Raw genomic sequence first — 67,606 nt, forward strand, 5'->3', positions numbered from 1 at the left:
ACTAAATTCCTGGGCTTGTTCTGCTCTTCCCAGCTTCTTGTTTGGTTTCCTCCTTGTTAACCTGGGAAGTGTGGGGGTCTCTGCCAGCAGAGATGAGGAACCCAGGGCTCTGTGACTCTCCTGGAGCAGGCTGTGCCTCTAGAACGTCCCTTTGCCAGTGCTGTGCAGCTGGAGAGTCCCTGGGCAGGTGCTGCCTTTGCCCTGGTGAGCTTTTGCCTTTCCCTTCTGTTCACACCCTTGGGGCTCTGCAGGAGCCTCAAGGTGCCCACAGGCCATATTCAGCCCACAGCGCTGGGGCCCACAGCCCCCTCCCCACTGCTGGGAAGAGCCTGGAACAGCAGAGCTGGAAAAGCTGCGGAGCTGGGAGCTGAGGAGCACCCTGAAGGCTGGGGCCGGACTGCACACCCCAGCAGTGCTCCCCCCGTCCACCCCCTCTGCCCTTGCCGGTGCCACGTGGCGCTCACTGCACTGGTGCTCCTGGAGCTCCGTCCTCCCCAGGAGCACCCGCCCATGGCGTCCTCTCCCTTTCCGGGAAAGCGGAGCCGGCACCGAGCCCAGCAGCCCCGGCTCCAGCAGCGCTGCTGCACCTGCACCACTGCCCCTCCACCGGGACGGGGCTGCTGCCGCCCCAGGACAAAGAACGACTCGGAACCTTCTGCTCTGTTCCCTGCAGCCCGAGGTGTGGCAGCTCAGGGCTGAGCTGATCCCAAAGGGATTGGGATGCAGGAGCTGGGCTGAGCTCAGTGCTCCCCAAGGAGAGGTTTCAGGCTGGGAAGCCAGATTCCTGTTGTTGGTCACCAAGGTGGCTGAGAAAGCAGGAGGAGAAATGAGAGGTGGAAGAGGGAGCATTCCGGAGGTGATTTTGGAAGGGTTTGCCAGGCCTGCCTGGAGCAGGGAGCAGCCCTGCCCCCCCTTTTGCAAAGGGCAGGCTGGTGCTCCTGGTGCTCTCTGACTGGCAGGCTTGGGATGAGGTGGGAAAGCTGCCCATGGGCTTGGGGCTGGTCCAGCAGCTTGTGTGCAGGGTCACAGGGCCAAGTCCCTTAGGGGGCTTTTTGTACTGGCCTCACTGCAGCAGGAGGCAGAGCCCAGTGAGCAGCAATGGGCAGGGCCTGCAGATGTGGGGGGGATGTGAGAGCTGGCACCAGTTCCCAGCCCCAGCCAAGGATGCAGAGCTGGGACTCAGGGCTGGAAAGCTATGGGATGGATAGTGGGAGTGAGGACCAGTCCCTGCCAGGCAAGGGTGAGATGGGGAACAGACAAACTTGGAAGCCCTGGCTTTGGTTGTGCCTTGGGCTGCGCTTGGCAACCCCAGTGTTGAGAAGAGCAGCACCAGGATACCCCAGGATGAGGTGTAGTCTTGGAGAGGTGATGGGAGAAGGGGAGGAGGAGGAGCAGGGCCAGACTCAGCTCCCGGGAGAGGGGCTGGTGGAGCTGTCCCTGGTCCCAGGGGAGATAAAGGTACCAGGCTCGGAAGTGGAAGCAGTTGGAAGTGGGAGCATGTCTCTCTGGGAATGCCCCAGGCATCCAGCAGGAGAGTCAAAAGTAGAGCCCTTGGAATTGCTCCATGTGCAAGATGAGGCAGGACCCTTTTTATTGCCTGGAGCCCTCAACTGGGCTCCATCTGCAGTGTCTGGGACAGAGCTCCTGAGAACCACATGAGAACCACCATTCCTTGGGGCTACCACAAGTCCCAGCAGCTCTGGCTTCACCCAGGCTGCTCTGCTGCCACTGGCATAGGTGGGAAGCAGAGGGAGGCTGTGGGATGCTACAGGAGCCTGGGGAAGCTGCCCCTCTACCTCGTGCAGCCCACAGCTGAGCTGGAGCACGAGTCACAAAAGAGGGAGCAGATAAAACTGGGCTTCAGAAAGGGGCTGTCCAGGTCCCGGGGGCTGCCCAGGACCCGGGGGTGCTGCCGGGCGCTGGCCGAGCATGGGAACCAGCCCAGGCCTCCCATCAGATGCTTTTCCTCACGGCAGCTCAGAGCCCAGGGCTGGCACCTGCGGTGCCCCTGCTACGAGGTGAGGACCAGCACTGGAGTAGAGGCTTTATTGAAGCAGCACTGGGAGTCCCCGCAGCTGTACTGCCATGGGGGGTGTTTGCATCCTGCGTGGAGCCCATGCTGCCGCCCTGTCCATCTGCTCCACCAGTCATCACACGATACAGAGTATACAGGGAGTTATAGAAAGGGCTGCTTTCACCCCAGCATCTGTGGGAGCTTGACCACATTCTGCCCTGCTTGAGCCCACCTCCTGTATCTGACACAGACTTCGGCACCGAGGGCCTGCCCTCATTCCTTCCTGGTCCTGTGCTGCTCTGGCCAGGCTCACCCATGAGTTCAAACCCTGCGGGTTAACCACTACCAGGGAGGACCAGGAACCCCGAGGAAGAGGGAGCTGCTTGATCAGGAGCGAAGGGGAGGTGTGATGGCAGATTCCTGGGCTGGAGGGGGCCATGCAGCCACATATGGTTATTTGGGCTGGTGACTGCTCCAGCTTCATGGTCCTGCTCTTTGACCTCCCCTGACACCAGCTGCTGGCATCGCTCCATGTTTCTGATGATCCCAAACTAAACTCCTTCACACCTCTCCAGAAGCTGATGCTGGACCTGCCCTGTCCCTGCTGCTGTGCCTGGGTTCCAGCCCTGTGCTCACCACGGGCTCCTGTCCCTGAGCACCTGCAGCCCGGCAGCACTTCTGGGGCTGCCCCTGCCAGATGTGCAGAGACCCACAGAGGCTCATCCTGCCATGGGGACACTGTCTTGTGGTTGCAGATGTGCCCTTGGTGCCTCTCCTGCAAGAGTTTTGATGCTACCTGGCTGTTTGCTCAGATGGAAGCCAGGGAGATGTCCCACCTTGTCCATGTCTCCTGGCTCATGGTTTTCCTCCCAGCTGGATGGTACCAAGCACAGCAGGTCCCTGTGGGCAGTCTCCCCGTGCTCTCTGCTAGCTCCTCCCTTGGGACAACTACTCAGGAAAGGGTGCTGCACCAGGCCCCCTCCTCCCTGGCTGTTCAGCTGCTGCTTCCTTGGAGACCTGCAGGACCATGGCTGGGCAGGAACAGCGGGAAGGAGTGAGAAGGTGACTGTCACAGGTCGAGCCGGAAAGCCCCAAAGTAACTGGCTGCTGCATCGTTGTAGTCGATGGCCAAGGAGGAGACGGAGACAAAGAGCTCATCCCCGGCCTTCAGCTCAAAGAGCCCCCCCTGGTAGAGAGCATGGAGCCCATAGTCTGCCTCAGGTGCCCAGCACTTAGTGCCCACCCCTTTGAGCAGGAGGATGGGCTGGCTGTAGGAAGTCTTCCAGTTGATGCACTGCACCAGCTGCGGGACGGAGCCCTGGGTGCCAGCCACGTCGCTGGCGTAGCGGAAGTAGATCTGGGAGTACACGTAGTACTTGCCAGCCTGGTTGACCCGCAGGCGGCCATCCTGGTATGTGATGTTCTGCAGGTGGGAGTGGATGGTGCTGTCCTCCCAGCGTGCGATGGCGTGGCGGCATGACTGAGACAGGTTCCCGAAGCGCCGCGAGTTCCCTGGGCAGAAGGAAGAGTCACCAAGAGCAGCAAGATGCTCTGGGGAGCACCCGTTAGGGTCAGAAGGAAGGGAGGGGGTGGCTCTAACTCTCTCCCACAGTCATCCAGCTTGGAGGGGTGGAGAAGGGTCTTGGACCTGACAGGAGACACCTCCCACATCCTCCTGTCCTGGTCCCCTGCCCCTTGGGTGAGATCTTGCCCCCTTTCCCATCTCAGAACCCGCCAGTGCCCAGTGGGGTTCTCCAGCTCACCGTCCTGGGCCAGGCTCTGCGGGCGCAGGGTGAGATGTGCTGAGGGTTTGCCGCTGGTCTGGGGAGGAACCTGCCCCTCCGAGGTGTTGAAGTTGCTCCTCTGGGCCTCTGTGAGTAAAGGGACACAGGCTGTAGAGGACAGGGAGCATGGGGACACTGAGCCCCATGCCAGCAGAGCAGGTCCTTCCTGAACAAGCAGGGAAATGCCCCACTGATCCATCAAGGAGGAAGGTTATTTTGGGGTGAAAATGTCTGGTCAATCGTTACCCAACATGTCTGTGCTGCCCCAGGTTCCCCGGGCTCTGGCCAGAGGTATGTGGCTGTCCCTCCACCCCATTCCCCACGACGTGTGTCCTTCATCCTCCCAGTGGGACTGTCCCTGCTCTCACAGCATCGTGGCCAGCAACCCAGTCCCAGCAAGGAGGTTGTTGATGCTTTGCCCCATCTGCTCCCCCTGGTGCTGGGCCAGAAGGGACTCACCCTTCACCACGCTCCTGCGGATCATGTTCTCCATCACCTGGACCAACACAGAAGAGACACAGATCCACGGTTAAAGCTGAGGTAAGTGCTCCCCATGTTCCAGAACCCCTTCTCACTTCCAAGCCTCCATGACTTTCTTTCCTGCTGTCTGTGGGCTCCACCAGCTCCTCACTGGTGTCCATCTCAACTCTACCACCTCCTCTGCAGCCATCCTTGCCAGCACCTTCTGCCACCCCTCTGGTGAAGAAACTGGGGCATTGGATCCCACCCTTCCCTGATCCCCAAAGCTGGCAGGCCCAGACTCACAGTGGCCACATAGGCCTTGATGGTGTTGGCCAGCTTGAGGCAGGACTGGTTGCTGATGAGCTCCTCCAGGCTGGAGCCCTCCTGCTGCTGGTTGATGACCTGCAGGCACCGCAGCTCCTCCACGTTGCCTGGCGCCTGGGCTTTGAGCTGGAACAGAAACACCCCAACATCCCCCTGTCAGCCTGAGCCACACCATGGGTGGGGAACAGCCCAGAGCTGCCCTGATCCTGGAGCTGGTGTCTGCCAGGATGCAGCCACTGGCTGTGTCTCCTGCGCTGGGAGGGAGGTAGGTGGCAGGAGGCTGGGTAGTTCTGTCTGGAGTCTGTGACATGCATGGGTTAAACCTCATCTTATTCTCCCATGATCCCTGGCAGAAGTGGATATTGCTCATCCCAGCTCTTTGAGAAACACAACAGCCCATTTCACTGAGCTCCAGGCCCATGTGCAGGGAGAAGGTAAGCACCAGGTAAAGAAAAGGAACCCAAATTCCCTGTTCTCCACCTCCTTCACCTCTTCCTCTCCTGGCCTGAGGTAATGAGGCTTCGGAAACAGTAAAGCCCAGCCTGAGGTGCTCTCAGCTCTGGGGAAAGTACCCAGCCTCATCTGTGCTCCTCATGCTGCCTGCTGTGGAGCTAGACCAGGATTGCAAAACAAGCTCCAGGCAGCTCCCTCCATCCAGCTGCAGCCAGAGATGGGACCTCATGCACTCAGCGCTGCGTCAGCACATCTCAGACCCTTTCTAGTCTGTGCTGGCCTCTGGCTTGGGCTGAGAACCTTCCCTCTACATGATGGGGGCTGCTGCACCATTAGCAGGCCCTTCTGAGGCTGTCCCGGGCCTGCCCCAACTCTTCTCCAGCCCTGGCATCACCCTGGGGACAGGCATGGTGGCTGCTGTGGGTGCTGCTGTTCAGGGTGTGGGGCAACAGGCACAGATGACAGAGGGCTGCCCTGAAATCAGGAACTGGGGATGAACACTGGCGCCTTGACCATCCTACCTCTCTTCCCTAGGTCATTCCCAGGTCCTAGGACAGAACCCAGGAGTCCTCAGGATTGGCCACATCATCACCTGGGGCTCAGCCACCTCCAGCACCCTGTGCTTCCCCATGTCTCTGAGTGCTCTGAGCCCCCCCACCAGACTTGCTGGGTACCCCCTTTGCCTTGTACCAAGATGTGCTCCTCTGAGATCAACAGACTTTATTGCCAGCAGAAAGACTGCATGAGGTCAGATTAAAAGGGTTGGACTTTTAGAAGGAATTTTGGAATAACCATCCCTCCTAGCACCGGCTGGACCCACCAGGAGCACAGGGGCTGCAGTACTGGGCTTGGGGGACCAATGTGGCTCATGCTGGGGAAAGGAGAGTGTGGCTCTGCCTTTATCCCAGGCTTTATCCCTGGCAAAGCCCTGCCTGCCTGAGGGGCAGGACACATGGTGCCTGCCAAGGTGGTAAGTCCCCAAGTACCGGAGCTGTTCCCATGGCACTCCACAGCAGGAGAGCATGCTTGGGCAGCACCTGCGCCCACAGCTCCTCCACTACCAGGAGCATTGATTATGGTGTGTGCCTACACAACTGGGGAGAGCCCTTCTCCTCATCCTCTTCCTCCTCCTCCTCCCAGGCCCAGTAAGGCAGGTCCCCAGGTAAGATGGTGGCACATCCCCAGTGTGGGGATGGCAGCCACGTGCCTTGTCCCTTCATGTCCTAACAAAGGCCTGGCACTGACTGATGACATTAAGTGATTGGCTAAAGCTTCCTGTGACTGGTTGCCCATCTCACCAGCATCTCTGTCTTCACAGGGTCTCTACCACCTGGGACCCTTGCACTGAATGAGATGCTTAAATTATGGGAAAAGTGGGAATGGTTTATAAAACTGGGTGCATGGGAGGTACCTGGGTGAGCGGGAGAGGGCAAGGTGGTTGTGCTGAGATTCAGTGACCCTGGAGATGCTGAGCTCTGACCCCAGCACTGATCCCATGTGGGAATGCAGTGGCCAGCCTCTGAGATGAGCTCAAAGAGGTCAATTTAAGCATTTTTCTCCTCTGTCCACTGCTTCCCAAGGCTCCATCTGCCCACAGTCCCCTACTCTCACCAGCCCCTTTCATGCAAATCCCTCACAGCAGGATCCAGGGATGGAAACAAAGCCTCAAGAGGGGCTGCAGCTGCTCCAGAGGATGCTCCACTGCACCAGACAGCAGCCAGGGGCTGAACTTTTTCCTTGTTTTTTCTGCTCCCGCTGTGGTTTTAAGCAAACCTGAGCACAGCAGGACACCTCTTTTGCTGGGCAGTCCATCCAAAGGGATGGAGTATCCTGACATCCCTGGGATTCCCTCTCCCCGGAGCAAAGGTCTCTTTCCTTTGGCATTTTCCTTTCCTGGGTGTTCCTGATGGCTGGGGGCCTGGTTCAGACTGTGAACAGGATCAGGTCCCTCACATCCAACTTTTGCTGGGAATGGCTGGGTCCCAGCACAGTTATCTGGGGTGACTGAGCTGGTGCAAGCACCCAAGAGCTGCTGGTATGGGGGTGGGGGAGCAGCCAGGCCCCTTCCAGCACCTCTCAAAGGGGGTGGAGGAGGATTTGGAGCTCCAGAGCGGGGTGGGATGGGAATGGAGGGAGTGTGGGAAGGGGGCTGGAGCCCAGGGCAGCTCTCCCCTACCCCGTTCCGCCCGGGGCTGCGTGCTCTGATGGGACCCCAGGACAGGGCCCCCTGCCTGGGCGGACCCTCAGCTCCGGCCGCAGCCAGGACAAAGGCTCCTCTCCACATCTGGCTCCGTGCAGAGCTCAGGGCAGAGCTGTCCACCCCCTCGGCTCCACATCTGGCGGGGCAGCGGCGCAGAGCTGGGAGCGGGAAGAGCCCCTCCCACAACCCCTGGGGCTCCTCGGGGTGCAGCTCCTGCCGGGCCCAGGACGCTCCGCACCGGAACGGCTCGCAGAGGGCAGGAGAAAGCCCCGCCGACGGGCTCACCTTGGAGATGGCCATGGTGAAGTAGACGAAGAGGCCTGTGGTGCAGGCGATCTGCAGGGCGAGGATGGCCATGACGGCCACGCTGCTCCAGAGCGGCCCGCACCGCCGCCGCCGCCGCAGTGCACCGGGACTGGGGCCCGGACAAGGGCCAGGACCGGGGCCGGAACCGTCCGCCAGCATCGGGGCCTCCGAGCCGCCGCTGTCGGAGCGCAGGTACTGCCCGGCGCTGGGCTGGTGCGGGGTCATCGCGCGGCCGTGGCCTCTCCGCTCCGACGGGGCCGCGGGGACGGCAGAACGGACCATCGAGGGGCGGGACAGGGGGTGGTCACGGGGCGGGGCCTCACCGCAGACACCTCCTGGAGCACCGGGATCTGTGGGGGTGGTTCTTGGCTTGCGGACACACAGCTCTGGGCAGCGGGACTCCACCGGGGCTGGACGGAAGGAACACGACGCGACATGACACGGTAATGGGCTGCGCGTCCCTGCGGGACAGCAGGGCTGGCCGAGGCTCGGTTGGGCGGCCCTGGGAGTGCCGATAGGTAAAAGCTTGCAGGAAGGGGGCAACTCCTGCTGAGCATCATCCTAGGCCTTCCCCACGGGGGGTATAGAATCAGAAAATCATGGATTGGTTTGGGTGGGAAAGAACTTTAAAGCTCATCAAGCTCCGAGCCCTGCCACGGGCAGGGACACCTTCCATTAGAGCAGGTTGCTCCAAGCCCCTGTGTCCAACCTGGCCTTGAACACTGCCAGGGATGGGGCAGCCACAGCTTCTCTGGGCACCCTGTGCCAGCGCCTCAGCACCCTCACAGGGAAGAGCTTCTGCCTAATGTCTAATCTCAGTCTCCACTCTGTCAGGTTAAAGCCATTCCCTTTGTCCTGTCCCTACAGGCCCTTGTCCAAAGCCCCTCTCCAGGTTTCTTGTAGCCCCTTTAGACACTGGAGCTGCTCTCAGGTCTCCCCTTCAGGAGCCTTCTCTTCTCCAGGCTGGCCCAGCCCAGCTCTCTCAGCCTGGCTCCAGATCAGAGCTGCTCCAGCCCTCACAGCAGCTCCATGGCCTCCTTTGGACTCGCTCCAACAGCTTCAACGTTCCTCTTGTGTTGCTGCCCCCAGAGCTGGATCAGGACTGCAGGTAGGGGCTCCCTAGAGCACAGAAGAGGGGCAGAATCCCCTCCCTCAACCTACTGCTCATGCTCTGGGGGTGCAGCCCAGCACACGGAGGGGTTCTGGGCTCAAGAACCCACCCCTGCTGGGAGCAGGGCAACTGTCCCATCTGCCTGCTGACCCCACAGCGCTCTGTCCTGCAGAGCACCTAGTCACTCCGGAACAGAAACACTGAATTGTTTGGAAAGCAAACAGAAAGGCTGGAGAAATACCTGCTCTGCAGTCAGGTGAGTCTGTGGCTTTTAGTGCTTTTGCCTCTGCAAGGAAATGAGCTGTTGATAAAACCCACAAGACTCCGAACCCTCCAGAACTGCTCCCTCCTCTCCTGGGATGGGGCGTGGGAAATGTGGTTGCCCCAGCCCGGAGCTGCTTTCCCTCAGACAGGCTGTGAACCAAACCCCTGCCAGGCCCAGCTCTGGTCCTTAAAACCCTCTGGGGTATTTCAGTCATAACACTGGGGCAGGATTAAGCCTGTTCTTTCTGAGCTGGGTCTTACAGAGTGTCTGTTATCCAGGGACCCCTGACCTGGGGAACAGGGAGAGCTGGTTGGAATATGCAGCTACGTCAGTGCCTTGCTTTATCAGTGCTCTTACTCAATGCAGGGCTTTTAAATTCTCTTTTCAAAGAAGAACTCATCCCACTCCACATCCTGCATGCCACGGCTGGCACTGCCTCTGTCACGGAATCCTGGTGCCTCCTCTGGCTTTGTGCAGACCCGTTTCCCATATGGAGCCCCAGGATGCAGGAGGAGGCAACTATTCCAGGCAAAAATTAAAAGGGAAGAGCAGGTTCAGGTCCAGATTATCTTTTTACTGATGTCTTTGTGAGGCTGGGAGGAAGCAGCAAGTCCCCCTCAGGTCCCTAATTGCCTTGGCCATGGGTATGGGAACAGAATTGTCCTTTTTGCTCAGCTGCCAGGTCAGGAGCACTAAAGCAAACTTCTCCAGCATCTTTCCAGTCCTACTTTTGTGCTTACACATTCCTGCCCTTCCTTGTAGGTGGTGCCCTTGTTCCTGCAGTACTGCCAAGCTCCTCACCACAATCGGAGCACAAGGCAGATGAGGAGGAGGATGAAGCTGTTTGGGGGTCCTTCCCCAGGAGGTGGCACTTGGAGAACTATGGGGGCTGAGAACTGGTCCCCTACCCATCCCTACATGTGAGGGCCCCATTCTCCAAGCTGCCTGTGTGCAGAGAAGAGCATACCAAAGGCTCAAGCAGGTCCTGCCTCCTCTTCTGTCTGATTTGGAACAATACAAGGGCAGGTAGTGACAGGATAAGGGGGAATGGCTTCAAACTGCCAGAGGGGAGACTGAGATGAGCTCTTAGGCAGAAGCTCTTCCCTGTGAGGGTGCTGAGGCACTGGCACAGGGTGCCCAGAGAAGCTGTGGCTGCCCCATCCCTGGCAGTGTTCAAGGCCAGGTTGGACACAGGGGCTTGGAGCAACCTGCTCCAGTGGAAGGTGTCCCTGCCCATGGCAGGGGTTGGAACTGGGTGAGCTTTAATGTCCTTCCCAACACAAACCTGTCTGTGGTTCTGTGATACTGCTGTGATGTGCAGTATGTGCTGTGGATGTGCTGCTGCATGGGATGAGGCAGGGACACCCATGGGCTGTGCTGTGGAGCAGAGGTGAGCTGGAGCTGGAGAACCTGGTAGGCTGGAGCTGCTGTTGGTGCCTGCTGGGAGGTTTGCCCAGCAGCTGGGCTGTGAGTCAGCTGTGGGAGCTGAGCTGTGAGCAGAAAAAAACCTGGGAGGTAGCCAGCTGGGAAAACCAAACCCTCCCGCTCCAGCCCAGGAGCTGGTTTCACTTCCAGTTTTCCAGGTCTGTGTCCTGGCAACACCAGCTCACTCAGCCTGGGCCCGGGTTTCCTGAACACCGTGGTGGGGAACAAGTTTAGGGGAAGGTATCTGTGGGGTTCTGCCCGTGCTGGCAGCAAGGGGCTGGGCTGGGGGGTTATGAATTGTGTGTCTGGGAGTTTCCAGCCTGTCCCTTGGATCCACTTCAGCTTTGCCGTCAGGAAGGGAGGCTGAGTGTGATTTGACCGTGTTTATTGTCCCGTGGTTCACAGCGGTGACAGGACATGCTGGGTTTGGTCCAGGCTGGACCCTCTGGAGCCAGCCCTTCTCCACCTCCGAGGCAGAGCTCTAGTGCCAGGTCGCAGCTTCCCGGAGCTGTTCCTTTAAGGCAGCCCGCAGCCTGGCCCGGTTCACTGAGCTGCTGATGGTTTCCAACGCGTTGAGGCTGCTTGATCAGCCCCCCGGGGATGTGGAGTCATTGTAGCTCAGGAAGCCCCCCCCCCTCCCCCGCTGTGTTCTCAGACTCTGGCCTTGCATTTCAGATGTGCTGAGGGAGGTTTCGGTGAGGGAAAATCTTCCCCATCACACTGTACTTCCCAGGCTCTGTGTGGGTTCCAGCTGCTTCGGGTCACTGTCAGCTCAGGGTGTCCTGGTGTTTGTTCATTCAGGAGAATCACAGAATCCCAGCCTGGTTTGTACTGTAAAGGACCTTAAAGCTCATCCAGTCCCAAACCCCTGCTTCTCCTCACACAGCATGGATCAGCCGCAGGACTCACCACTGCATCCCAAAGAAGGTGTGTCTGTCCCAGGCCTGCTCCCTCAGCTGGTCAGTGGGACACGATGCCAGGTTACATCATGTCCCCAGGGTCTGGTGGGGAGGAATGACCAGATTCTTCCTGTGAGCTCTTTCTCTGGGCTGGGCTCCCTCATTTAGATGAAAATGTCCCTGCTCATTGCAGGTGGTTGGACTAGATGAGTTCTGAAGGTACCTTCCAACCCAAACTGTTCCATGGTTCTATGATTCTATATCCCAACTCTTCTGCTCTCCGGCGATAGCAACTTATCTTCTCACTGTAGTGGGACTGTTCTCTAGTCTCTGCCTGTGCACACACACTGACCAAGCTCCTTCACTTGAGACTTGATGCCTTCTTGGAGACCATGATCTCTTCCTGTAGATAATGATGTCTTCTTGGAGATTGTTACATCTTCTTGGAAATCATGATAGCTTTTGGGGGGATCTTTATGTCTTCCTGGAGATTGTGATGTCTTCTTGGGGATCTTCCTCTGCCCACGCTGGGTCAGGCCACCCCTCTCCTCCCAGCATCATTCCAGGCCAGCACTTAGGCTTGACCCAGGAGAATGAGTTGGGACATGACAGTGATGAAGAGCTGTTGGAAGAGAAAGACACGGCCATGTACACCATCGGAAGTACCCCAGGATCCTGGGCCTTTCTCAGGACCCCTCTGTTCTGCAGCAGGTTTTTTCAGTGCTGTGTTTCTGCTGAGCCTGTGCTTTAGCTGGTGCTCGTTCTGAGTGGTCAGTTTGTGCACATGTGGTGTGTGCAGCTGCTTTGTGCATCTCCAGTGAGAGCAACATACCCAGTTCCAGGAGTACCTGGGGGGACACTGGAAGGTCCCCCCATCACCAGCACCACCTGAAGGCATCAGGCAGGGCCCAAGGGGACCTGGTCATGGGGGGTGTTGAGCTTGTTGCATTCCTGAAGTTGTTTGGGGCCAGGAATAGAAGCTGAAGCAGTGTCTGAACCTTCCTTCATCAGGAAGCTTCTCTGCATGGGGGTGCACAAACCAGTGTGGCTTGGCTTAGGTTTTATTTATATCTGTCTTATCCATCTATTTAATCTATCTGTTCTCCAGGGTTGGTTTCCCCAGACAGGAGGCCATACAAAGCACCATGCAAGGTTTTGCTGTGCCAGAACAGCTTGTGTTGGTGCAGACACCCTTCGGTGCCCTCCAAAGCTGCTACAGGGATGGAAATCATGTGGGAAGGGCAAGAAAATCCCTGCTTCCCTGTGCTTTATGGGACGACTCTTGTGCAGGAACAGCAGGTTTCTTCTGCACTGCCTGCCTCCAGCTGCTCCAGCAAATTATCAACCTCCCATTCATTGCCATTGTTGTCTTTCACCTGCCTCCTCCTCCTCTTTCCAGTGCTGCTGAGGGCCCATGGGGAAGGGGAATGTGGTGATGCTGCTCCTCCAGTCCCTCTTGGACCTCGCATGGCGGGGTTTGCACCATGGCAAATAGAGCTGGGACAGATGGAGTGGCTACCTTTGGGTTTTGTTGTTCTGAGGAGGGAGAGGGGAGGGGAGGAGAGGGGGAGAAAGAGAAGGGGACAGGGAGGAGGAAGAAGAGGATGAGAGGACAAAAAGTGGTAGAGGAGAAGAAGAAGAGAGAATGTGATAAACAACATAAATAGTTTGCTTCAGCAAAAGCTTGCTTTGTTTTTGCATTGTATCCTGCTTAAGCAGGATACTCCTCCCCAGAGGGGGAGAGTAAAGAGAGAAAAGAGCAGAAGAGAGGCTGAGGGACTGGAAGCAGGAGAGGAGGAGGGGCCGGGAGGCAGAAGCCAGCCCCGCGGCTTCCCCTCCTCTAGCTGCCCTTGGGAGGAGCCGCCGCTTCCGGGACAGGCGGCTCCCGGTGCCGCGGGCAGGGCCGGCCACGGGACGGGCTGGGGGGGGAGCTCCGGTACTCCGGGTGCCCCGCTCCGACCCGTCCTCCTCCTCCTCCGCTGCCCCGGCAGCGCCGCCCCGGCCGTGCCATTACAAGCAGGTCCCTGCCCCGGGGGCCTCCAGACCCTGCGCCCACGGAGCGAGCACCGCGTGTGCGGGGTCACGGCCTTGTGAGGAGCGGGACGCAGCGGAGAGGGCAGCAGCGGATCCCGGCAGCTTCTCCGGCTCCCGCTGTGAGAAGCGAATGCGATTCCAGGAACAGGGTGTCCCTTAACGCTGCTTTTATCCGGACAGAAGCTCTTAAGGGAAGGTAGCGAGGCAGCGACCCCGGCTCTAAGCATGTGTTCTTGTCAGCGACCCCACGGGAAGGGGTTTATGGGCTCCTTCGGCTCCGTCACACCGGGGGTTGTGCACTTTGTGTGGCTGGAGAGAGGAAAATGGCTCCTGAATGGGAGCTGGGAGCTGGTGGCCCACTGGGTCATCCTGCTTTTCTATAGCACTTCTTAAAGCAAAAAAGAGCTTTAACAGAAGGGATTGTCCCCTCTGCTGTGCTCTGGGGAGACCCCTCTGCAGACCTGCATCCAGCTCTGGGGCAGCAACACCAGAGGGATGTGGAGCTGCTGGAATGAGCCCAGAGGAGGCCATGGAAATGCTGTGAGGGCTGGAGCAGCTCTGCTCTGGAGCCAGGCTGAGAGAGCTGGGCTGGGGCAGCCTGGAGAAGAGAAGGCTCCTTAAGGGGAGACCTTAGAGCAGTCCCCAGTGCCTAAAGGGGCTGCAGGAAACCTGGAGAGGACCTTTGGACAAGGGTCTGTAGGGACAGGCCAAGGGGAATGGCTTTAACCTGCCAGAGGGGAGACTGAGATGAGCTCTTAGGCAGAAGCTGTTCCCTGTGAGGGTGCTGAGGCGCTGGCACAGGGTGCCCAGAGAAGCTGTGGCTGCCCCATCCCTGGCAGTGTTCAAGGCCAGGTTGGACACAGGGGCTTGGAGCAGGCTGCTCTAGTGGAAGGTGTCCCTGCCTGTGGCAGGGGTTGGAGCTTGAGGAGCTTTAACCCAAACCATCTGTGACATCCCCAAGTCATCAGCGCTGCCATGTGGCAGGAGCTGCCCCTCAGGAGCTATGCACTAATGTCTCCTTTCTCCTGCAGGCCACACACTCGCTCCCTGCTGCTCTGCTGACCTTAGGCTGGCATCAGGGAGACTCGTCTCAGCCATGGGCTGCACCATGCATCTTGATGGTTCCACCGCTGCAAGGTGGCAAAGCTGTCATCTGGGAATACAAAACTGCCCAGCAGGAGGGAGCCATCCTCAGTTATGCTTTCAATGGAGCCAGCACCACCTCCCACCCTTACGAGAACCGTGTGAGGTTCATCAGAACAAACTTCACGCTGCAGATGGTGCTACAGTGGGGGGATGACCAGCTGTACTGCTTCAGTCCAAGCTGGAGGCCATGGGCTGGTTCCAGCTGCTCGTTGTGGGTGAGTGATGAGATATAAACCTCCCTCCTCCACAGCCTGAGAGCTTGAAGGTGCTCTGGGTCTGGGACCTGGGGAACCGTGGGTTTGAACACTGACAGTCACTCCTTCTCTCCTAGACCCACTTTCCAAGCCAGAAATTGTGGGCAACTCATCAGTGAAGGCAGGAGACAACACCAGACTGGTTTGCAGTGTCCTGGAAGGGAAGGCAGACACTGATGGAAGAAAAACAGTGTTGTTGCTGGGGAGCGACCACATCCAGCTTGAGAACACCATCCTGTGCATCCTGAGAGACTCAATGAATGACAGTGGCTACTACACTTGCATGGTCCACAGTGAAGTCAGCCATAATGAAACCTCCTTCCTGCTCCGTGTCCAGTGTGAGGGTGAATTTCTTCCTGGTGCCCAGGAAAAGAAACGGGGGAAATAGCTCCAAACCACCAAGTCTTGGTGGCAGATTTTTGCTTGGCGAGAGTGTTGGGGGGTTAAATTCAGTCTGGGTGCAGACACTGTGGATTCTCTTCTCCGTAGATGCAGTGAATGTGGTGCTGCCCATGATGCTGGCGTGCATTGTTGTGGGCTTGCTGGCAGGTGAGTGCTGGTGTTTTGGCTGCTGGAGTGGGTGCTGCATGCGAGGAGGGATGTGGGATGAGGCTCTGTGCTGGCTGAGGTGGCATCCTCATACTGGGACCAGGAAGCCTGTCACTGCTGTCACTGCAAGCAGGGCATCCCCTATCCAAGGAGGTTGTGGTATTCTCTGCTCCCTTCCCTTGCATCCCCGCTCTCAGGGAAGCTTGTCAGGAAAACACCTGATTATACTTCCCTTTCCTTACCTGGGTCAGTCCCCCAAGCATCCACTTTCCCCCTGAGTGCTGGGTGATGTCACATCACCCTGTAGGGTGAGAGCACCGAGCCCCACTGTGGTCGATGTTGGTTTCCTGCCCACAGAAAGGCAGCGTGCTTCCTCTTTACTTGTTTTGCTTTTCCTCCTTTTTCGGAGCTGGAGAGCCAAGTTTTCCAGCTATCCCCAGTCCTTGGCAAAGTGAGGGTTTTAATTCTCAGCTTGCCGACTTGGAGAGGAAAACAGAGGAATAAAAGCCCAAGTTTGGGATCTGTCCCTTCAAAACAGCAGTAGGTGTTCTCCCGGGTGACTTAGGCATGTGTTTTGCTACTGCACAAAGTTGCCAGGTTCTTCCTGGGAATATCCTCCAGACATTGGATAGGTGCTGGGATCTCCCTTCTGTGCTCCTGCGCCTGTCATCCCTGTGATGCTCCCGCCCTACCTGCTCACCCAGAGTGGGGATGGGCAGAATGGATTTCTTCAGAACCCAATGCTTGCCCTGCACTGGGGCACCTGGCTCCAGGTTTCCCAGCTGAACTTTGCCACACTTTGTCCCAGCAGCATCTCTGTGGTGTTTGATAGTGACTGGTTTGTCCGCAGGTCTCTTTGTGTGGTGCAGGTCAAGGAACCGCTAGTGTCACAGTGGCTGTAGGTAAGATGCCTCCAGCTCTCTTCGGGGCTCCAGCCATAGCTACAAGTCCGAATTTATCCTGAGCTGGAGCTGAGTGAGCTGGACACATGCTCACAGGAGCAAGAGGCAGCTGAGGGCTTGCTCTCCACTCTCCAGAGGCTCTAAGGATTTGCTGTCTTCCCTGTTTAGCCCCCACTGGGATATGCTCTGGAAATATCCTTGATTGCCCCACCCAAAGCCTCATACCACAGATTACTTCTGGCAAAGCAGGCACTGAGCATCCTGGCATGGGGGAATATCTGAGCTGCTCCCAGCCCATCACCCCTTTGCTCCATCACCTGCTCTCCATCAGAGCTGGCTTTTTAATTCTTGTTGTGCATTTTCTGCAGCAGGATGTGCTGGGGGAAGTGATGGTCCTGTCCCAGTTCCTCCGATTGCAAAAGTAGGCATCAGCTTGTGCTGTGGTTTTTGGGAGAGTGGAACCTTGCCCGGAGAGGAAGCATTCCACTTCCCAAAGAGGCCACCCTCTGGTTTCCACTAACACTTTCCAGAGTGACAGGAAGAAACCTGCCTCAGGGTGCAGCAGATGCAGAGCATGAGCAGACCCACTCTGAAAAATGCTCCTTATTGGGTGGGTTGGTTGGAGCTCTCCAGAGGGCTCTGGAGGTTTCTGGGAAGGGAGTCTTGAAACCTTCTCGGGTTGTGCTCACTCTCTGTGACCACAACAAACTCAGGCTGAGAGTAAGGACAAGGGTGTGATCCCCTAAGGATGGAAAACCACACTGTGGCTAGTTGAAAATCAGAGCTCTCAGTTGGCTTGTGCAGCCAGGTTGTAGGTAACTTCTCCTGGAGATAAGCTGGCCAAGGTAGCTCCTGGAATTTGGAGTAGAGCACAAGCCCAGACCTTCCCAGCACTGCCAGTGCCAGCACTGCAGTGGTGGGAAGTCACCAATGGGGTCTGAGTGAATGGATCTGCACCCAGGAGATGCCTTGGATCTCAGGAGATGTTTCTTCTCCTTGCAGGTAGAGAGCTTGAAGAGCTGTCACCTTGCTGCCTTCCACTGATGGTGGGTGCTGCCTGCAGGGTGCTGGGCAGTTGATGCTGTCCAGCCTCTTCTGGGCTCGCCTCTGAATTGCTCAAAGTCTAAACCTCATGAATATTTTTGTGTAAAACCCCAGACTGGGCTGTTCCTGTGCTGTCCTGCTCCTCCCCTGGCACCGAGCACCTCCCTGGCAGGGCTGGATGTGGCTGTTGTACTCCAGAGCTCCTGACCTCACCTGCCTTCCTCCAGAAGCCATGTGGGCTGAGTGCTTGTGGGTGGGCTCATGGTTCTGGAAGGCGGCACCATCCCCACTGGACAGACACCTGGTCCTGGGAGTGCTGCCGTGTGCTGCAGTGCAGCTCTGCCTCCCCAGCACTTGGGCCCCTCACCTTGGCCTCCCGGGGTGCTGCTGTATGCTGTGCCTGGGACTTGCTAGGGTGGATCAGGGGCTGGGACCATGGGCATTCTACTCAGCTTGGTCTTTGGAAGAAGGGAGAAGGGCAGGATTTTGATGTCATGTGACTGGGGAGTCCAGGAAATGTGTGAAGGTGGCAGGGGATGGAGCAACAAAGTTGTTTCAGAAAGCAAAACTCCCCATTCAGGTGTGTTAGAACAGCAGCGTGCCTGGAGGGGCGATGCAGGGATGTTCGTCTGCCCAGCCCCTCTGTCTTCCAGCCTTGGATTATGGCCATATCTGGGACATCCTCTCCTCTTCCAAGCAACTGCCACCCGTGTTATACCTGTGCTGATGTGAACTTGCCCTTCCTCCCTGCGCTCCTGTGGGTGACGGGAGATGATGGGAGGCTTGGTCTGGTTTGGTTTGGCCAGGGCAGCACTGGTCCAGCTCTCTCCTGTTGCCTCCCTTCACCATGCTGCTTCTGCAAAGCCCTTCTTGGCTTTCCTTGTGAGGGTGTTATTTGTTCTTATAGTGGAAACTACTGGAGAAAACTGGACACTCCCCTAGGAGTGCTGAACATTGCAAAGTGCCTGGACTGATTGTGGGGCTGGGGTGTTCACACCAGTTCATTCCAGTGGGTCAGCTCCAGGTCCAGCACCTCAACGAGCCAGCCCCCAGCCCCACTGCAGGCTGCAGGCATTTTGAGTGCCTTGGTCTAGCTATTGGATGGTCACATCTCTCCCAGGACAGCTGGTGGCCTGGCGACATCTTGTTCCAAGGCACTGTCAGCAAACGGAGAGTGGCACAGGGTGACGTTTCTGTTGCTTGTATCTACTTCTTCTGCAGCAAAAGGCTTTCCTGGCCTGAGGAGCAGTGGGTTTCCCTCTCTTTGGAGCAAACAGGCATCCAGGCATGTGTTTACAGAAAAAACTTCATTGAACCTTTCAGAGTTGCCTATGAATCACTTTGGAGATGTTTTGGTGTTTTAAGTTTTGCTGCTACTAATAAAAGTGTGTGTGTTATCCCTGTTGATACTGTTGTGATCTTCAAAGGTGGGAAATGACCCCTCAGGGGTATCCAAAGACTGCAGCAGTGCAGGGATGTGCTCCCTGCTGCTGGGCTCTGGTGGGAAGACCTCAGGAATGCTGTATTTCCACTGATATCCAGCTCTTCTGCATCCCCAAGCAGCCCAGCTTCTCCTGTGGCAGTTGCAGCTCAGGAGCTGAGTTGGCTTTAAAACCAACCCACAACCTTGCTCCAAAGTCAGGTGAGGTTATTCTTAACTGATACCAGTGCCCTGAGTCATTGGGACCTGGCACGCAGCCGCTCTGGCATGGCTAGTAGTCCCAAGGGCAGCTGGACGGGGCAGAAGATGCCCCCGGGTGGGACAAGGTCAGAACTGCCTCTGGGTTTACCCTGTGGGGGCTTTTCAGGGGAGGTCTTAGCTTCAGGTTTCACCTGGTGGCCCTTGGTTTATGCAGGTTTATGCAGAACGGCTGTGTCTGGAGTCAGAAAAGCCTCCTCTAGGCTGCAGGAAATATCTTTGTGCATCTAACAGCTAAATCTGGTGGGGAAAAGTAGCCTTTGGGAAAGGTAGGAAGTATATGAGAGTTTCAGTGTGTCCTGAGCAAATAGGTTCCTGCTTCTGTATATTGGAGCATGTCAGATGCACTAGGATGTGCCTGTGGAAGAGATGTTGCAGCATCCAGCTCCTCCATGTTCTCCTGCTTTGTGCCCTGGTGTCCTTCCTCATCATGTGCCTCTTCCCCTTCCCTGGGAAGCCTTGACAGCTTAAGGAGCCCTGCGCCAGAATAGCAGAGCTGTCAGCATCAGGCTGGGCACTTTGGTCATTTTGCTGTAGAGTAGACAGGACCTGACCAAGCACCCGTCCTGAGCAGCACAAGTGCTTTGGCTTGCTCAAGTATGCCAAGAAAACAAATTGCTACTGGTAAAGCAAGTATTTCTTTCAAGTTACTACAAAATTAGTTCTAGAAAAGCAAGTGTGTATATACAGTTCAAGCTACTACTGAAATTACCACTTCCTAAGCAGCAAGTATCTACGTATCTATATACCAACATCAGAAGTATGTGTATCTGTGATTTATCAATAACAGAAATATGTGTCTCTATTATTAATTTCTTACATGAATTCCTATATATATGTATTGTTTGAAATGGAACTGGTATAGTGCTCATCAGACCACTCCCAGGAGTGAGGCCACTCGATGCTGGACAAAGTCTCCCTGCATGAATGATGCGTGGCTGGGAATCTGGAATCAGGTAGGCATTCCTTGGCGGGGATATAGAGTAATTCCTGCAGGGAGAGGCTCCATTTGGGGTAGAATGTAATTCTTTTATACCATAGCGACGAGAGAGGGCGTTGGACACCACTGTTTGGAGCAGATGTTTCTGTTTCACCCATAGATAATGTTCTTTCCTGGTTTTGTCAGACCGGTTTTGTTTTCCCAGGCTGTTTCACTCTCCCTCCAGCTGAAGCAGCCAGTACCTTTTGCTGCTTCCTGCTTTCCCAGCCTGTTTCCCACCTTTCTTGACTAGTTTTCCCCTTTCCAGATGATAGGTCTGTGATTGCTGTTTCTTGATTCTGTGGTTATTGAGGGTACCTTGGGTTGTTCCAGGTTCTTGGTATCCAGCTGCAGTCCTCAGGGATGCTCCTGCTCCCAGGACTGCAAACATCTGCTGCTGGATTAGCAGATGTTTCCTGGGTATTTTCTCCAGTGGACATTTTGGAGGGAGAGAAGATACTGCAAGAGCAGGAAAACTTCCACCAACTTCAAGCAGAAATTAGATGTTCCCATCCCTGCCACCCCACTACCCCTAGGATGGACACTACCAATGCTTGCGGTTGAGGCACAGCACCCTGGGCGCAGGGATACTAACCTAAAAGAGATGCGAGTTGGGATTATGCCTGGAAGGAGTAATAGGAACTTTCCAGACACTGCTGGTCACTCAGTGTCCCAAGAGGAGAGGGCTTTTCCCATGCAGCAGTGACATGGGAAAGTATAGGAGGGGGCAAAGAAGTCATGAAGTTCAGCCAAAAAGCAGCAACATGGGACACTGTTGCTTCCTGCAGTTAAACTGGTTAAGCCCCATATGGGCTGGAGCACAGAGAAGCAAGCCTGGCATGCTGGAGACCCCAGCCCTTGCAGAAGGAAGACTGGCTCCATCCCTCAGCTCACCCCTAAGTACCTGCTCTTAACTACATCTGGACTTCCACTTGATGGCAACACCATGCGCCTGAGCTCCTTCGCCCCTGAATGTCCTACATGAGGTATGCTCCTGTGGTAATGCAGAGCTCTAGCAAAGGGCAGTTCAGAACAGGGTTAGCTCTTGTTTCTGTTTAGTTTTCAAGAAAATTCAGATACAGAGAATGGCAACTCTGCTTTGAAGGAAGAATCTGCAAAGTCTGGAGCTAGGTGTGGGGAGCTCCCACATGTAACCACGGGAGATCAGCCACATCTACCTGGCAGATCCACCCTCGGCTGAAGAGCATGCGTAAACTCAGCTGATCTCAGGATCTGATCCTGAAGGAGTTAAGAGGGAAACTGGTGAGGCAGCAGCTTATCTTGTGATTGCTTCCAGGGAGTTCCAGCCCCAGCTGCAAGGGACCGAGTTCCTCAAATCATTACCATAACATTTGTTTTGCTCATCAAACATGAGCAGAAATCTCTTCTCTTGAGGGGGTTTATGCTAGCTGCCATTGATCCACTCTACACTGTGCTGGTGGGGCCCCAGCTCAAGTCCTGCATGCAGTTTTGTGTGCCTCAGTACAAGAAGGACATCAAACTACAAGAGTGAGCCCAGGCGAGGGTGACCAAGGTGGCAAGAGACCTGCAGGGCAAGACTTAGGAGGAGCAGCTCAGGTCACCTGGCAGTGGAGGGGAAGGTGCTCTGGTGACCAGCAATAGGACACAAGGAAATGGGACGAGGCTGTGTTAGGGCAAGTTTAGACTGGATAAGAGGAAAAAGTTCTATACTGGGAGGGACGTAAGTCCCTGGAACATGCTGCCCAGGGAAGTCATGACACCAAGCCTGTCTGAAGTCAAGACACATCTGGATGATGCTCTTAGTCGTATGGTTTAGTGTTAGGTAGTCCTGCGAGGAACAGGGGTTGGACCCAGTGATCCTTATGGGTCCCTTCCAACTCAAGATATTACATGATACTATGACTATTCTGATTTCCATCTTATGGAGCTGGAGGTGTTCAAGGCCAGGTTGGACAGGGATCAGTGCAACCTGCTCTGGGGGAAGGTGTCTCTGCCCCACTGCTATGGTGGGCGTTTAGAACTGGATGAGCTTTAATGTCCCTTCAACCCAAACCACTCAATGATTCTACGAGTTGTCTGCTGCATGGATTGGTGAATCTGTGAAAACCATCCTCTCAACACCTTTGACTTACTGATAACTGCAAGGAGGGTTGTCCTGTTTTTATCATGCATCAGGTCAACTGTTGCTTATAGATGCCGCTGTCTCCCTCTTGTACCCTCTGCAGAAGAACTGAGCTGTTCTCTGGATAGAAGATCACTCTGCCTTGGTAAACGGTTGGAGTCTGCTCATCTGCATAGTGCTGCAGGACTATTTCAGATGTGGTGTTTTTTATATATTCCCACACAGTGATGCTCATGTTCTTGATATCTGGTACATGCATCAGTACATCAGATCCTTCAGCTACAAGTCTCTTTTCTGTGATTCTCCCCACTGCTGAGGACCCCTGCCAAATCACCAAAGGTCGGGAAACAGGAGGGATGCCAGAGTGGGTTAGTTTTGAAGCAAAAGCCAATGAGAAATTTCATCTCCTTGTACACCCTATTTTATCTTACTTATTTTTGCCACAAGTTTTCAACTGGCTTCCTGACACCTGTTAAACTACATGCCTGATTTCTTTCCTCCTTTGGCAAGAAAAAGCTGTTGGTTTGTGTTATAAAAACACTTCTTAGCTGGTTAAGACAACGTTTTGCCATTTGGGATGAAAATGATGGGAATCCGTACTTTCTAGGGCTTTAAGCACATCAGGAGATGCTATCTCAGAGTGACTTCTCCGCTGGGTCTCAGCACCTGAAAAGAAGAGCATTGCTTGGAAAACAAACTCTGAGACGCACTTTGATGGGACTCTGTAGTCCTGGCTGCTAAATAAGTCTGCTGACAGTCTTGGTGTGTGAGAGCTGACCTTTCTGAACACTGCTAGAACCAACAGACATAGTCAGCCTGTGTGTCCCAACCCCTCCTCAAAAAGAGGTTAAGCACTGCAAAACTGCTGCTCCCACTTAGCTATGTGTGCAGTGATCGTATGCATCAGGGCCAGGCTGCAAGTACAAACCTGGAATGTATTGTACAAAACCCAGGCATGAGAACCCTGTTGTAGCACCACTGGCAGAAAAGGACTTACCAAAAGGAAAGTCACATCTAATATTTCAAGCCCCTAAATCTGACAGAACTATCACCTTGGGGATATTTTTAGCTAACTATTCTATGATTCTATGATTCTATGTTAAAAAAAAAGGTTGTGCTGGCTCCTGAAGAGTAAACAAGCTAAAAGAGCAGAAACCAAAATGAAAACTAGTCTAAGCAAAGAGAGAGGATGATGGAGAAGAGGTGAAGAAGCTCAAGGCAAGGCCTGAGAGCAGAGAAGAAACTCACAGGCAAGTAATCCTTAAGGATGAAGTGGATGAAAGCTGCATTAAGAGGCGGTGGTACCCAGGTAGAGCACTGGAGGAAGAAGGCACTTACCAGGATGGCTCCCCCGAGGAGACACCTTCACCAGCACTGCCACAGCCTGGATGGAGCAGGGAGGGAAGGAAAGAACAGGAATGCTGCAAGGATGAGCTCTCCAAGTTGGTGCATGGCCAGTGCAAGCCCCACACAAGTCCCTTTTCATACTCATAGCACATGATGTCCACCAGCAGACAGGGTAAAACAGTGAAGCCCTGAAAGCTCCTTCAGACCAGCATAAGGGATGAACACTTCCTGCAGGGCTCTTGCAGTGGCTGCTTCAGACATGGTGGCCAGGTCTCTGAAGGACATCGTGAAAGGCATCTGCTTCACAGGGGTTCACCATTAGCATCTGCTACACACGGATTGGGGAAGGTGAAGGCTGCTTGGTGCAGCAATGGGGAAACCCCCAACCTTCTCTGTATGTCCCCACAGCACTGGCATCTCCACCAGCAGCACAAGCTGAGGCAAAAGGTTGCTTGGAGAACAGCTTGGGGAAACCATCACAGCTGTAGAATCATCATAGTACCATAGAATGGTTTGGGTTGAAAGGGACCTTAAAGCTCCTCCAGCTCCAAACACCTTCCACTAGAGAAGAGTCCTTCCTCAGGACTCAGCCAAGTGAGACACCTTCCACTAGAGCAGCTTGCTCCAAGTCCCATCCAACCTGTCCCTGAACACTGTCAGGGATAAATGAACAAACCAGAAAACCACCTTCCTCATAGGCCAATAAGGAGCTTCTTCAGAGGCTTCTGTGACCTCGCCCTGGCCTTGCCTGATGCTCTTCCCATCCTGCAGTCAGGGTGAATTGAGCTTGTCAGAGTCCTGGGACTGAGTACGCCAAATGACACGTGCAAAGGCTACCCCACTCAAGGGCTGGGGAGAGGAGAAGGGGGTTCTTTAGGAGACGTATGAACAGTACCATGAGGCCCTACAATGACTCTGCCTGCCTTTGAGTTCATGTTTTTAAGACTGGGCAGGAGGGGGAAGCTGTGCCTGGGGAGCAGAGTGCAGCTCCTAGCAGGGAGCACAGGGGATGAGGTGTGGAAGGTGTGAGGGATGAGGTGTGAGGGGATGAGGGATCACTCGGTGTCTACTACTTCAGTCAGCATCCCTATTGCCCCAGTTCCCAGCCCCAGCCCTTATCCTGTTCAAGGACTTTTCAGTCTCATGCTCTGCCAGTGAGGAGGGGCACAAGAAGCTGGGAGGGAGCAGACAGAACACGTTACCCAAATTAGCCAAAGGGATATTCCATACCACAGCACATCATGCCCAGTATAGAAACTGGGGGGAATTACCTGTAAGGGACTAACTGCTGCTTGGGTCGTGCTGGGTATCGGTCAGCGGGTGCTGAGTAGTTGTACTGTGCATCACTTGTTTTGATTGTTTTTTTCCCTTGTCCTTTTAGTTTTATATTCTCTCCCCTTGTTATTTGTCTTATCACTATTATTATTAGTAGTCTTATACTTTATTTATCGGACTTTTCTTATCAGAAGAGAGCAAGAACATGAAGGGGTGAGCAAATGGCTGTGTAGTGCTGAGGTACTGACTGAGCCCATGTCAGTCCTTTTTGGCACCCAGCACTAATGTTTGTCTTGGTTCGCAGGGAAGCAGCTCTGGGATGTGGATGTGGCTCTGACTCTTCAGACAGGAAAAAAAAGCCAAGGACCAAAATAGAGTTCGTAAGGTTTCAATTTCCTGCTGAACCCGAAGAGTGAGCCCTCCCCACCCAGTCACAGGCAGCATCCAAACCCTATCCCCCCTGGCACCTTTCTGGCAGGAGATGATGCTAGAGCACCAGCACAAGGCAGGGCTGCTAAGAGGGGTTTGCATGGTTAAAGAGAAGGCTCAAATCAGTTGCTACTCCCACCCCTCCTTGCTTCACATCTGGAGGACAGCAGTCCCTGGGGATGCTCCCCTGTGCTAATGGGGACAGGTAGCACATAGGCCTGTGGATTCAGGAGGAAAGAATCTGACACTCTCCAACACCCTCCCAAAGAAACTCCATGCACTGAAATTATCTGCATCAGGGAGCAGGGAGTAAAGTGGAAAGGGTCAGATGAGTCCTGCAGCTATTCCTGATGGTTCTTCTCTACTTAGGATCTGCTTTTAAAGAGAAAGAATGGGAGAAAAGTGCAATTGGCCTCCCCTGGTTGTGTGTTATTCAAAACAAAAGGCAGAAATGAGTTAGTTTCATTGCCATTTATTGCAGGCATCCCAGAGGCTGAAATCCACTGAAACTGAGAACCTATTAAACTTGGGAGGAAGATGGGGTTGACTCAGCCAAGTGAGAAACACCCAGACCCACCTCTAATGGGTGGAAAGAGCATCCTTGCTGCTGCGCTGGGACATTTCAAAGGACCTGGAAAGGAGAGGAGGAGGAAGGTGTTGAGCATCTCTGGAGCCAGGGGCACTGCTGCCCCACATGCCTGGCAGAAGTGAGGACGCGGTGGCCTCTCTCTGCCAAACCCGGCATGGCCCAAAGACAGAACAAGACCCTACAAATGGCTGTGGGTGTGATACTTGTTCCACTGTATCTCAGGATGGTTTTGGCTTGGACAAAAAGAAGTTGCCTGAGGTCCATGGGCATTCCTTCTGAAAGCTGGCTAAGCCCAAAGGCACCCACAGTATGGCTGAAATCCAAAGGGCTGGGGTGAAGGGCTTCTTCCCTGTGAGGGTGCTGAGGCGCTGGCACAGGGTGCCCAGAGAAGCTGTGGCTGCCCCATCCCTGGCAGTGTTCAAGGGCAGGTTGGACAGGGGCTTGGAGCAACCTGCCCTAGTGGAAGGTGTCTCTGCCCATGGCAGGAGGTTGAGACTGGATAAGCTTTAAGGTCCCTTCAACCCAACCCGTTCTAGGATTCTATAATTCTATGAAACCAGCAGGAACTAAGGCTTAAATGTGTCAGGCTGAGGCCATGAGGGGAGATTTGAGCAGGGACTCAACCGCCTTGCTGGATGGGGACCTCCACGGAGTTAACCCACTGAACCCAGCATGAAATCAGGGGCTGTGACAGCAGTGCTGGGCTGCGTCTTTCTTGGGGTCTAGGACTTAATGCAAGGCACAGGGTAGTTTCCATATCCCACTCTTTTTACTTCTAGATGGTTCAAATTTATTTGGAAAAAGGCAATAGAGTCTCTACCTTTCCATGTCCACCCAACTGGTGTCACGTTCTTTCAGCCACCCCTGAGTCGTGTGATCTGTGAAAGGACAAGTCTGTTCCAGGCAGCAGGAGAAAGTATACAGGAGGCACCGAATGCACAGGTTGGGATGCTGTGCTTGGGATGGTGCTTGGGGCTCTCCACGGAAGGGAAATGGGCAACAGAGAGGTCTTGGGGTCTTCACAAAAGCCAAATAAATAGTTTCTAAATGATTCTCATGGCTACTTGATCCCATGGGGTCAGAGGGAGACCAGCTGGCTGGACATAGAGCACTTGGAGGGGCAGGGAACTGAAGGAGCAGGAGACTTACAGCAGAGGAAGATGGCGAGGAGCGGGAGGGCCGACACGGCCACTGTGCTGACTGTGAGGATGGTCACATCCATGAAGTCTGTGCATCCTTCTTCTGTGGGCAAAAACGCCAGGAGTCAGCACTAAACACCATTGAGGCAGAAGGTGATAGAGGGGAAAGGCAAATCATTGTGAACCATGCACATGTGCAAAACAAGGGAAAATAAATGAAGAGGGAGGTGCTGAGAATCTAGTTTTGCTTTGGCAAAGATTTCACTTCCCTGAAAACCCCAGTTTGCTGGATTTGGCTTGGGTCTAACTGCCAGTGGCCAAGTTGGAGGGATATTGGGATTTACATATCATATATAAACTTTAGCCTGAGTGTGTGGGGTGGTCCCTGGAGCAACTCCTCTCACCATGGCGATGGTGGATGTTCTTGATGAGGAAGCTGGTCATCAGCACCACCACAACCACTCCTCCAGGAGCAGCATAGCCCATTGTGCGCTGCGCTGCCCGGGGGAAAACAACAGAGTCATGTTAGCATGTGGTATGGGTTGCAGATGGGGCTCTGCCCTCACCTGTGATCTGGTGTGGAACCCACCAGCATGAGGAGCACAGATGCAGAAATATAGGTTTCATTAAAAAAAAAAATGGAAGAATGAGATTTTGGGTAAAATAACCCCCCGTGGACCATTTTCCCCTCCCTCCTTCCCTCCTTGCCATTCTTGGTAGGGCAGCTCACCTGCTTTGCTTTTCAGCTGGGTGAGATTTGTAGGTTGGAAGGTTATGGTGGTGGAGACCAGGAAGGTTACCACCATGATGTATGTAAGGGCAATCTCTGGCAATATGATTGCAACAGAAGGGCCTGAAAGTAAATAAGACAGGGCAGAGCATCTGTCTACCACCTTCATTGCTTTGTAACCCTCCATCATATCCCTTTCCCACTCTCTCACAGCCTTTTCAAGCTGTTCTTGCAAGCAGCCTCTCCATCTCTTGGTCACTGTAACTGCCCTTCTGCAGTTAGCCCTCACAAGGGCTCTGGGGAAAAGGGAATAACTATATTACTTGCATGCATTGGTTTGTAGTGCATATGGAGGTCCAGGACCCCATGACTAGCTAAGATCACACACTGGGAAAGACGTGTTGTTCTGGCTGAGTCTATCCCATGTGTTTAGCTGCGTTACTCTCCCTCTGGGGGCACTACCTTCCTGCCTGACCCCACCAGACATCTCCCATGACGTCTTCACCCCACATGGTCTGCAGGTGGGAGATGGTTTCTCTGTGCTCCAGGGAAAAGGCATGGCCTTCCTAGCACCACCCCGTGCCCCCAGCCTCCCGCAGCCATGTCCTACCTTCCTCTCGCATCCAGAGGCCACCGGCGGCACCAGCCAGGATAGAGGCGATGCATACCAGCCCGCAGGTGTAGGCACTGAGCCATCGCCATAGCTCCCCTCCTGTGCAACAGAGCAGCACCATGTGAGCTGTGAACCCCACGGTATCCTGTGCCAGCCCCTGCTGGGTCCCTGCCTCAGCTTGGGATGCAGCCTGTGCCCACCCAGTATGCTGGGGGATCCTTGGTGGGTTGGATCTGTTCTTTAGTGAGGGGACCTGGAAAGGGCTCTGTTTCCCCCCAGGACTGAGAATTAAACACAACCTCTTGAAAGTGGAGCCTTGTAATAGTAAAACATAAAAACAAACAAACAAACAAAATTAAAATCCTGAGAAATGTCTTTTTCCACAAAGGTGTCAGTCAGTACCTCAGCTATCTGGAATAAAAATGTTTGGGAAATACCAGGATCTAACAAAGCTTGTTCAGCCTGGAGAAGAGAAAGCTCTAAGGAGACCTTAGAGGAGTCCCCAGTGCCTAAAGGGGCTACAGGAAACCTGGAGAGGGGCTTTGGACAAGGGCCTGTAGGGACAGGACAATGGGAATGGCTTTAACCTGCCAGAGGGGAGACTGAGATGAGCTCTTAGGCAGAAGCTCTTCCCTGTGAGGGTGCTGAGGCGCTGGCACAGGGTGCCCAGAGAAGCTGTGGCTGCCCCATCCCTGGCAGTGTTCAAGGCCAGGTTGGACACAGGGGCTTGGAGCAGCTGCTGCAGTGGAAGGTGTCCCTGCCCATGGCAGGGGGTTGGAACTGGAGGAGCTTGAAGGTCCCTTCCAACACAAACCACATGAGGGTTCAGTTGCCCTGACTGGACTCACTTATCCGGAGCTTCTCAGACTGGCAGGCGGGAATGATCAGTCCCCATGCTGAGACAGCAGCAAAGACCACAGCAACCACCGCGATCCTCAGCACATCCTGCAAGGGAGGGGAGAGACCTGGAAAACACAAACCGGAGGAGTTGGGAGTGAGACCACTGCTAGGCCAAGCAAGGGGGGCTCTGGTTGGCCATGGGGCTTCTCTGTCATGAGGACACATTCAATTCTTTTGCCACCTGGTGTTGAACCAGTGTTTTTTGCTGCAGGCTGTGGTCCATGGAATGTACAACCTAAGACAAGTGCTGCCCACAGGCTTTCTTGGCCACCCCCTCCCCCACCCCCCCAGATGTTCTGCTCAGCATCACCTCAGCCAAGGGCCATAAACCTGGGACCTTCTCCAAGAGGGAGCAGCCAATCTCCTGCCATCCATCCTGCCAAGGATTGTGCTTTAGTGGGATCAGAGACTGGGAATTGCTGCCAATCATCCTACCATGAGGAGCTCCTGTCAACAGCACATGGGGCACAACCTCACAGGAGGGCAGCTGAACCTTGGGGGGATGGAGGCAGAGGCATAGGATGAAACCACCCAGGGAAGGGTGAGAGAAGGAAGAGTGATGGGAGGAGAAACCACAGCAGCCATCACCTGCAACCGTGATGTTCAGGGAGGTTTCTTCCCAGCTTATCCTATTGCTGGCGTTGCAGGAGTAGGAGCCGCAGTCCGATTTCTTCGCCGACCTCAGGTACAGAAGGCTGCGGCTGCTGGAGAGACGGAAGCCTCTGTCTGGGGGCAGGGGCTGCCCATCCTTCTTCCAGGTGATGGTGTCCACCCTCCCCTCTGCCACCTCACACAGCACCTCGCCGGTGACCTGGGCCATGAGAGCACTGCTCCGGAGCTGGGGGCGAGACACGGGCTCTGGGTAGGGGACAGGAATACCAGAACCTCTTTCAGACATCACTTGGAGCATCAGTGATGGGCTGCGATTGTCACCGCAGCATCTGTGTGCCTGCAGCAGTGCAGCCAGGGGTCAATTTCCCTTGGGAGGCCCTAGGGCTGCCATGCTCATGGGTTTGGGCTGGTTTATTGCTAGCTGAGTCATTGATTTTATTGCATTTGAGTAAATAAAGGGCATTTTAAAACACATCAGGAAATGAGGGGGAAAAAAACAAAAAGAAGAAAAAGATGCAGATCCCATTCTGATTTATCTGTGGTTGGAAGAAATGGGTGGTGAAGACCTGTGGTAGCATTATGGCAGCAGCATTATGACAGCAGTGAAGGGATAATATTAAACTAAATGAAAGGAATTGCTGGGAGTGATATCGAGGAAAAAGTTCTGTGCTATTTCAAGTCTGCTCTTATCTCTGTGGCAACATCTGGTGCCTGCAGATTGCAAACAGACCATCAGGCAGTGTGGCCCGAGGCTGAGGACTTTGTCCTGACTGCTCCATAAAGCTCCATGGGCTCCGCTCCATGTGCTCAGCCTGGTCTGCCCTCCAGAAGTGCTGGAGGTACCCTCTGCAGCAGGCACTGACACACAGCACCCTCCAAGTCCCTCCCTCCCTGCATGGAGAATAGAAAGAAAGGGAGGGAATTGTGCTTCCAGGATGGAGCCCAGCCCTCTGTCACAGTCTGGAAGGTCTCCTTGGGCAGCATCACCAAATGTGCTCCCCTAGGACATGTTGGGAACCTCTTCCCAGAGTCTCCCTGGTGATGTCTCCATGCATGACAGGTTGATAGTCCGTAAACAGTCAGGTATCAGTTCGTCCATCGTATTTGAAAAATCACAACAGTCAGGTGAAGTTCCCAACGACTGGGAAAAGGGAAATATAACCCCCATTTTCAAGAAGGGGAAAATGGATGACCTGGGGAATTACAGACCAGTCAGTCTCACCTCTGTGCCTGGCAAAATCTGGGAGCAGATTCTCCTGCAAGGCATGCTAAGGCAAATGAAAAACAACAAGGTGCTTGGTGACAGCCAGCATGGCTTCACTAGGGGAAAATCCTGCCTGACCAATTTGGTGGCCTTCTATGATGGGGCTACAAAAGTGATGGACAGGGGTGGAGCAGTTGACGTCATCTACCTGGACTTGTGCAAAGTGTTCGACACTGTCCCACACAACATCCTTGTCTCTAAATTGGAGAGACATCAGTTTGATAGGTGGAGCACTCAGTGGATACAGAACTGGCTGGATGGCTGCATGCAAAGAGTTGTGGTCAACTGCTCAGTGTCCAGCTGGAGACCAGTAACGAGTGGTGTCCCTCAGGGATCAGTGTTGGGACCGGTCTTGTTTAACATCTTTGTCAGTGACATGGACAGTGGGATTGAGTGTGCCCTCAGCAAGTTTGCTGATGACACCAAGCTGTGTGGTTCTGTTGATACGCTAGAGGGAAGGAATGCCATCCAGAGGGACCTTGACACACCTGTGAGGTGGGCTGATGCCAACCTCATGAAGTTTAACCATGACAAGTGCAAGATCCTACACCTGGGTGGGTGCAATCCCAGGCACAGCTACAGGTTGGGCAGAGAAGAGACTCAGAACAGCCCTACGGAGAAGGACTTGAGGGTATTGGTCAATGAGAAAATGAACATGAGCTGGCTGCAGTGTGCATCTGCAGCCCAGAAAGCCAAACGTACTCTGGGCTGCATCAAAAGGAGTGTGACCAGCAGGTCAAAGGAGATGATCCTGCCCCTCTACTCTGCTCTTGTGAGACCTCACTTGGAGTATTGTGTGCAGTTCTGGTGCCCACAACTTAAAAAGGACATGGAACTGTTAGAACAAGTCCAGAGGAGGCCACGAGGATGATCAGGGGACTGGAGCACCTCCTGCATGAAGACAGGCTGAGAAAGTTGGGGCTGTTCAGCCTGGAGAAGAGAAGGCTGCGTGGAGACCTTATAGCAGCTTTCCAGTATCTGAAGGGGGCTATAGGGATGCTGGTGAGGGACTCTTCATTAGGGACTGTAGTGATAGGACAAGGGATAAATGGGTTAAAACTTAAAGAGGGGAAGTTTAGATTGGATATAAGGAAGAAGTTCTTTACTATTATGGGGATGAGGCACTGGAATGGGTTGCCTAAAGAAGTTGTGAATGCTCAATCCATGGCAGTGTTCAAGATCAGGTTGGACAGAGCCTTGACTGTCAGGGTTTAGTGTGAGGTGTCCCTGCCCATGGCAGGGGGTTCGAACTGGATGATCTTAAGGTCCTTTCCAACACTAACTGATTCTATGATTCTAGGTAACACCCTTGCCCTGCTTGCACCCATTACCCTGTTCTTTCCTCCCATGCCCACCACTTACTGAGGACTTCCAGCAGGATTTTCAGGCTCTCCCTGTCTCCCATGTTGACAGTCGCTTTGTAGATGCCACTGTCACTTTCCTGGACACCCTCCAGCAGGAGAGATCCATTGGATGGATGGAAAACAGCTCGTCCTGTGTAGGGCGCGTGGATGGCTGGGCTTTGGGATCCCCTGTAGTACTGCAGGATGGTGCGGGAGCTGGTGCCATTGAGATATTCCCACTGCATGGAGTAGACCTGTGTGATGTTACCCAGCCCAGGAAGCAGTGCTGGTGATCCCACAGCAGCAACTTTACTCTTGAGGGGTTCCAAGATTTCTGCAGCCTGTTGCAAAGGCACCAGCAGCCCTGGAGGGTGGGAGAAGAGAAGATGAGCTCGGGAGATGGAGCAGGTTGGCATGGCTGGGGAGAGGCTTTGGTACCTGGATGCCAGGGGCACACACATGGTACCTGGACTACTTGGTCACAGCCCCTCACAAAGCCATCTCCCATCACGCTTCCAGGCAGGGAGACATGCCAGCTGGAGCAGATACAGATGCCGAAACACAGCCCAAGATGCTTGGAGCTCTCTGCTTGCAGCGCTGCAAGCTTGTTGTACTCCACTTTTGTGTGTACTTTAGGTGGAGTTCCCTCCCAGTCCATGCCAAGACCAAATTTTCTAGTTCTGACCTAGTTTTCATGGTTCATTCCCAATTCTCAGCCCTGTTTGGGGCTGAAGGTGTCCATCCACTCCCAGAAGAGCTGCCTCCCCCAAATCACAGGGTGATTTCTGGGCTTGTCATGACTTGGGCTCTAAGAGGTACTTGGGGACTTCAGGAGGAGGGTAAGTCATAGTGTCTCCCTCTTCGTTTTTTGTCCCCCCCCCCCAACAACAAAAACCAGCCCAAAACAGAGCTTTCTAAAAAAGCCAGGCAGAATCATGACTAAAGCCCTGTGTTGGGAAGTGGAGTCTTGAAAACACACATATTTTAAAGGGTGAATGTAAAGGGTTTAAAGCTAGGAGCCAGCCCTAGGCAGAGGAAGCAGAAGGAAAGGTGTTTATCTGCACAGGCAGTGGCCCAGCTACTTGCTAGCAGTGTTTCTGGTGCTCCTGGGGGGCTGCTCTGTTGGAGTGCCAGGATTTCTCCTAAAGCTTCTCCTCTCCTGTGTAACTGCTCCATGGGAGCATTGGCTCTGAGGCTCACAGAGACGGGGACCAGCATCAGCTTGTCCCAGCCCCAGCCCACCAGCCAGGCTTTCCGCCAGGACACAGGCTCCAGCAGTGCTGGGAAGCTGGGCAGGTGGGACACGGCACCCTGGCTCCCCACACACCCTGTTTGCTTCCCGGTGCTCCCAGTTCCGCCTCATCAGTGGATGCTCATGAGCATTTGCTGCCCGTGCAGACAGCCTGAGAGTGGCTCCTGCGTCCTGCTTGCTGCTCCCGGCAGCTCTGCAGGTGGGAAAGGAACCGGTGAATCAGCTCACCTGATGGCTTCCATCTCTCATCCCCACAACATCTAGAGACAGCTCATTCCATGCCTGGCTGCCCTATCCCCCCTGCTGTTACCCAGCCTGAGAGGAAGAAACAGCCTCATGGCTAAAAGTCCCCTCGCTCTAGGAAAACCCTGTTCATATAGAACATATGGCACCATCAGCAGAAGGGAAGAGGAAACACTTCATCGCAGGCAAGCTTTCACAACTGCAATATACGAAACTCATCTGATAGGCACTTGGAGCTCACTAACACCACAGCATTGGAAATCTACATTCTAACAAGTTGCTTTTCTCTTTTAGATGATCACCCTGAAAACTCTTTGTACCTGTGCACTTCAAGGAGGCCACTGCATATATAAGGACCACACTGAGGCTTCTCACATAAGTAAAACAGCAATAAATGTTGTGTTATTACATACATCAGCCCCAGCATAAATCTGCAGCAGGCTTTTAGCCTTGGCACTGTACTTGGCTCTTGGGCCGCTTCTGCCTTCTCTGTCATTGCACAGTGAAGCAGAGACATCTTCCCCTTTCAGGTGAAGCATTTGCCCCCTTTAAAGAACCTCCTATTGACCAGATATCCCCCTGATCAACAGCAAAGCTCTGATGAAGCCTCAGGCCCTCTGTGTGCTTGCACCAGGCAAGGATCTGGACGCAGACAGCACCAGCACCCAGCCCAGCCTGTGGACTGCTTACCTGCAAGGAGCACCCAGCTGATCCCCACCAGCTCCATGGGATAAGTCAGCATCTGCCAGGGAAAAATGGCTCAGAACTGCCCTGCTTTCTCAACAGCCCTTCAGGAGTCCACGCTGTGAGAACAGCTCAGGCTGTACCGGGTGAGTTCCGGTGCTCCTGATGCAGCACTGGGGGTAATCCCAGTCTGTTTTCCTGACGATTACTCCTCTCCTTCCTTGCCACCTCCTCTCCTGCTCCTCTGCCTGGGGATGCTTCCCGGAGCCTTCCCAGTGGCAGCTCCCAGCTCTTGCCCCTGCGTCCTCTGATGATGCTGCAAGTGGGAAAGCAGAGCTGACTGATCCCTGCCCACAACGGCAGCAGGGAGAGGCAGATCCCAAGGTTCTCCCTATTGGTCAGGGAAGCCCTGGGAGCAGCCCCCACTGAAGGAAATACTGTGCTTGATTGACAAGGCCAAAGCAAGGAGAATAACCTACCTGCCTCCAGGAGAGGTGCCTATTCCAGTTCTTGCAGCAACAGAGGTCAAATGAGCAACCGTGGCATGAAAAAACACAGAATCCCAGCCTAGTTTGGACTGGAAGGGACCTTAAAGCTCCTCCAGTACCAAACTCCTGCCACAGGCAGAGACACTTTCCACTGCAGCAGCTTGCTCCAAGCCCGTGTCCAACCTGGCCTTGAACACTGCCAGGGATGGGGCAGCCACAGCTTCTCTGGGCACCCTGTGCCAGCGCCTCAGCACCCTCACAGGGAAGAGCTTCTGCCTAAGAGCTCATCTCAGTCTCCCCTGTTCTGGCAGGTTAAAGCCATTCCCCTTGTCCTGACACCATTACTGTGCAGCTCAGAAAGGGCAGACACTTTGCAGCCTTCCCTTACAACAATGGATCAACTTTCTGCTTTTATACCCAGCACCCAGTTCTTGGAGCTTCGTGCATCTTCCTCAAGCCAGCAGTGGGCATCTCCCAGCTGCCTGTGCCCATGAGCTGCCACATTTCCCCCTGTACCTGCTGCTTGTCATTGACTCTCCCTGTCTGCTGTTGAGCTGCACCTGGGAAAAGAGAGAGTGTTATTCTTTGGCAGCCACACTGCGGGTCTGCACTTTCCTGCCCGCCAGCACTGAGACACCAGGGAGGCTCTATGGCACTTTCACCAGGGGCTGACATGGATTTTGTCTTTAAGATGGGGATTTCTGTAACTACTTCTCTAAGTTCAAGTGAAATCTTCCCCCGGGAAGAAATGACTTTGTTACCTGAAACAGGCACCTTCAGGGGTGAAGAGTCTGATGACATCCCTGATGGAAGCTATGGAGATACACAGCTTGTTGGCTTGTTTTGAAGTGGAAACCCCTCAGGGTCCTCTCCCCAGCTGGAGGTTTAAGGGAGCTACAGCAGAACAGTCATGGCCACACTTAGAGGGCGCATTTCAGAGTCCATGAAATTGCACTTTTACAGCCTAGATACACGGCAGCATCTTGATGCTGGTCTTCGAGCTAAAAGTTCTCCGGAAAATCACTGTACCAGTGTTGCATTCTGATGTGCTTCTGCTGCATGAGGTTTGCAAGAAATTTCTTGTATTATGCTGCAAGAAATCTGGAGAGGGGCTTTGGACAAGGTCCTGTAAGGACAGAACAAGGGGAATGGCTTGAACCTGCCAGAACAGGGGAGACTGAGATGAGCTCTTAGGCAGAAGCTCTTCCCTGTGAGGGTGCTGAGGCGCTGGCACAGGGTGCCCAGAGAAGCTGTGGCTGCCCCATCCCTGGCAGTGTTCAAGGCCAGGTTGGACACAGGGGCTTGGAGGACCCTGCTCTAGTGGAAGGTGTCCCTGCCTGTGGCAGGGGTTGGAGCTGGAGGAGCTTTAAGGTCCCTTCCAACACAAACCACCCTGTGGTTCAATGCTTTATAGGGGATCCAAGCTCTGGCAGCCAAGGGGTCTGCCTCTCCAAGGCCTGCAGGGAGCTGGCTGTGAACCATGGCAGTGCCCCAGAGAGGGTTGAGAGATGAGCTCTGATCACTCAACATTCTCAGTGTTTATCTGTCCCCTGGCACTGCACTGCACCATTTCACAGCCAGGTTTGCCCCTCTGGCCACCTACATGTCAAGGAGCTCTCAGTCCTTGTGCTCCAACAGGAAGTGGGAAGGCGAAAGCAAACCCTGCTCCTGCTTTTCATCTACCAGTGGATGGAGCAGCCACTGCCACAATGGCCCTGCTGGGACTGAAGCCAAGAGAGGTCCCTAAGGGAACATGTCATGGGAATGGCAGTCTTGGGGTCACCATTGAGCTGTCACTGTCACCCAGCCAAGGAGCCCCATCACTGTCACCCTCCACTGGGCTGCTCCCAGCAGCACAGCCCATCCCACAGGATCCCCAGCCCAGCCAAGGCTCACCAAGCAGCAGCGGGATGGAGCCGAGGCTCCATCAGCGCCAGCCGGACAACAGCATCTCTGGGTCAGGGCAGAGGAGCTGAAGCTCAGGCTGATGGTCACCACACCTCTGCTTGATGCCAGGGCTGTCAGCTCAGCCAGGGAGGAAGATGGCAACTCTTCCTCAGGCCCTGGTGCAGCACAGGGGTTCATTGTGGGCCCAGCTTTTCTTCCTGCCTCAGCTCACAGGCTGCTACAACTGCTGGTGGTGGGAGCTGGGGAAGAGGGGGAGTGTCTGTGACCCTTCTATGATCTTATTTTAGAGCCTCGATTGACGCCAGGGCAGGAGGTGAGAGCACCAGGGCTCAACGTCACTAAAGCAGCATCACCCATCAGCAGCAGGGGAAGCCTCCCCCCGGCTCTGAGATGGGGACCTTGCGTACCTGCAGCAAAGGCTGGACAAGGCTCACTGGGAAGCGGAAGATGAAGGATTTAAGCATCCCTCCAGCTCCAGCAGGGCTTCAGAAGCCCTAACAGAACTGTGATAAGGATTTGCAAAGCACCAAGAGCAACAAACAGGGATTAAAAGTACATAAATGGTAAAATGCAAATCTATAAGCAATGCCCATGACACCATGAACTGCCGACCTTCATAGCACAGCCCATCACCTACAGGTGAACACAACATGTCCCAGCTCTCACCCCTTCCTTCCTGCCCGTGAATCCCAGGGCCATTGCTGTCAGCCCAATTACTGCTGCCTCCACTCATGTCACCTGCACTTGGCTGGGTGATGTGTCCTGTCTGGGTTTGCACCTGAAGGTGGCATTGTCTGTGAGCAGCAATAGGGAAGAGCTTTGCATGGCCAAAATCAATCTGTCTTTCCTCCTGCTCAGGGAAAACACTCACTTCTCTAATACCTAAAGGCAAACAGCCAATGAGGTGATTGCTTTCATGAAAGCACAGCACAAGAGAACTCTTCCCAGCAGGAAATGCCTCCTTTCACATGCCCAGGAATAGCCCCCAAACCCCAGGGCATGGGTGCTGCAGAGAGGCCTCTTTGAACACCCTCTTCTCAGCACTCTTTGGTCCCCAGCCCTGTGCTCAGACCCTCCTGGCCTTACTGGGGAGGAGTGGGATGGAGCAAGCGGCCATCCCCACGGGAAGCGCCCACATCTCCTGACCCAGGGCACAGTCACAACGGTGGAATCTGCTGCTCACAAACCTCTGCAAGGCCCTGGAAGGAGCTGGGAGCCAGCACCAGGCATTGTCCTCTCTCAGGAAGCAGACTTGCAGCTCAGGGTGGGCAGAACAACCCCTGGACACCTCCATAGCTCCATAGGATTTTCCCTGCTCAGAGAAAGCTGAAGGTCTCAAAAAATACCCAGTTTTGGGGAAGGACAAACTGGAAAGAGTGAAACTCCTTCCTTTGCCTTTTAGCCTGGAAACAGCCAGCAACCAAAGATAACAATGGTACCTTTTCCTATGAGGATCACGTAAATGGGACAGGCAGCAGGCTCCTGCTGACTTCCTCCTCAAAAAACCCCCACTCCATCAGAGAGCCCAGTCAGTTCTCACTGCTCACAAAGACAGCCCTCCCCAAACCCCTCACCTCCCATTCCTTTTGTTAACAGCCCCTGTGCTTCCCCACGGAAAGCCTTCAGTGGGACCCAAGAGCTAACAGGGAGGACTGAGGTGGGGGATGCACCAGCACATCCCTGTGACCTGCAGGTGAGCTGAGCGCTCTGGGGCTCACTGTGGGGGAACAGGAAGCTCTGAGGTGTACTGGGGGCAAATGGGGTTCCTGGTCTGACCAGCAGGTAAATGAGGGGGCTCTGGTTTCACCACTTTGAACACTCTGGGGGCACTGAGAGCTGAATGAGAGGCTGTGCTGCACAGCCAAGAGGGAGGAGTCTGGTCCCAAGGGCACCCAGAGGAGACAAAACACCAGTGCTGGGTCTGAACTGGATGGGCTTTAAGGTCCCTTGGTCCCAGATCAGGCTGGGATTCAAAGGGGCACCGCTAACCCCAAACCCACGTCGGGTGGGCAATTTCTTGCCTCTTCTGCCACCTTGTGGCCGATGGAAGAACGAGCAATGAGAATGCAACCGAGCTGCCTTGGTTACTGCTCCTCACGTTTATTCCACGTATCTGATGGGCAATACAGACTTAAGTTTCAAGCTCCTGATTGCTTGAAATGTGTATTTTGTTAAGATGATCACTTTATAAATAATTCATCTAGAGACTTGGTGCTTAGCTTTGGAAAATGCCTTAAACACATCCATGGGATCACCAGGGAAGGGGAAATAGAAGGAAGCAGTTCATCATTTATTGGCTGAAATAACTAGATTACGAAACCTGATCCAGTGGCATTAGAGCAGAGAGAGCCTGTTCCCTGACATGCACTGCAAGTACCCGGCTCACCAGGCCCTGACTGCCAAAAAGCCCTGGTCCTCCAGATAAAGCTGCACAGGAAGAACTTAGCCCTCATGGGAAGCAGGGGGAGATGAAGCTCAGGATTTAAACAAAGCCCTCTCCACTCCATGGTTTAGTGCTGGAGTGGCTACATTAGAGTAACACCGATGAGGAAATGTGTTCTTCTACATTCACCATAAGCAATTCCCCCAGAGAGGTTACCCAGACCCCCCGAGGAGTGTGCTGGCCTGGAGTTGGCTCTTAAGAGGAGGCTGACGTCTGAAGTGCACAGCCCTTGGCAGCAGCAGGGTGAGTAGTGACAGCCACCACGTTCCCTGGCAGGAAGGCACCTATGTCACTCGGACCTGTCACCAACATACTGGTGCCAGTCCCAGAGCTGCCCGCTCCAGCTCAGGGCAGCAGCAGGTGAAGCTGATGTCCACAGTATTCCCCTCACATCCTGGAGGCACAGGGAGGCAAAAAGAGCTCAGGAACCCTCGGTACCCACAAATAATTTGTGAGAAGACCCCACTACACCAGGCTTTCAAATACGGATCCTTTGGCTCAGAACACAAAGATGGTTTGCTGTCACCACCACACTCCCAGCCATGGATTCACCGAGCAGCACAGGAAAGCCACCCCCAGAGCACCAGAGTGGGACTGTGTATGGAACCACTGGGGTTTGCTACTTCCACACCAACAATGAAGATGTGTAGAACTCCCCAGCTACATTGTGCTGGTGTAACTGGAACTCAAGGAGAACCTGGCAAAGAAAGTAAGACTGGATGCTGCAGGCTGCTCGGGGAATTCACTACCTCAGCCTAGAGGAATACTCAATTCCTGCCTGTGCCCAAAGCTGCTGTCCACAGAGGTGGGAACCCATTCCTGGAGAGATGAACCTGGCAGAACCAGCTCACTTCAGGCTGCTGTTACCTGCCACCATAGCTCATGTTTCCCTTCCTCACCCCCCTCCCCTCTGATCCACAGCTCCCTGCCAAGCCTTCACTGGGAAGCTCCTGGCACCCGCGGCAGTGGGAAATACCATGAAAGTCAACCTCAGGCAGCTCAGGCCACACTTGCAGGAGTCTCTCAGCACTAGAATCTATACAGTCAGTGTTCAGATTAAATGAAGGCAGCAAATGTAGCACTTGTACCCTGGACACAAGACCACTCTGCTTGCGAAGGAGGGCCAGGGGTGAAAGGACCAGTCCTGGTTTAAGGTCTAGTATATCAGAGCAGACACCTCCAAAGCCACAAATCCTAAAATCCCCTCTTGGTTCTTAAACTCCCATGTTTCTAGCATTCCAGTGTTTCTAATAACAACAGGATTTGCCTTTGTTCTTTACACTGCACCCCTTTGATGTGCCAGACCAGTTTATCCCCCAGCTAGCTGGAGGCAAAAGGCAACTCTGTGTTCACTGCCTCCATACGCAGGAGGATCTGGTGAAAACACCACCTAAACTGGTCAGCCCCATCCAGCAGCTGGTGAAATGACAACCTTACACAAACCCCTTCTTCAGGAAAGGTGAAGGAGCAGGCACAGGTGGAGATCTTACAGCAAATCCTGTGGCTGCTGAGTCTTCGCCCTCAATTCAAGCACAAGAACACACAAATAGCATTACTGGAAGTCAAGGAAACATGAGACCTACGTCCCTCATCTATCACAGCTCTCCTTCTCAACATGCTGCTCTTGCTACTTCCCCTGTTCCTTCTAACCTAAAGCTCTTCAGGAAAACCCTCCCAAGAGGGGGTTCTCCCTTTGCAAGCCACCTCTCCAGCAGCATGGCTTGTATCAGTCACTGCTCTTGGGGTACGTGGTATGTTTAAGAAGCCACTGAAATTTGCCAGCACCCCTCAGTTTGAGTAGTGACATGTTCACATCAAACAAGGGCCAGATTTTCCTTTTCTCTAGAAGGGGTGAAGTCCAGCCTGGGGTGAGACAAAGCCCCAAAGATTTCCATTCTGCTCTGCTGAAGAAACAACCCAAAATCCTGGAACTCCAGCTGGCAGTAGGCTGAACAGCAGGGATAAATGCAGAGTCCAAATCCTGAAGGCACTAGGTTGGAGGAGCACTTCCCATGGAGTGATTAGCCCTTCCTGGGCAGAGCCAAGGCAGTCTGAGGGGCTGGAGCAACCAGGCTGGGTGCAGACAGCAAGGGGTGGCTGTGCTCAAAGGCAGAACAGGGTCCCACAGAGCTCCCGCAACTTCTTTTGGCTTCCACTTGCTCCCTCTCCTGAGCAGGCACCGGGAATGGCTCAGAGAGGGTGGAGGTGTCTGAGGTATGTGCACCATTGTCGGGGTGACACCAGCAGGTCCCCGTGCATGTGGCCGTGCTAAGCCTGGAGTCCCAGCAGGCGCGCAGTGTTGAGCACATCATCCCTTGTCAGGTAGCAGCCGCAGAGCTGGCGGTACCCGGTGAACGCCTCCCGTCCGTGCAGGACACGCCAGTTGTCTATGAACAGGGCCTGCAGGAGCAGAGAGGAGGCCATCAGCAGGGCAGCCACCATGGCCAGGACCCTCTGGCAGGACAGGTCTGAAAGCTGGAGGCCCCTCAAGACTGGAAGAGCAGGTGAGGGTTTGCCAGGGTGGGCATGACCACTCCTGCTGGCATAGCACAAGACCACAGTCAGATGTTCCATGTGATCTAGCACAGCTGCTCTACCTGAAGCAGCAGTTCTGCTCTGCTGCTCACCAGGAGTTAAAACACCAGGGCTAGCAAAGCACAGAGACACATTCTGGGCTGTTTCTTTGCTTTTCTACTGGAGAGGCTGGGCAATAGTTCATCAGCAACAAAGGAGCCATCTCCTGCCTCCAGAGTGTCACTTCCTCCCAGCATCCTCAGGAACAGAAGGGTGGGGGGATTCTAAGATCATCCATTGCCCCACTGGATCCTTTCATTTCTGGGGCCCTGGGCTCAGCCTGAATCTAACCCCTGAAGGAATAAAACCCCTTCAAGCAGATGTGGCTGAATGAAGAAGCTATGCACTGCAACACCTTCAGGTCTACAACTGTGGCTCCAGCTCTTCAAGCTCCTCCAATGCTGAACCCAGCATCAGCCTTTCAAAGCACAGGGCAGAGCTTTTTCCTTCCAATACCAAGGTGTGCTAAGGCATCTTAGCTGCTTCTGGGACACTGCCCAGGTCTCCTGTGACTCACTGGCAATGTGAGGGTTCAAAGATAACCTCAGAGCAGAAGCAAATTCAGCTTCCTACACCTTTGTATTTTCACCACGCTGGAAGTTTCTTTTGGAAGAACTTAGAGGTTGAACACTTAAGTGTTTCCAGCCCCTCTGCTTCTGAGGATCCTCACTGCAGTGACTGAGAAGATCTTTCTCCTCTCCTCTAGCTGGGCCTAACCTGACCCTGAGGCAGGGTTTGAACTAAACATTTCTGCCTTACCTGGAAGCTCATATTCTTTTAGAACAGGAGGAACACGTCCCCCCCGCAACAGATGCCAGTACTGTAATACAGGCCACCTTAAAAGAACTGTGTAGAAAGCTGCAGTATGTGGAGCTTGCCTGAAGCAGTCACCTTAGTGGCAGCAAGCACATCCAAAGGACCATGCTTCCCTCCCTGCACAAAACCCAGGCGAGTCTCCCAGCTCCAAGCCCTACCTTGCCTGGCTTCAGTTTGACCCACAGCTCATTCTCTGGTCTCCGGAGCTCAGTGGTGAGGGTGCGGTGAGCAGCGTACCAGCGGTGCACAGCATCGTACGGCACCGTGTTGATGACAGCACGATCATAGTTGTTGTACCTACAAGCAAAGAAGAGGTCAGAGACTGCTCACATGGCTCCATGAGCACAGCCAGGTATTCACACAGGGAAGCACAAGAGCCTGGGGGATTAGGCAGTATTTAAGGGAAGCCAGAGAGATGACATGAGAGTTTACACTGCAAGTGCAGGACTGTCAGGAGAATACCCAGCACTGGGAGCAAGGAGTTAACTATCAAGTGTAAAACTGTTCTTGCTGGTGTCCTATGGAAGGATGTGCTACAGCAAAGGGCGAGGCCACAGGCTGTGAGAGTAAGAGTGCAAAGCAGTGCTGGATAGGCTTCTGCACTCAGCCAGGCTGGAGTTCCAGAACGCAGCCCAAATTTCCTTTGGAAGTGGTGCAGTCCACACTCTCCTTGTATGCCAGGCTGATTCCTAGAGGCTTTTTCAAAGAAGGGCTGAATCCTACTGCCTCTCAAATGAAGGGAGATGAGGGCATGGAGCTGAAGTGAGGATGAGGAGTGAAAAGCCAGAGCTGAGCACTGACACCCATCCTTGGCTGGGTGGTTCTGACACCTTCTCTAAAGCAGCAGTGCACAGCTCAGGAGGAAACATGGACTGCTCCTGTTGCTTCACCACTGCCCCACAGATATTGTTTTTTCATAGAACCACAGGCTGGTTTGGCTTGGAAAGGACCTTAAATTTCATTCAGTTCCAACCCCTGTCCCAGGCAGGGACACCTCCCATTAGAAGGTGTCAGTCTAAGATACCTCCTGAAAACCTTCCCTTGTCTAACACAATCTCTTCTCCTCCCCATTAGCAAGAGGCCTCACATGGGTGTTACCTGATGAGATAAAGCTCATTGTTCCAGGGGTAGACATTGAGAACTGGCCCAATTCCAATCATGTGGTTGTGGCAGTCTCCCACATTTTCGACATATTCGTGCTTCACTGGGACCTTGGTGAGCAGCTCAAATTGGTCTGGGGCGCACTGGAGAACTTGCTCTGCCGCATAGAAACCATCCACCAGCAGCGTCCGCCCACCCGTGCCCTCGTGCTTCAGGCAGTGGAACACTTGGATGCTGCATGGGCAAGAGAAACCAGAGCATGAAAACACCTCGGCTGCCTGTCCCGTGGCCAGAAGGTGCTCCCCATCAGGTGCAGGTGGATGCAACCACCCTTCTGGTTTCACTGAGGCCTGCCAGGGAACGGAGACAGACCAGCAATTATCAGCTGTGACTGCCAGTTCTTAAGGCCTAATCTACACCATCTCAGAACAAGAGGACAGTAAAGAAATGCTGGTTGTACTGTTGAAGTTGTCAGGAAGTACGAGGGTGTCCAGGGTGACTCTCATTCAAAGGCACATACATTACTGTCTCCCACAAGGCAACACATTAAAGACCCTTTGGAAAGCCTGGAGGAGTCCCCAGTCAGCATCTTACCTAGAGGCACATCCCTCCCTAGTGGGAAATCATCCACCTCAGCTTCTGTCCTTCCATTACTTCTCTGAAACTTCTCTTTCCCTCTGTCCCAGCAAGGCAGGCATTGCACTGTTAGAAGCAAACACCCAGGAGCTGCCTGCAGCCACCTTCCCTTGTTAGAAAATGAACTGTTACCTTCTGGGAAAGCCTTTATCTTCTGCTCTCCCTTCAGGGCCTCTGAACCCAGTCCCACAGCAGGGGATGGGGCAGCACCTCCCAGCTCCACACTCACCAGCACCTTTTCACCTGGGTGTTCTATTCACCCTTTACAAAGTCAGTGCAGGAGCACTGGAGCAAAGGCCACTCTGTGCCTCAAAGTTAACAACCTCCTCCTGCAGCTCAGGGCTCTGAAGAAGCCTCTTCTCTGGGCAGGCTCTTTGGTACCTGAGGAGCTAGATAATGATGCAGTCTTTCCTATAGCTTGGGGGTTTTCTATCCTCTACCCTTTGTAATAACTTAACCTGAGACTTGTCAGGTCTCAGCCAAAGCAGTGGGGAGGAGGAAGACATTGAAATGAACACATCTTTCTTGAAAAACACCTCATTTCATTTAGAAGCAGGTCAAAGACTCAAGTGTTTTGGAAGCAAGTCTGGAAGAGGCTGGGAAGAAAGGATTTCTGGCAGAGATGGTGGCTCAGGAAAGCCAGAAATTCATGTTCTTCCTGCACAACTCTGGCTTTGCAGAACTACAAGCGCTTATGGTTAGCCCTACCAATTAAGCCCATGTTGCCTTTGCTTGACGCACTTCAGCTGGCTGCAGATGGAAGGCTCCCTACCTGAAGGGAACCTTTCCAAGTGGAAAAGAAAGATACAAAAAGAGCTAATGAGCTCTATAGTTCTAGCACTGAGCAGTTACACTGAAGCCCTTTTGAAGGCTGAAGTTCTGATCTTATTTGATGTTGGGGGAGATTTTTGTGAGCTCCTAAACCAAGTCAGCCAAGCAGGTCACATCAGGCAGGTCACTGCAAACCATGAGTTCTGCACTCAGCTGTTAAGTGAAAACAGAGAAGCCAACTACATCCAGTGTGGGGCAGCACCTGTGCTCTTTGTACTTCAGCTGCAACAGCACACAGTCAAATCCACTGACTTTGCTCCTGACATCGAGCTGCTTCCCAAAAGCTTCCTGGGCACAGACAGGGCTCAGGCTCCTCCGAGATCCACCTGCAGTCAACAGATCTCCCACCTTAGTTCCCCTCTGCTTTTCCAGCTCTGCACTGCAGACCTTTCCCATTCAGGTGTTTAGCAAGTTACAGCCTCACTTGGGAAGAGCTGATCCTGCCCCGGGGCAGGAGGTGTGGGCCGAGTGACTTCTCTTTGTAGCCTCATTTGCAGATCACAGTACCTCCACACATCTGCCCCAGGCTATTTCCCCTCTTGACTGAGGTAAAAGCAGACAAAACAACTACTTAAGCTAGAAATTAAGCCTAAAGTCTCTTGCACTTCCCCCGAGCCATGATCTGCTGCCTTTCCACCTCCAGCTGGGTATCAAACTCACACCCTAGAGGCTGTACCAGAAGAGCAGTTTGCAGAACAGCATTTGTGAACCAAAGCTGCAGCTACAAAAAAGCTTTTTAAAGCACAGACAGGTGTGAGCTGGGGGAGCCTGGCTTCTGCCTACCTGCAGGGCTGCACCCCTGCCAAAATGCAGCCCCCCCAACCTGCGTGAACTGGTGCAGAGCAAGGTGAGCAGGGCCTGTGAGGTACCTCTCCATGCTGTGCCAAGGGGAGCTGCTCTTCCTCCACTCCTGAAGCTCCTCTTCCTCCACTCCTGAAGCTCCTCAGCTGACAGAGCTGGCCCGATGAGGGTGAGGAGGGCTCACCCCAATCAGCAGGGGTAAGGCAAAGCAAACCTTTCCAGCAGCAGCTTTGTGCAACAGCTCATGAGAGGCGCTTGCTGCAGGGGAAGCTGTGCTTTGCCAGATGTATCCAAAAGACACCTCAACCCAGCTGTTTATCCCCATGAATGCTGTGAGAGAAGCTTCAGGGTAGCACAGAAACGACCATAGAGCTGAGCCGTCTTCATGACTACAAGGACTACTTGAACCACAGCAATACCAAGCTGCAGTCACTATCTAACAGCCAAATCCTTCACTGCCTGCATTCTAGAATCCCCAGAAGTTCCAAGCATAGGGAAAAGTGACCTATACACTCCCCTCACTGCACTGGGATCAGACAGGACCTGGAATTGCTGAATGACCACTGCAAGTACATCCCCGCATCAGCACTGGAGACAACACAGCCCTAGCAGAAGCACTCACCCACAGGGCTCCTGGAAGTAGGTTGTGTCTGTGTGACGATCCAGAGCCAGCTTGGTGTAGGCAGTGTCTCCCCGGGAGAAGTCCGAGGTGAAGTACCACATCCTGCCATAAATGGTCTCCCTGCAAAAGGGACAGGCAGTTAAAGCATGGGCTGAGGGAGCAGCGGATGGGAAAGCAGATCCTCTCCTGCTTCGAGGTAACTCCCATCCAGCCTCTGTGCAGAGGAAATCAAAGCAGAACAAGAACATTCACATTGGCAAGAGCTGGTGCTTCTTGTGCCTCCTCCAGTGCTCAACTTCTCACTCTCCTCCCCAAAAGACTGATGGCAACTGTCAAACCAAGGAAGCCCCTGAGCGGCATGAGGAGCTGTCATGGCACAGCCAGCCCCAGCCTGCACCCACCCACCACCAAGCCCGCTTCTGTTCTCAGGATCTTGCTTTTTCAGCCACATTCCCCCCTACAACATGCACAGAAGGAGACAGACAGAGGGACAAACAGTGCTGAGGGGCTAAGGTGGAGGGTACCTGGAGCAAAAAGCTGTCTGGATATTCCTTGGAATCCCTCATTTCTATTTATTTCTACTCATTAGAAGCAATCCCTCCTCTCCCAGCAGTGTAAGGCAAGTTAAAGTGTTTATGCAGCTTGGACAAGAGCTGAAACATAAACCCTGTCCTCCTATGCTGTTGGGCTGTTTAAAACACAGCAGAAACATTTCTCAGTTTTTCTCCAGTGAGAGCTACAAACTGGTTCTGATCTTCCCGGCTCCCAGGGCCAGGGCTGCCCTCCTGACCTTCCAAGTCATAACAGGAAATGCCTCTCTTTGCAAAGCTCTGCTATTCCCAGACAGGCCACTTCCTCCAGTTCGTCCTCTCTGTGCACAGCCCCACTGTCACAAAAGTCACCACATACTCCCAAGGCAGCTCCACAGCCTCATGATCCAGGCTCTCACCTAGGAAGAGGCAGATCCCGCAGTGAAACACTCCAGCTCGGTTCAAGCACAGTGGCCAGAGGCTGTGGAAGACCCAGACGTTTGCTTTGCAAACCAGGCCACAGGCACGACACACAGGACAAGGCAGCAGCACCTTCCCAATGAACTGAGCAGTCTGCCCTTCACAGCTCCTGACAAAGCTGTCAGAGGCATTCCCAGGGCAGCCCCTGTTACCTGATCAAGCTGATCCTTTCTGCCACGATTTCTGTGTCCTCTTTGGTGGGCGCCACATTCTCCACAAAAGCGATGCCATAAAGTAGGAAGTTCTGCAGGAATTCCTTCAGCCCTGCATCTGTCTCCAGGAAGCGCCGGCAGTCCACGGAGGGCACCTGGGCCTGGCGGTAGATTTCAGCATTCCAAAGGATGCGGGGGTGCATCACCTGCTGCTTCTGCCCCTCATAGCTGTTCTTTACCAACCACTCCAGCCCATAGCGCGTCACGTGCCCATCCGGCCCTGAGGCGAGGGACCAGAGTCACAGTCACCACCAGTGCATGCAACAGCCCCAGGTCACGATCAGCACAACCAGCGGTCTCAGACAGTCCTCACCCTGTTAATTTGTCTGGTCACAGACTCTTTGCACCCTGATGCCACCCACACTAATGTCTGGTTCAGGCTACAGTCCTGAAAGCATCACTTGTTGCTGCAAGGAGCCAAATTCAGAGCTAAGGGCCTCAGCTTCAGTGGTTCTGGTTTCTGCTGACAGAACTCCATGAGGAAGTTGAGCACTGGAGACCGTCCATAAGTAAGGGTAAGTTACAACAGAAGGGAGAGACCAACTGAGAAGAAAGGACAGAAAACGTGAGTTCTGACCAGGCATACCAGCTCAAACAGCAGGGAAAAGGAGCCCAATTGTTTCTTGATCAGTCTGTTCACCCCCTGCATTGCTGCTGGGTTCAAACCAACCAGTGAAACACCAGACACTGAAGATACTCCCATCTCTACCCAAAAAGGGCTGGCGAGGAGAGGAGGAAAACACAGCACACATTTAAGACCAAGACATGTTACAGCAACAGCAACTGTTTAAAATCTGCTTAGGGCAGATCCCTTCCCAAAACAACTACTTATTTAGAGACAGGGCTGCCCTCTCCCAGCACACCTAAGACCAGGATCCACCACTGAGGCTCCCCCCAAGCAGGGCTGGTGGCCCAGAAACCATGGAACAGGCACTTTGCTACCTACAGGTGAGGAAGAGCGTGTTCTCATCCACTCGCACAGCCTTAGGTTTGATGGCCAGGTCCACGCTGGCTGTGTCCAGGCTGCGCTGGTTGGTCTTGGCATTGTAGCAGGAGGCGGAGCGGCAGTGGTCCCGTAGCCACACGAAGTCCAACCGCATCAGCGTGTTGGCGTACCTGAGCTCTGCAGAGGAGGCCGGGCTCAGAGCTGCATTGAGGAACCATCACCCAGAACTGAGCCCACAGGTTAGGATCCCACTGACTGACAGGGGATGCACAGCCAGTTTGTCACACTATGCAGTGTCTTCATGGAAGGCCTGGCTGTCACTGAGCACACCATGGGCTCCCTTCTTACCTAGCTCACCCTGCAGCAGGAAGGAGTAGAGCTAACCTGCTGCTCACATAATTACCTCTTTCATTTCTCTTCAAGTAGTAAATTCAGAGCTGTACATAGCCTAGCTGCAGACCCCATACAGTAAGTAATACAGGTAAGAGTCAAACAAATAATTACCCCAACATTCAATCTACACAAAGGTTACAAACCCCACCAAGACCTTGAGGCAAGGCCTTGATATCCATTTAATGTTAAAGCCTCCCCTCCTTGTTCCATTCCAGGACAGCTTGGGAATGTTCAAAGCCCTTCAGAAGGGGGAGCCAGCAGAGAAAGGAGGAGAGTGCTTCCTGCTCTAGTCCCACTCAGCTTTGAATCCAAGTATCCAAGGTCACTTTGCAATGGGAAACAACAATATCCTTTCTTGGGGGCACTGTGCTGGATAAAGGAACATAGCAATTCCCCTTGCTTCTGAGTGACCCAAGTACCAACATCTAACTGGCCTCAGGAGACAGAGGCTGCATCAGACCAAACAGGTCCTGTGGAAACCTGTGCCTTGGTTGCCAAGCCATCTCCAAACCCAGGACAAAAGTTGGTCCTGCCTTTGGGAATTCCCAGGGGTAACATGGAACACAGAGACCAGCGTGCACCCCTCTAGCACAGCCCATTTCAGAAGAACACAGGTAGCTGAAATCACTCCCAGGGTTTGTCTGGGAGCAGGGACATAGGAGCCAGCACGTACCGAGGTGGTCGTGGTGTAACTGCCAAGCACACTTGAGGGACTCCGGCACTGTGTGGTGGCAGCGAGTGGCAGCAGTGAGGACGGGCCTGGTGCCACCAGGCAGCTGCAGCAAGGCAGGGCTGGAGCTGCCACACAGCCGGAGAAGCCCCACCAGCCTCTGATGCCACATCCTGATCTGCTGGGAGAGATGGGACAGAACTGGTGACACACATGGGGCAACACATTCACAGAGACACATACATGGGGGGTGCTGCTGCCCAGCCTGGCCACCAGCCCCACATCCCCAAGCCAGGCACTGGCAGCACTCTCGGAAAGCTGGACTCATCCCCACACTGATGGACATGAGGTGAGAGACAGCTCATGCACTGAGGAGGGGAAAAGTGGGTGGGATCAAAGGAAAGGCTGAAGAGGGCTGGGAGGCCCATTTTCAGGCTCTTCTCTCTTGTTGGCCTCCCCCTTGTTTCTGGGATAAGGGCAGGAGAGGAGCAGGAGGGAAGAAGGTGCTGCACGTGAGCCCTGCTTGCCCCCAGCTCCTGCCAATTACTCACCAACAGCAATGAACTGTCAGGGTTCGAGGAACTTTCTTACCCACCTCAGCCCATCCAATGCATCAGCTGCAGCAGCACCAGACACAGGGTGTCTCCTCCTTTGTGACTCCCACAAATCACAGCAGAAAACAGTCCTGGGAAACAAATGAACGCCCAGGATTTACCAGGCAAAGCAATTCCAGAAGGGACTGCAACGTGCTGCCAAAGCCTCATCTGCTGCAGGTCGCGGCCTCTCTCTGGCCTCCCTACTTTGAGTTCTCCATTCCTGGGCAGAACTACAGAGCTATGGCACAGACAGAAAAGTGACCTTGGGTAGAGGAACAGGAAGTGGAGGAATCCAGGGATTAGATCAGTTCTAGAAGAGCATCAAAAGAGCACTGAGGAAGAGGACAAAGAGGATCTCTGCTGCTGAAGGACACCACAAGCATGGAAGAGTACCCAACCAGGGTTAATCTTGGCCTGGAGATCATGGGACCATTCCTCAGAGGGAGATCTGTAACGACTCCTCAATTCAAGGGAAAACCTTCCAAACATTAAGATGTGAAACCACACAGAACACCCTGTCCTGGTTATCCATTCCTGGAGGGCAGGTCTCAACCCAGCAGGACTTAACAGCACTTTGGTCTCAAATGCACAGCAATGTGGCATTACTGGGGAGACACAGACTCGGGGAGCTTTTCTTATCAAAGACTCGTAATTTTCCTCCATGCTTTCTCAACACTGGAGCTGTGACTGCTGCACCTGCTTCTCCACTCCAGAGCTGAAGACTGCAGAGCTCTCGAAGTTGGCAGTAACAATAAAAACAGCTATTCCATGTTCTCAGCCAACAATTCGATGGGCAGGAACAAACTAAACCAGAGGCAGCTCTGGGGGAAAAGCCTGGAAACAGTTTTCTAACAGAACATGGTCTGAGGTGGGGACATGCCCCTTCAGCAAAGGCTCATGAGGTTCCTGGCCTCGAGTCACCAGCAGCTTCAGCGCTGCACAAAGATTCCAACTTGGAAGTGCTGGATCTGCAGCTGCCAAAATGCAACCCTGGCTCCTGGCAGCTGCAGGAATCAGCTGCCAAGTCACGGACACTGACCTTTGAGATCATCAAGTCCAACATTAACCCAGCGCTGCCAAGGCCACTGCTAAACCCTGTCCCCAGCTGCCACATCTACACATCTGTTTAACCTCTGCAGGGACAATGACTCCATCACTGCCCTGGGCAGCCTGTTCCACGCTTGATAACCCCTTCAGTGAACAAACTGCTCCTAATCTCCAGTCTAAACCTGCCCTGGTGCAACCTGAAGCTGTTTCCTCTTGTCCTGTCACTTATTCCTTGTGAGAAGAGACCAAACACTGCTGTGAAGCCTATGAAACTCCTTAGAGATGCTGACTGAGCTGCAACACCCTGAAAGTCTCACAGATTCTCGCTACAGACAGATGAACTTGGGCACCAGAGAGCTTACACAGCCCAAGCCAGAGTTACCAGGCAACTGAAGACACACCACAGCACTTGCTCTTCCCTTTGGTGGTCTCCAGCCAGGTAAAAGATGAGGTTTTGTAGAACAGCCAATGCTCAGTCCTGGAAGAACACTTTCCAGCACACACACTGAATATTCAATACAGGAAAAGGAACTCTCAACTTCTTATGTGCAAGCTCAACCAAGTGAAGAAAAGCCACAGCTAGAGAAGAACAGAACTTGACTATGATGTGTATTTACTTTAGAACTTAAAGAAATGACTTAAGTCCCTGAACCAAGCACTACGACTCACAAAGCATCAGCCTGTTCTTTAGGATGCACAGGAGGGGAGGCTCTGCCCAGGTTTTGGTATCAAGAAACACCAACAGGGAAAGGAAAAGAACAGGCACCTTGTTTGCCCACTCCTGGTGTCCTCATACAGGACCCAGAGCTCACCTCCAAATCCCTTTAGCAAGTGGCCTCTGCCCAGGGCAGCTCAGCGCTGGTTCCATCTTTCTGCACATGTTCCTTTTATCTCACCCTCTCCCAGTATCAAAACTCACCAGAGAACACACAGAGGCAATGGTGAGTGACCCAGATACTGAACCTCATCAGTGAGACCTCCTGCCCCTCTGCTGTTCTTGCTGGAAACAGACACCACAACCAGTGCACAGAGAAGCCTTGAATGAAATCTTCCCAAGAGATCCTAAACCTGAGAGGAGCTGTACCAATCCCTACAATCAGAGAGGGTTTACATTCTGCCTTTGTGTTCAGTCAGAGCCAAGAGCTCTCCTGGCTAGAATCAGGTATGGGAACAGCCAGAACAGCCAGCTCTTCCTCTTACCTTTATGCTCCTATCACCTTTATCCTGCCCCAGAGCCCACCAGCCAGGAGCAGGAGAAAACATTCTGATGTGTTGTGAGCTGAGGAATTCCCTTGAGAGGGAGGCCAAGAGACAAGTTGTGAGGGGAAGAGGAAGGAAGAGAGGCCTCAGGAGGGGCTCATGTCCAGGGGACTTCCTGCCTACCCTTCAGCAGCATCCCACTGCTGCCACAAGTGCTGGTTCCTCAAGCTCTGCTAAACCCCACAATTCACCCTGTGAACCAGGAACCAGCTGGTTCAGCAATGCCAACACACATGGAAGGAGAAGCCCCACACCTCTGTGGTCTGCGGCCAGCTTGTAGCCAAAGCCTGCCAGGAACCAGACAACTGGTGCTGGGGAAGCTGCTCTGAGGCCTGACCTGTGCTGGTGCTGTGAACAGACCTGACCTGTGGCAGCATGGCCAGCCTGGCTTCCAGGCTCCTTCAGCATTCCAGAAGGAAATCCCTGTTTCTCACTGAGCATTCCTGAGTGCTCAGCTGCTGACACTCACGCACCCTTGTCCACGGCTGGAGACTCTGGCTAAAGCAAAGGGTTCTGATCCACCAGCAGCACGAGATTTCAGCAGCACAACAGGCTTTGGGCTTCTGAAAGAGAGAGAAAAGGGAAATCCATTGTTTTCTCGAGGCAACCTGAGGAATAGTGTGCAACCTTCATGCAGGTCAGCTTGGAAAAGATCTTTAAGATCGTCAGACTGAACCGATCCCCAGCAGCGCAGAGGCCACGGCTGACAACAGCGAGCGCCGCTACTGCAGCAACGGGGAAAGCAGCTGAAGAGCAGAGCGCTGCAGAGGCTGGGACAGAACTGCTGCTCCGGGAGGAACAAAGGGCCCGAGCCAGGGGCTGAGCCTCGCGCTGGGAAGCAGCTCCTGGGCACAGGCGATGGGCTGCCGGCAGAGCGAGAAGGGCCGCAGCCCGAGCTGCCCCTGCTCCCCAGGCAGCTGCGGCAGCGGCTGTGCTCCGCTGAGAGAGGCTCCCGCAGGCAGATGCAGCCACCGCGTTAGGGCTGAGCTCTCAGGACCCAGAGACCCCTCCAGCCTTCCCCCGCGGGCACCGCTCAGAAACTCAGAAGCCGTTAAAGGCACCCCAGACCCGGCAGCTCCATCCACAGCCGCTACGCTGCCCTGGCAGCGAAGGGGAGAACCTGCTCCCCCGACGCTCAGCAGCGAGCGCCGGCTCCAGACGCCGCTTCCCGCAGCCTCCTGCTCGGAGCTCCTCCGCTGCCCCCAGCGAAGCCTTCGTAGGGGCAGCCGAACGAGAGCAACCTCCGCGTCGCTTCCTGCCCCGCACAGAGCAGACTCTTGGGACACCTCCCCCGGACACCTCCCGCAGCTCGCTCCTGTTCGCGGCCACTGCCCCGCAGGGGTTGTCTTTGCTGCTGGCGGGAGCGCAGCGGCTCCGCCGGAGCTGCCGCGGCCGAAAGCTCCGGTCCCTGCCCGGCAGGGGCTGAAGCCTCGAGCCCCGCGTGCGCCCAGGGCACGGCTCTTACCTGCGCTGCGGCGGGGAGAGGTGGACGGAGGCCGCGGCGGGGCCCGGGCGGCTGCAGCGGCCCCAGGGGCGCTCCGCGGATCCTCCCGGCCTCGGTCCCGGACGCCACCGGAGCTCAAGAGCGCCTGCGCAGCCCCGGAGGCAGCGCCGGAGCCCCCGGGGCGGGTCCAGCCGGTCTCGAACGGCGCAAAGCGCAGGACGAGCGGCGAGGCCGCCGCGCCCCAAGCTCCGGCCCCTGCGGCGGCTGCGAACCCCAGGGGCGGCACGCACGGCTGCCCGACACGAGCAGCGGAAGGCGGCGGGGCTGGGCAGGGTCGGGTCCGCCCCGGGGAGGAGCCGCCATCGAGCACGAGGGGCAGCGTCCGCCGGAAGGGGAGCGCTGAGCAGAGCGGTGCCACCAGCGACGGGGGACCCGAATGCGGCGGAAGCCGCTGGGCCCGCCCGGGACAGGGACGCGTTACAAAACTCCATAGAAAGCCATAGAGAGCGGGTCGGCGTGTAACATAGAGTGGAAGACAGAGCGACTCCCGACAAGGGAAAGGAGGCTAGAACGTCCTGGAAACCACAGGGAGATGCACAGAGCACCTCTTATAGCATAGACACTCAGGCCTGTGGCCACAGCATCTCACATGTAAGAGACAGCGGCCTCTAGAGTACCCCTTGTACCGTAGAGATGTAAGCTTCTGGCTACAGCGTCGCAGGCATACCATCATCATCATGGCTGGACTTCGTGAATGAAGATTTGGGAAGGGTTTTACCCACGCCTACAAGTGTGCTGATGGCTAAAAAGGCCAATGTGGGATAGGCAAATCCGGTTGCAAAAAGCACAACGAAATGTCTCCTTGGGTGGTACAGGCGGGATGCAATTCTTTCTACATTGCCTTTTCTCCTTGAAACTAAATTTGTGTGTGTTCTCAAAAGAGACAATGGCATTATGTATAGTGTGTCTCCAAGTCTCCCAATTGGAGGCCAAGGTGGACCACTGATGGTAGTTAGTATGGCCAAGGCTAAGGTAATTGTTTCAGGGAGTCCTTATATCTCTTCTTTGGGGCACTTCTTTTGCGGCAACCGGTGACAAGCTCACCGTATCTCTTTAATCGACCGCAACAGAAGATGCCTGTTGGCTGTGGCTAGCCAACCAGGTGGAGGAGGAGATGAGCTTTGGTTAGGCCACCTTTTCTAGGCCTCTTTCCATGTGGAGCAAGCAGTGCTCTCCTTGAGAAAAAGACTGCTTGGTCATTCAGGATGCTGCCGAACAAGACTGTCATCTCCTGGGTCAGTCTCGAGCGACCAATGTCCTAAACCATCTGCATGCAGGGTTGGGTCTGCGACTTCCAGTGCACCTTATCACCTGCTGTTTCGTCCCTCACCTGTCACTACAGGGCTTCGCACATGTGGGTAAACCCTTCAAGCCTGCACAGTGGATTTTTTAGGTTAGGCACAGCATGTGCAGAACTGGCCCCACCCTTTACACCTGAGGTTTATCTGCCAGGGCTAGAAAGCTTGGATGGTGACAGCAAAGTCCTCAGGTCATAGGCTTGATTAGAGTATCGTTCTCATAGATGGATGCACTTACAGGGCTAAGTGAGCTCCATCTGCCTGGGCTTGAAGTTAGAATTGTCCTTCTCCTAGGATGGTTGCCCCAAGGCTAGTGAGCCTTGTCCTGCCCATGGACACACTTTGTCTGACCCTTCAGTTGAGACCTGCCTGGCATGAGAGATCCTACTGGAGGCATATGCCACCACCAGCATAGCTCCCAACCTCACAAGGGCACACAAGCCCTTTCCCCACGACAAAGGGGGTGTCTGTGAAAGAGAGGCGTTCCATAGAGAGGTGGTTTAGCACTTCTTGTACCATAGAAATATAGGCCTATAGCCAGAGCATCACACGCGTACCATAAAGAGGAGGCTAGAGCATCCCTTCCACGATATAGATGCAGACCTGTGGCCAGCGGATCGCATGTAAGCCACAGAGACGTGGCTGGTGGCAGACATAGCATAGAGACTCAGGCCTGTGGCCAGACCGTCGCACGTCTACCATCGAGAGGTGGCTAGAGTGGCAGACATACCATAGAGATGCTGGCTTGCGGCCAGAGCGTCGCCCGTGTACCACAGAAAGCCGGCCGCAGAGCCGCCCGTACCTGAGGGCTGGATGCTGTGCTGGCAGCAAGGTCTGTCCGCTCGGGGCCGCTCTGTCCCGCGGGCACACGTCGCCGCGGCCCGGGGGTGTTTCCATAGCGAGGAGCGCTGCACTTGGCTCACCTGCTGGCGGCGCACGCGTACTGCGGTGGGCACGGGCCGGGCCGTGCTTCTGCGCTGCCGGACGCTCCGCCTGTTCGCTCTTCCTCCGCCTTGGCAGCTGCCTGCGCTCGGGGATGCTTGAGCCGAGGTCTGGGAGCTGCGGGGAGCGAGCGCTGTGAGACAGAGCACGGTTTTGGGTAGTAACCGCTGGGTTCATCCAGAGGCACTGGATCCGTTCGTGCCGGGGGTTGAGGGGCAGCGGTTCCTGCCGCGGCCCGAACCCGCAGCAGCTCCGCTTCTGCTCCAGCACCCTCGGGGCCCTTTGCTTTCGGGCGCGGATCCCTCGGGGCCGCACCGGGAGCGGGAGCGGTGCTGCGGCCCCGAGCGCGGAGGTGCCACTCCTTGGGGTGTGGAGCACGGTCATAGAATCGCAGACTGGTTCGGATTGAAGGGACTTTAAAGCTCCTCCAGTTCAACCCCTCCCACAGGCAGGGACACCTTCCACTGCAGCAGCTTGCTCCAAGCCCCTGTGTCCAACCTGGCCTTGAACACTGCCAGGGATGGGGTCTGTGGGGCTCACTAGGGTTTATGGCCTGTGCCCTGCTTTCGGGGCTGGGGCAGACAGCCCTCATCCCCCCCAGCGCCCGGCGCGTTCTGCTCGCACCCGCAGCCTGGCTCAGCACGGAGGAGCCCGTGTGCTGGGGAAGAGCCGGGATCGGGGGGTTTGAACAAGCAGCGGCCGCTCAGTGCTCCTCCCGTGCCCGAGGGGTGCTGGAGACGAGGTCCCGCACCCTGCTGGAGTAGAGGCATCAGCCTGTGCCCGGCAGCCGCCGCCCGGGAGGATCCCGTGCCCGTGCTCCCCCCTCCGGGATCTCGCCGGAGCCGGGGCCGGGCGGGGCTCTCTCCGTACACGCGGGGTTCTCCCCCCATGCGGCTTCTGCGCGGGCAGAGACCGGGAGATGTTCCCACAGGTGCTGGGAACCGCGGGATCGCAGCAGGAGAGGCGAGAGCAGAGCGCGGCTGAGAGGAAGGGGGGTGGGGGGTGCGTCTGGGGGTGGTTTGTGGGGTAACACGTGTGTTAAATTGGGGAGGGGGGGAAGGAGCTGCTCCGGTTTGGCCCAACCTGAATGTCACCGTCCAGCACCACCCAATCCAGAACACAGCTCCACACAACCCTGCCTAGGTGACACAGCAAGGTGAGATGTGCTGCCAGAGAGGACACTGAGATGAGCTCTTAGGCAGAAGCTCTTCCCTGTGATGGTGCTGAGGCGCTGGCACAGGGTGCCCAGAGAAGCTGTGGCTGCCCCATCCCTGGCAGTGTTCAAGTCCAGGTTGGACACAGGGGCTTGGAGCAACCTGCTCTAGTGGAAGGTGTCCCTGCCTGTGGCAGGGAGTTGGAGTTGGAGGAGCTTTAAGGTCCCTTCCAACCCAAACCAGGCTGGGATTCTGTGAAGTTTGGAGGAAAATCCAAAGGATCTAAATCCTGGAGTGGCTCTGATCCTTGCTGTGGCTGTGCAGACCTTGATCTAAGGGCTGTTGAAGCTGGGGGATCTGTGCCGGTTGCCCATGGTGCTGCTGGCTATATTGCTGGCTTCCCTGCTCTGGTGTTACTCTTCCCTGAGGCCATGCTCGCAGTCCCAAGGATTTTTCACCTCCCCATGGAAACACAAATGCTTCTTTATGTCACTTGTTTAATTATTATCATTAATTTTTAATTCCCCCACTGTCTCTTTTTAATCTGGTTATTCAAAAGAAGGAAACAAGCAAGCCCAGACTCAGATGTTTGTTTGCTGTGTCCTGGCTGCTGCTCCCTTGGTCACACTACAGTAGCCGATCCAGTGGCAGGGAGTGGGAGCAGGAGCACAGCAGAGCCTGGGAAAGGCCAGGGCCTGCTTCCCACGCCCTTGCATCACAGTGAGCTTATCCTGGAGCCACGACTGTTCCGCTCCAGCACTGTCCTTGGAGCGGCAGCATCTGCCCCTGTCCCAGCTCATGGGACACCTGCATCGAACTACAGCCTGGGTTGGGTTGGAGGGGCCTTAAAGCTTCTCCAGTCCCAGTGCCTACCATGGGAAGGGGGCACCTTCCACTGGAGCAGGTTGCTCCAAGCCCCTGTGTCCAACCTGGCCTTGAACACTGCCAGGGATGGGGCAGCCACAGCTTCTCTGGGCACCCTGTGCCAGCTCCTGTAGCATTTTTTCCCAGTGGCCTTTGGTTTGCAGCAAATTCCCTCATCTGTTCAAGCATCTCAGTGTTGTGGGAAGCAAGAGCGAATAGCTCAAATGATGCAGAACACTCCTGTGGGCACCTGGGTCCAGTGAGAAGAGCACAAGTGGCCGAGGAGGAGGATCTCTCTGCCCATCCCTCAGCACAATGTCTCCCACCTTTTCACAGTCCCAGCACCACTTGGTTGGCTCCAGCTCTGGCTCCCTTCTCCCAGCCCTGGGTGTTTGGCACAGCCTTCCAATGATTTGGGCAGCCTCCCCCTGTGGAGCTGGGTGCTGGAGGGGTGCCTGGGGATTCCCCGGCCTCTGCTTGATGCCAGGTCCCTCCCAACACCCTGTATGCAGCAGCCCAATACGTCCAGTATTGAGGCTGAATCATCGCCCTCCCTCCAGTCTGCTCAGTGATGCCACCCCATGAACATGCTTTGGATCATAGTCTTGGATCACCTCCTCCTCTGGCCATTCCTTGGGGATCTTCCACATGTCCCACAGCATGGGAGTAGAAAGGATCCTTCCCAGTTCACTGCAGGCTGACGTTAAGCCATTGCACTGATCAGAAGTGGTAAACTGAGTCAGGAACTGTGAGCTGGTGTCCATGAATGTGTGTTTGGCATATCCTCCAAGAATAGAGGATGTGGCTAGTGTGCACAAGACAAGCCCTTCCTTTGGCTTCTCCGTTTGCTGTAGGGCAGTGGTGGCTGTCCCAGTCTGCTCTCCCACCCTCCACTCCTGGGAATGATAAGAATCTCCAGCCTCGTATCACCTCCTCTGGGAAAATGAGAATGGGATGTCCCTGGAGGGACAGACACCCTGTGCTGCAGGAGGGATGGGGCAGCAGCTGCACCTTCCCCTGCCCTCCATGGGGACAGGGGTGGCAAGCATCGACACAGCCAATGCCTCCCCTTGTGCTGGGTGAATGCTCCTACTACCCAGGGCAGCAACCGGGGAAAGGGGAGAGTGGCTCCCTGGGATGAGTGGGAGGAGGTGGGTGATTCAGGTGGGAGCCACACAGAGACTATCCCATTCAACCCAGGACCTCAGTGGCTCCATGAGTCTGAGCTGAGGGTTTGAGTCTCGCTGTGATCCATGTCTCATGTCCCCAGCTCTGCCCCATGGCTCCTTCATGGAGCAGGAATTCTGGACCTCTGCCTGCCCCCAGCTCCATCCCCCTTGGGCATCCCTGGGGTCTCTCCTCAGCTCCTCCCTGCCCCAGGAATACCCTTCACCCCAGGGTCATTGTTTTGGCTGCTGCACAGCCCCTTTCCCCTTCCAACCCGACTTTCCCACTGCCTGCAGCACAGCATGGCCCTGCCCCAGCCTTTCCATGGCCCCTTGTGTCACGACTGGAGCAGAGGAATGTGGCTCAGCAGCCTGGGGGCTCTTTGTCCCAGTGAGTAACCCTGGAGGGGTGTGGAGGACAGGATGCTTGGCACAAAGGCAGACACTGGGGGTGTCCCCATCCAGGCAAGCCCCTGAGCTCAGCCCACCCTTGCAGGGCAGCATGGATCAGCAGCATCAGTGGGGAGCTTCCCTGGACTGCCGGGACATACCTGGCCACTCTGGGAATCACAGAACCGCAGCCTGGTTTGGTTGAAGGGAGCTTAAAGCTCATCCAGCTCCAACCCCTGCCATGGGCAGGGACACCTTCCACTAGAGCAGGTTGCTCCAAGCCCCTTTGTCCAACCTGGCCTTGAACACTGCCAGGGATGGGGCAGCCACAGCTTCTCTGGGCACCCTGTGCCAGCACCTCAGCACCCTCACAGGGAAGAGCTTCTGCCTAAGAGCTCATCTCAGTCCCCCCTCTGGCAGGTTAAAGCCATTCCCCTTGTCCTGTCCCTACAGGCCCTTGTCCAAAGCCCCTCTCCAAGTTTCTTGTCAGCTCTTTCGGGTGACCATGGCAAGGGATGGAAGAGGGTTTGTGAGACCTGCAGCAGAGCATCTGCTCACTACTGGTCTGAGCATCGCCCCCCACCCCGCTGGCTCTGGCTGGGGAAACCCTCTGGCTGTGCTGGAGCTGGGACCAGACATGGAGTCCCTCCACCTCCAAGCCATCACCTGCACCTTGGGGGCTTCATTTTGGGCATGTCTCCTGTGCCATGCACTGGGTGGCTGTGCAGAGCAAGCACTAAAGGGGAAGTGGGATGTGGTAGGGGCAGTGAGGGGTGTCGGGGGGTTGTAGCCGTGGGGCAGAGCCTCTGCCTCAGCTGAGGAAGACGAGGAGGTGAGGGAAGGTCAGGGAAGTTTTAGCCTGGCCCAAAGCGCTGGGGCAGGAGGGGCTGAGCTCCATGTAACCACTGTTATTTAATTTGTTTTTTCTAAATAAAAAAAAGGAAGGAAGTTAATAAATAATGTAAAGTGGAGAATGCATTAATGAAAGAGAGAATGAGGGAGAGAGGGGGAGAAAGGAAGGGACAGGGCAGAGGGAGAGCGCAGGGCGGGGGAGAGATATTCCTGCCTGTATCGATTGGATATGATTACATTAGCCCTATCAAATATTCATACTACATTCCACAAGAGGTCATTGTGTGTGCTTCTCCAATTTGGCTCTTCCTTGGCGCAGAGAGCAGGCTCTGAGTGGGAATAGGCTTGTGCAGACAGCTCCAGCCCCGGCTGCAAGGATGTCACCCACTGGGCTGGTGGCATGGTCTGGGTGGGATGTTGGAGTTGAGAATAAGTGGGGTGCTGAAGGGGGTGTAGGGGGACGCTGAGCCCTGCGGGTCCTTTGCAAAGCCCCTGAGGGTTGTGGATTGTGTGCGGATGCAGGAACTGCTGCTGAGATGGAGCCGTGAGGACACGCGTGTTCCAGACACAGCTCCTCCCTGGGAAGCATCCTGCTGCCCCCCTGGACACTGCAGCAGTGTCAGTGTCCCCTGCCTGATCAAGGCTGCTCCTTACCCTGAAGCACCTGAATGGGGGGTTTTGGCAGGGCCATCCCTTTGCCAGCTGGGAAGGGATCAGCCCAGGCCACGGAGCCAGGCAGGAGGTGGATGAGGTACCATATGGAGAGCAGGCAGGAGCATGGATCAGGTCCCCACTGCAGTGTCCATCTCCCAGGGCTCCTCTCACTCTGCTCCATTGCCATCCCCTGCAGCCCACCTTCCCAAAGCCACCCGTGGTGGTTCTTTGTCCAGAGGCAAAGCCCCTTGGAACTGCTGTTGCATATGAGGCACTTCCCTTGCCCGTGCCTCAGTTTCCCCATCCCACCTCCAGCTCCCTGCAGCCCGAGTGAGGCACAACTGCGGTCCACATGAGCCAGCGCTCCTTCTCCCCTTACATTAATAACAACTTTAGAGCAGGGTGGCAGGAAATGCATTTCCAGTTCATCTGCTGCAGCTATTAGATTACCAGGAAATGGCTGCCTGGCCGCCTGCCAGCGCCTCCGAAGGGCCGGCATGGGGCCGAGGGGAAGGCAGATGGAGCCCGTGGTGCTGGTGGGCACTGGGCTGAGCCAGTGAGACTGGTCCGCATCACCCTGCTTGTCCCCGTGGTGGGCCAGGCTGTAACCCACAGGGGTGCAATGCAGGGGATGCTCCCAGATGCTCCATTCCTGGCTGCTCTGGGAGCTGGGATGAGCTGGGAAGGAATCTATGGATGAACCTTGGCTCCATTCTAAGAGCAGCAGAGCTCAGACTGGCTGCACCTTCTGCTGGGACTCAGCTGTGCTGGGACCAGAAAATGGAATATTTGGGATTGGGACATGGAGGGTGCAGGCACATAGTGCGGCAGGGCTCTGCAGAGGCTGGTTATTCCGCCTGGGCTGGAGTTAGGAGGACCACGGGATGGAGGTAAATGTGTGTTGTCTCTCAAGTGCTGGGGGCATCTGCAGATGGGACAGCTTTGTGCTGTAACCCCCTCAAGCTGGGCATTGAGTACCAAAGCCTTTTAGTGGGGTGATGCCTAGGGCTGTGCAGGGCTGGCTCTGCCTCTCACCCTTCCTGGGGTGCTGTGGGTGGTTGCTCCCTCCTTTTGGGGCACTCCAAGGAGGAGCCAGGAATGGGTTGGGCTCCAAGGGGATGCTCGAGGCTCCCTGCCTGTGCTGGCAGCAGCTCCGGGGCCTCTTTGCTTGGTCACCCCAAGCCCCTGGAGCTGTGTGCAAGGTCAGCTGTCAAAAGGGAGACTGAGATGAGCTCTTAGGCGGAAGCTCTTCCCTGTGAGGGTGCTGAGGCGCTGGCACAGGGTGCCCAGAGAAGCTGTGGCTGCCCCATCCCTGGCAGTGTTCAAGGCCAGGTTGGACACAGGGGCTTGGAGCAGCTGCTCCAGTGGAGGGTGTCCCTGCCTGTGGCAGGGATTGGAGCTGGATGAGCTTTAAGGTCCCTTCCAACACAAACCAGGCTGGGACCCTCTGATGCTGTGCTTGGCTCAGAGAAGACCTTGTCCCTCTACTCCCCCACCCCTGCCATGGCGACATCTGCTCCGGCCCCTGCAGACTGGGAAATGAGGGATGGTGAAGTGGGGAATCAAGGGAGGATGGAAGGGGATGGAGCAAGTCAGGGAGCAAAGTGTGGGGTGAAAACAAGGTCTGAGCCTTGCTGGGGTTTATTAAAGTTTAACAGAGAAGAAACCCTGCTTTGCGTGGAGGGGACCGGCTATTTTTAGCCATGGGTAGGATGTCAGCTCTGAAAATAGCCTGCTACCAGATCCTAATGAAACCCTCTCTGGCTATCACCCGGAGCGAGTTTGGAGGGGGAGAATCACTGTCACACCGAGGAGCTCCTGACATTCACAAGTACTCACCTTAGGCTTTTATTTATTTATTTCATTTCTTCCCCTTCCTCCCCTTGGTTTCTCCCATTTTTCGTGGCTCTGCCTTACGCTGAGCAGAGGAGTCACCAGCCAAAAAAGTGGCTGTGGGGGTGGTGCTGCTTAGCTACGGCCACATCCTGGCAGCATGTGATCAGATTGGCAATTTAATACGGAGCCTTTCATCCCTGCACACCCGTTCCAGTTAAAGTGACATTGAAACGGGAACCCAAAGTGCCCATGGGGGGAGCTGACCCCTCCCAATCCATCACCTCCATCCCCAGGGAATGGGTGATGCTCAGTGCACATAAGAGGGCTCGGTGGGGGCAGGAAGGTGGTACCGGGGAGGAAGGATGCTCGGATCAGGTACATTTGTTGCTGGAGGCATGGGCTTGCTGGCCTGTGGGGAGCTGAGCAGGAGAACACATGTGGTGGAGCTCAGGCTGGGACCTCTCTGGGAAGCCCCATGGAAGACCTGAAACAGCAGTTGGTGACTGCTCCAAGGAAAGATTGGGGTGATGCAGAAGCATCCCAGGGAGCATAGACTACAGAAGCCAGGGAGAGAGATGGTTCTGAGGGTTTGGGGACAGAAGAGAGTGGTGGGAGCATCCCATCCCATCGTGTTGGGGATTGGAGGTGCTCTACAGACAAAGACTGAATGAAAAGCTTGTGTCCTGTGGACTTAGGGTCAGGCCTGGCAAGAGGGACAGGTGCTCCATGGGCTTTCTGGGAATGCTCAGGGTCCAGAGGGTGCAAACCCTTTGGTACTTTGTTCCATGGTGGGTGCTGCAGTGGGGTTTGCATGGGGAAATACACATCACTACCCATGGCACCCTGCACAGACCTCAGGCTTTGGCTCAGCAAAGGCAGCCTGCTCCTAATGGGAACGAGAAGCTTTCAGCTCTGTGCCCTCTGCCTCCCAAAGGAAGGACTCCAGGCAGCTGCATGGCTGTGATGGATCCATCACCAGAGCTGTCTGCCTGTTCAAGGCCAGGCTGGATGGGGCCTGGAGCAACTTGCTCTAGTGGAAGGTGTCCCTACCTGTGTCAGGGGGTTGGAACTGGATGATACCTTCAACCCAAACCAGCCTGTAGTTCTAAGAAACACGTTAATGTCAGGCCCCCAGTGCTCCATCCAGCTTTATCTCCCTGCTCTGGTTCCCCAGGAACTCAGGGCTGAGGTCTCCTCCTTGTGTTTGGAGCCACACTTGCTGCTTGAGTCACACCTTTGCTCTGGTTCCTCTGCTGGGCCATGGATGTGGGTTTGGGGAGGGCATCTTGCAGGGATAAATGTGTTCTGTCAAAGAAGAGCTGCTGTAGGAGAACAGGGAGGCTGTGGGTGCACCTCAGCTTTGCCCAATGCCTGGTGCTCCCTGTACTCAATGGGACATGGAGAATGAAGTGAAACCCGGTTTGATAGGCCCTGTCCATTGTGTTCCTGCACCGGGGCAGCAGCTCATCCCCTGTGCTGATGCTCTCCCACTTCTGGCTTGTGTGGGGACGGAGCCATCTGCATCAATGAGTCAGCAGGACCCACTTAACACTTCTCCAGCAGGATCTCCTCCTCCTGACAGAATGGGCAGCTTCTGGCAAGCTCCGTCAGCGTGTTACAATCTCAGCTCATTAAAGGGATCCATCCTGAGCTCTTTATTGATGTTTTATGCTGCCTGGCTCCATCTTCAGAGAAACAACTCACAGTGCAGTCAATGACTACACCTCCGCGGTGCTGCAGGCTGAGTGAGAAGCTCAGGATCTGGCTCAGGGCTGGGCTCAGCTCCCATTGCTGAAAGGCTGCACAGCTGCAAACTATGGTGTTCTACACCAAAGCAGCCAAGAGATACCTGGGCCTGGGATCCCCTTTCTAGGCAAGGTTGAAAAGGAAAACACAAGGAAGAGGTGACTTCTTTTCCCTTTGTGCTTGCCTACCCCTCTTTGCTGGGCAGAGAAATTGCCTGGTACAGAAGGGAAATGTTTTCTTTCCCCCAGTGCTGTTGCCTGTTCAGCTGGAACCTGCTGGGGTGGATGTATCTGGCCTCCTCTGTACCTGGGATATGCTGGGATTCACATATCCCTCTACCTTGGGAGAATCACAGTCTTTATAAGTTCCCCAGTGCTTGCTGTTGCTTCTAAAAAGCTGGTGGCACTGTCTGGCTTCAAGTGGCTTTTACATAATACAGACTGTCAGGCCAGATGAGCATCATGGTCCCCTCTGGCCCTCAAATGTGTGAATCTAAAAATTAGAGAGCACCAGCACCTCATTGCTTCTGGCTGATTGAATCAGGGGAATCACATGTTCTCTTTATCCTCCTCTTTTCTCTCCTCTCCCTGCATCATCTTTAACTGAAGGTGAATGCTCCCTCACTCAGTGCCCGGGGTTGTCAAATAGCATTGGAAGGAGCAGAGACCTCCAGCCTCACGCTGGGATATTCTCCTCTGCATCCGCAGTGGTTCACTGGTGGGATCAGGGGTGCTTGGGCTTGGAGAGGGCTGGAAAACTGTGCTGAGCTCTCCTGGTTGCTTAAAAAAGCAACTGAAATTCTCCAGGCTCCAGGGTGAGCTCTTTTGGGTTTGTGAATGTGTGTATGTATCTAGAGAAACATGTGCTGAGGAGGGGAAGGAAGGTGATGACTCCCCAGATGGTTTCTGCAGTGTTGGGGATGTGCAGGAGGAGAGGAAGGAGCAGGGCAGGGAGGAATTGGTGGGGATTGCCAGGGATGAGGGTTCCCTAAAGCAGAGATCTGCAACAGGCAGATGGGAGATCTGCAACAGGAGCTGGGAACACCAGGATGCTCTGCCCTCTCAGTGCCTGTATCTCAGTGCTGTCAGCAGCCCCAGGCAGGAGATGTGCTGACAGCCCCTAAAGTAAAGGCAGAGAGTGGGACTCCTGGGATCTGCTATGGACAGGACCCCAGTGGTGCTTGCGGGGTTAAGAAGTGGTGGATTCATGCTGGTAAGAGGAGTGGAACAGGTTCAAAAGGCCAGTCCAGAGGAGCTGGCTCAGGTGAAGGTGGCTGGGAAGGGGCAGAGGCAGGACGGATGCCTGGAGGTGTTCCAGAGCTGCAGAAAGATGTTAAATCCCTGCTTAGGGCTGGATGATCACTTCTGCAGGGAGAGGTTAGCAATAATCTCATGTAGCCTCACACCTTCCTCCAACATATACAGCTGTGCAGGTCACCACATCCCTCTTCCAACATCCCCAAACCCTCCAAACACTGGCTGGAGGCTCCATCCCAGACCCTTCCTTTGGGAGCGTCTCTGAACTTTCCTGCTTTGCAAATGCATTCAGGTTTCCAGCCCTCCTCCTCAGGGATGCTGCGGTCAATAACTCACCAGGAGGCTGCTATTCTCCCTCTGCTTCCCACCCTCCCACTTGTCTCAGTATCTCTGCATTCATGCCTTTCTGGCCCTCCCTCGGCAGCGGGTGAGGAATAAAGCAGCGCTGGCTGAGCACGACGCAGGCTGCGCTGGGAATGCTGTGAGCCTGCTGAGGGAAGCCTTAATCACCGGCACCTCAAGGTGGGAGTGATGGATTTGGGCTGGGAATTGGGCTGGGATAAGGGGAGGACGTCACACATGGGGTTTGGGAGTCAGGTGCTTGTAGCCAGCTGGTAGCCGCTGGGAACTGGGCAACTCGGCTCCTTTCTGCACCTTTAAAGATGAAGCTGAAAGCGAAGGGGAGAAGAGGAGGGGCTCGTGGGAGTACAGAGATGCTGCATGAAGGCTCTGGGCTGTAGCTGAGGCTGAAGCATGCTCTCAGGGATGTGTTTCTCTTGGAGAAACTCCTGGAGGAGCATTTCTGGTGGGATCCAAGGGAGATGGAGAGCTGCCCAGCCCAGAAATGACTAAAAGATGAGCCTGGAAGGGCTCCGCTAGGCACCGTGCAGGAGAATGGAGTAGCTGGCCCCTGCTGGGGAGGACTCCAGTGCTTCTGCTGGCACTGGCTGGGAGGGAGCTGCTGAGCCCAGTGGGATCGTCCTGGTTTGTACCCATCCGGTGAAGCAAAAAGTGGCAGAACTGGTTTTGTCACCCTTGTTCAGGCTCCTCATCCCTTCCCTGCCCTCACGTACCCAGCCCCTGTGCTGCCCATCGGCAACCAACACTGACAACGGATGGCCAGGCCCTGAGGAGCCAGGTCCAGTGCTGGGGGGACTTGCTGGGGTGGGCGAGGGCTTAATGGCTTCAGTTTCACTTCTCAAGACAGATTCTGAAC

General features: G+C 54.8%; 4 protein-coding genes and 1 long non-coding RNA gene across 9 annotated transcripts in view; 2 read left to right on the plus strand and 3 right to left on the minus strand.

Annotated features, from left to right (window-relative positions):
- Positions 1 to 2,030: 2,030 nt before the first annotated feature.
- Positions 2,031 to 7,828, minus strand: LOC101873497 (tumor necrosis factor ligand superfamily member 10-like). Its single transcript, XM_034063823.1, has 5 exons — positions 7,523 to 7,828; positions 4,564 to 4,710; positions 4,258 to 4,294; positions 3,778 to 3,885; positions 2,031 to 3,526 (listed from the first exon to the last, which is right to left on the minus strand). The coding sequence occupies exons 1-5, from the start codon at positions 7,823 to 7,825 to the stop codon at positions 3,084 to 3,086; spliced, it is 1,038 nt and encodes a 345-aa protein (XP_033919714.1). The 5' UTR covers positions 7,826 to 7,828; the 3' UTR covers positions 2,031 to 3,083.
- Positions 7,829 to 7,889: 61 nt separating this feature from the next.
- On the plus strand, positions 7,890 to 18,569 carry LOC117436269 (uncharacterized). Its single transcript, XR_004549689.1, has 3 exons — positions 7,890 to 7,986; positions 14,309 to 14,638; positions 14,755 to 18,569. It is a non-coding gene; the product is annotated as an uncharacterized lncRNA (long non-coding RNA).
- A 6,892-nt stretch (positions 18,570 to 25,461) lies between these two features.
- Positions 25,462 to 34,840, minus strand: LOC117436278 (CD276 antigen-like). The gene is made up of 11 exons (XM_034063981.1): positions 34,518 to 34,840; positions 34,381 to 34,432; positions 32,215 to 32,559; positions 29,565 to 29,834; positions 28,925 to 29,041; positions 28,074 to 28,175; positions 27,464 to 27,586; positions 27,138 to 27,230; positions 26,744 to 26,836; positions 26,415 to 26,472; positions 25,462 to 25,636 (listed from the first exon to the last, which is right to left on the minus strand). Exons 2-11 carry the CDS (start codon positions 34,430 to 34,432, stop codon positions 25,585 to 25,587), a joined length of 1,305 nt encoding a protein of 434 aa, XP_033919872.1. The 5' UTR covers positions 34,518 to 34,840; the 3' UTR covers positions 25,462 to 25,584.
- A 3,962-nt stretch (positions 34,841 to 38,802) lies between these two features.
- Positions 38,803 to 56,348, minus strand: LOC101873331 (trimethyllysine dioxygenase, mitochondrial). 5 transcript variants are annotated; one of them, XM_034064073.1, is made up of 10 exons: positions 54,194 to 54,441; positions 53,202 to 53,291; positions 50,421 to 50,510; positions 49,829 to 50,006; positions 48,763 to 48,939; positions 47,757 to 48,036; positions 46,595 to 46,714; positions 43,702 to 43,938; positions 42,762 to 42,900; positions 38,803 to 41,613 (listed from the first exon to the last, which is right to left on the minus strand). In XM_034064073.1, the coding sequence occupies exons 4-10, from the start codon at positions 49,995 to 49,997 to the stop codon at positions 41,482 to 41,484; spliced, it is 1,254 nt and encodes a 417-aa protein (XP_033919964.1). In that variant the 5' UTR covers positions 49,998 to 50,006; positions 50,421 to 50,510; positions 53,202 to 53,291; positions 54,194 to 54,441; the 3' UTR covers positions 38,803 to 41,481. The 5 variants fall into 5 exon arrangements, with proteins under 5 accessions (XP_033919964.1, XP_033919963.1, XP_033919962.1 ...); XM_034064072.1 differs by lacking the exon at positions 54,194 to 54,441 and adding an exon at positions 56,333 to 56,348 and having other exon boundaries at positions 38,804 to 41,613; positions 49,829 to 50,003; XM_034064071.1 differs by having other exon boundaries at positions 38,804 to 41,613; positions 49,829 to 50,003.
- A 10,366-nt stretch (positions 56,349 to 66,714) lies between these two features.
- SPRY3 (sprouty RTK signaling antagonist 3) overlaps positions 66,715 to 67,606 on the plus strand; it is a 12,062-nt gene continuing 11,170 nt past the window's right edge. Inside the window, exon 1 of the mRNA XM_005143565.3 lies at positions 66,715 to 66,912. The gene's annotated coding sequence lies outside the window, so the exon portion shown is untranslated. The remainder of the gene's footprint in view (positions 66,913 to 67,606) is intronic.

This window comes from Melopsittacus undulatus, chromosome 6, assembly GCF_012275295.1.
Source record: "Melopsittacus undulatus isolate bMelUnd1 chromosome 6, bMelUnd1.mat.Z, whole genome shotgun sequence".
Taxonomy (NCBI): Eukaryota; Metazoa; Chordata; class Aves; order Psittaciformes; family Psittaculidae; genus Melopsittacus; species Melopsittacus undulatus.

What these genes read in the sequence shown, in the direction of transcription:
- LOC101873497 (XM_034063823.1), bottom strand. Translation starts at nt 7,825, where the DNA reads ATGGTCCGTTCTGCCGTCCCCGCGGCCCCGTCGGAGCGGAGAGGCCAC. An exon ending in TCACCATGGCCATCTCCAAG is followed by an intron (nt 4,711 to 7,522) that starts GTGAGCCCGTCG and finishes TTTCTGTTCCAG; the next exon opens with CTCAAAGCCCAGGCGCCAGG. An exon ending in TCAAGGCCTATGTGGCCACT is followed by an intron (nt 4,295 to 4,563) that starts GTGAGTCTGGGC and finishes GTGTTGGTCCAG; the next exon opens with GTGATGGAGAACATGATCCG.
- LOC117436278 (XM_034063981.1), bottom strand. Translation starts at nt 34,432, where the DNA reads ATGCTGACTTATCCCATGGAGCTGGTGGGGATCAGCTGGGTGCTCCTT. An exon ending in GTCTGAGAAGCTCCGGATAA is followed by an intron (nt 28,176 to 28,924) that starts GTGAGTCCAGTC and finishes TCTGTTGCACAG; the next exon opens with GAGGGGAGCTATGGCGATGG. An exon ending in CCAGCTGAAAAGCAAAGCAG is followed by an intron (nt 27,231 to 27,463) that starts GTGAGCTGCCCT and finishes TCCCCCGGGCAG; the next exon opens with CGCAGCGCACAATGGGCTAT.
- LOC101873331 (XM_034064073.1), bottom strand. Translation starts at nt 49,997, where the DNA reads ATGTGGCATCAGAGGCTGGTGGGGCTTCTCCGGCTGTGTGGCAGCTCC. An exon ending in GTTACACCACGACCACCTCG is followed by an intron (nt 48,940 to 49,828) that starts GTACGTGCTGGC and finishes CCTCCTCTGCAG; the next exon opens with AGCTCAGGTACGCCAACACG. An exon ending in TACTTCCAGGAGCCCTGTGG is followed by an intron (nt 43,939 to 46,594) that starts GTGAGTGCTTCT and finishes TTGCCCATGCAG; the next exon opens with CATCCAAGTGTTCCACTGCC.